This window comes from Lissotriton vulgaris, chromosome 6, assembly GCF_964263255.1.
Source record: "Lissotriton vulgaris chromosome 6, aLisVul1.2, whole genome shotgun sequence".
Lineage (NCBI taxonomy): Eukaryota > Metazoa > Chordata > Amphibia > Caudata > Salamandridae > Lissotriton > Lissotriton vulgaris.
Window position 1 is genome coordinate 1091668485 of NC_141694.1, and position 72089 is coordinate 1091740573.

The window sequence follows — 72089 nt, forward strand, 5'->3', positions numbered from 1 at the left end:
TTTTGACCAATTTCAGGCACATAAATGACTTTAAACACACTTATTTTAGTTGAAAAAGTCATAATTCCCATCCAACAGTCATTTGGAGTCAAAAGATTAAATGTTAAAATTTCATCCATATTGACCATTTTGGGAACGTTCGACAGGTCCGGAGTCATCGTTTTTCATCAGAAAATTGATTTTTGGGACTGTACCAAAAATGATTCAAAATGTCAAATGGATCGTGCCTCATGTTGAATAACCACTTTTTAACCCCTCAGAGTGACCAAAATTGCCATTTTTACAGAGTTTTTGCTTATTCAAAAGCTTTAATTTTGACCAATTTCAGGCACATAAATGACTTTAAACACACTTATTTTAGTTGAAAAAGTCATAATTCATATCCAACAGTCATTTAGAGTCAAAAGATTAAATGTTGAAATTTCATCCATATTGACCATTTTGGAATCGTTCGACAGGTCCGGAGTCATCGTTTTTCATCAGAAAATGGATTTTTGGGACTGTACCAAAAATGATTCAAAATGTCAAATGGATCGTGCCTCATGTTGAATAACCACTTTTTAACCCCTCAGAGTGACCAACATTGCCATTTTTACAGAGTTTCGCTTACTCAAAAGCTTCAATTTTGACCAATTTCAGGCACAGAAATGACTTTAAACACACTTATTTTAGTCGAAAAGGTCATAATTCACATCCAACAGTCATTTGGAGTCAAAAGATTAAATGTTAAAATGTCTTCCATATTGACCATTTTGGAAATGTTCGACAGGTCCGGAGACATCGCTTTTCATCAGAAAATTGATTTTTGGGACTGTACCAAAAATGATTCAAAATGTCAAATTGATCGTGCCTCATGTTGAATAACCACTTTTTAACCCCTCAGAGTGACCAAAATTGCCATTTTTACAGAGTTTTTGCTTATTCAAAAGCTTTAATTTTGACCAATTTCAGGCACATAAATGACTTTAAACACACTTATTTTAGTTGAAAAAGTCATAATTCACATCCAACAGTCATTTAGAGTCAAAAGATTAAATGTTGAAATTTCATCCATATTGACCATTTTGGAATCGTTCGACAGGTCCGGAGTCATCGTTTTTCATCAGAAAATTGATTTTTGGGACTGTACCAAAAATGATTCAAAATGTCAATTGGATCGTGCCTCATGTTGAATAACCACTTTTTAACCCCTCAGAGTGACCAAAATTGCCATTTTTACAGAGTTTTTGCTTATTCAAAAGCTTTAATTTTGACCAATTTCAGGCACATAAATGACTTTAAACACACTTATTTTAGTTGAAAAAGTCATAATTCACATCCAACAGTCATTTAGAGTCAAAAGATTAAATGTTAAAATTTCATCCATATTGACCATTTTGGAATCGTTCGACAGGTCCGGAGTCATCGTTTTTCATCAGAAAATGGATTTTTGGGACCGTACCAAAAATGATTCAAAATGTCAAATGGATCGTGCCTCATGTTGAATAACCACTTTTTAACCCCTCAGAGTGACCAAAATGGCCATTTTTACAGAGTTTTGCTTACTCAAAAGCTTCAATTTTGACCAATTTCAGGCACATAAATGACTTTAAACACACTTATTTTAGTTGAAAATGTCATAATTCCCATCCAACAGTCATTTGGAGTCAAAAGATTAAATGTTAAAATTTCATCCATATTGACCATTTTGGAATCGTTCGACAGGTCCGGAGTCATCGTTTTTCATCAGAAAATGGATTTTTGGGACTGTACCAAAAATGATTCAAAATGTCAATTGGATCGTGCCTCATGTTGAATAACCACTTTTTAACCCCTCAGAGTGACCAAAATGGCCATTTTTACAGAGTTTTGCTTACTCAAAAGCTTCAATTTTGACCAATTTCAGGCACATAAATGACTTTAAACACACTTATTTCAGTTGAAAAAGTCATAATTCACATCCAACAGTCATTTAGAGTCAAAAGATTAAATGTTAAAATTTCCTCCATATTGACCATTTTGGAAACGTTCGACAGGTCCGGAGTCATCGTTTTTCATCAGAAAATGGATTTTCGGGACTGTACCAAAAATGATTCAAAATGTCAATTGGATCGTGCCTCATGTTGAATAACCACTTTTTAACCCCTCAGAGTGACCAAAATGGCCATTTTTACAGAGTTTTGCTTACTCAAAAGCTTCAATTTTGACCAATTTCAGGCACATAAATGACTTTAAACACACTTATTTTAGTTGAAAAAGTCATAATTCACATCCAACAGTCATTTAGAGTCAAAAGATTAAATGTTAAAATTTCATCCATATTGACCATTTTGGAAACGTTTGACAGGTCCGGAGTCATCGTTTTTCATCAGAAAATTGATTTTTGGGACTGTACCAAAAATTAATCAAAATGTCAAATGGATCGTGCCTCATGTTGAATAACGACTTTTTAAACCCTCAGAGTGACCAACATTGCTATTTTTACAGAGTTTTGCTTACTCAAAAGCTTCAATTTTGACCAATTTCAGGCACATAAATGACTTTAAACACACTTATTTTAGTTGAAAAAGTCATAATTCACATCCAACAGTCATTTGGAGTCAAAAGAATAAATGTTAAAATTTCATCCATATTGACCATTTTGGGAACGTTCGACAGGTCCGGAGTCATCGTTTTTCATCAGAAAAGTGGATTTTTGGGACTGTACCAAAAATGATTCAAAATGTCAAATGGATCGTGCCTCATGTTGAATAACCACTTTTTAACCCCTCAGAGTGACCAACATTGCCATTTTTACAGAGTTTCGCTTACTCAAAAGCTTCAATTTTGACCAATTTCAGGCACAGAAATGACTTTAAACACACTTATTTTAGTCGAAAAGGTCATAATTCACATCCAACAGTCATTTGGAGTCAAAAGATTAAGTGTTAAAATTTCATCCATATTGACCATTTTGGGAACGTTCGACAGGTCCGGAGTCATCGTTTTTCATCAGAAAATGGATTTTTGGGACTGTACCAAAAATGATTCAAAATGTCAATTGGATCGTGCCTCATGTTGAATAACCACTTTTTAACCCCTCAGAGTGACCAAAATGGCCATTTTTACAGAGTTTTGCTTACTCAAAAGCTTCAATTTTGACCAATTTCAGGCACATAAATGACTTTAAACACACTTATTTTAGTTGAAAAAGTCATAATTCACATCCAACAGTCATTTAGAGTCAAAAGATTAAATGTTGAAATTTCATCCATATTGACCATTTTGGAATCGTTCGACAGGTCCGGAGTCATCGTTTTTCATCAGAAAATGGATTTTTGGGACTGTACCAAAAATGATTCAAAATGTCAATTGGATCATGCCTCATGTTGAATAACCACTTTTTAACCCCTCAGAGTGACCAAAATGGCCATTTTTACAGAGTTTTGCTTACTCAAAAGCTTTAATTTTGACCAATTTCAGGTGCATAAATGATTTTAAACACACTTATTTTAGTTGAAAAAGTCATAATTCACATCCAACAGTCATTTAGAGTCAAAAGATTAAATGTTGAAATTTCATCCATATTGACCATTTTGGAATCGTTCGACAGGTCCGGAGTCATCGTTTTTCATCAGAAAATGGATTTTTGGGACTGTACCAAAAATGATTCAAAATGTCAATTGGATCATGCCTCATGTTGAATAACCACTTTTTAACCCCTCAGAGTGACCAACATTGCTATTTTTACAGAGTTTTGCTTACTCAAAAGCTTCAATTTTGACCAATTTCAGGCACATAAATGACTTTAAACACACTTATTTTAGTTGAAAAAGTCATAATTCACATCCAACAGTCATTTGGAGTCAAAAGAATAAATGTTAAAATTTCATCCATATTGACCATTTTGGGAACGTTCGACAGGTCCGGAAACATCGTTTTTCATCAGAAAAGTGGATTTTTGGGACTGTACCAAAAATGATTCAAAATGTCAAATGGATCGTGCCTCATGTTGAATAACCACTTTTTAACCCCTCAGAGTGACCAACATTGCCATTTTTACAGAGTTTCGCTTACTCAAAAGCTTCAATTTTGACCAATTTCAGGCACAGAAATGACTTTAAACACACTTATTTTAGTCGAAAAGGTCATAATTCACATCCAACAGTCATTTGGAGTCAAAAGATTAAATGTTAAAATTTCATCCATATTGACCATTTTGGGAACGTTCGACAGGTCCGGAGTCATCGTTTTTCATCAGAAAATGGATTTTTGGGACTGTACCAAAAATGATTCAAAATGTCAATTGGATCGTGCCTCATGTTGAATAACCACTTTTTAACCCCTCAGAGTGACCAAAATGGCCATTTTTACAGAGTTTTGCTTACTCAAAAGCTTCAATTTTGACCAATTTCAGGCACATAAATGACTTTAAACACACTTATTTTAGTTGAAAAAGTCATAATTCACATCCAACAGTCATTTAGAGTCAAAAGATTAAATGTTGAAATTTCATCCATATTGACCATTTTGGAATCGTTCGACAGGTCCGGAGTCATCGTTTTTCATCAGAAAATGGATTTTTGGGACTGTACCAAAAATGATTCAAAATGTCAATTGGATCATGCCTCATGTTGAATAACCACTTTTTAACCCCTCAGAGTGACCAAAATGGCCATTTTTACAGAGTTTTGCTTACTCAAAAGCTTTAATTTTGACCAATTTCAGGCGCATAAATGATTTTAAACACACTTATTTTAGTTGAAAAAGTCATAATTCACATCCAACAGTCATTTAGAGTCAAAAGATTACATGTTAAAATTTCATCCATATTGACCATTTTGGAATCGTTCGACAGGTCCGGAGTCATCGTTTTTCATCAGAAAATGGATTTTTGGGACTGTACCAAAAATGATTCAAAATGTCAATTGGATCGTGCCTCATGTTGAATAACCACTTTTTAACCCCTCAGAGTGACCAAAATGGCCATTTTTACAGAGTTTTGCTTACTCAAAAGCTTCAATTTTGACCAATTTCAGGCACATAAATTACTTTAAACACACTTATTTTAGTTGAAAAAGTCATAATTCACATCCAACAGTCATTTAGAGTCAAAAGATTAAATGTTGAAATTTCATCCATATTGACCATTTTGGAATCGTTCGACAGGTCCGGAGTCATCGTTTTTCATCAGAAAATGGATTTTTGGGACTGTTCCAAAAATGATTCAAAATGTCAATTGGATCGTGCCTCATGTTGAATAACCACTTTTTAACCCCTCAGAGTGACCAAAATGGCCATTTTTACAGAGTTTTTGCTTATTCAAAAGCTTTAATTTTGACCAATTTCAGGCACATAAATGACTTTAAACACACTTATTTTAGTTGAAAAAGTCATAATTCACATCCAACAGTCATTTAGAGTCAAAAGATTAAATGTTGAAATTTCATCCATATTGACCATTTTGGAATCGTTCGACAGGTCCGGAGTCATCGTTTTTCATCAGAAAATGGATTTTTGGGACTGTACCAAAAATGATTCAAAATGTCAATTGGATCGTGCCTCATGTTGAATAACCACTTTTTAACCCCTCAGAGTGACCAAAATGGCCATTTTTACAGAGTTTTGCTTACTCAAAAGCTTTAATTTTGACCAATTTCAGGCGCATAAATGATTTTAAACACACTGATTTTAGTTGAAAAAGTCATAATTCACATCCAACAGTCATTTAGAGTCAAAAGATTACATGTTAAAATTTCATCCATATTGACCATTTTGGAATCGTTCGACAGGTCCGGAGTCATCGTTTTTCATCAGAAAATGGATTTTTGGGACTGTACCAAAAATGATTCAAAATGTCAAATGGATCGTGCCTCATGTTGAATAACCACTTTTTAACCCCTCAGAGTGACCAACATTGCCATTTTTACAGAGTTTCGCTTACTCAAAAGCTTCAATTTTGACCAATTTCAGGCACAGAAATTACTTTAAACACACTTATTTTAGTTGAAAAAGTCATAATTCACATCCAACAGTCATTTAGAGTCAAAAGATTAAATGTTAAAATTTCATCCATATTGACCATTTTGGAATCGTTCGACAGGTCCGGAGTCATCGTTTTTCATCAGAAAATGGATTTTTGGGACTGTACCAAAAATGATTCAAAATGTCAATTGGATCGTGCCTCATGTTGAATAACCACTTTTTAACCCCTCAGAGTGACCAAAATGGCCATTTTTACAGAGTTTTGCTTACTCAAAAGCTTTAATTTTGACCAATTTCAGGCGCATAAATGATTTTAAACACACTTATTTTAGTTGAAAAAGTCATAATTCACATCCAACAGTCATTTAGAGTCAAAAGATTACATGTTAAAATTTCATCCATATTGACCATTTTGGAATCGTTCGACAGGTCCGGAGTCATCATTTTTCATCAGAAAATGGATTTTTGGGACTGTACCAAAAATGATTCAAAATGTCAAATGGATCATGCCTCATGTTGAATAACCACTTTTTAACCCCTCAAAGTGACCAAAATTGTCATTTTTACAGAGTTTTTGCTTATTCAAAAGCTTTAATTTTGACCAATTTCAGGCACATAAATTACTTTAAACACACTTATTTTAGTTGAAAAAGTCATAATTCACATCCAACAGTCATTTAGAGTCTAAAGATTAAATGTTAAAATTTCATCCATATTGACCATTTTGGGAACGTTCGACAGGTCCGGAGTCATCGTTTTTCATCAAAAAATGGATTTTTGGGACTGTACCAAAAATGATTCAAAATGTCAATTGGATCGTGCCTCATGTTGAATAACCACTTTTTAACCCCTCAGAGTGACCAAAATGGCCATTTTTACAGAGTTTTGCTTACTCAAAAGCTTTAATTTTGACCAATTTCAGGCACATAAATGATTTTAAACACACTTATTTTAGTTGAAAAAGTCATAATTCACATCCAACAGTCATTTAGAGTCAAAAGATTACATGTTAAAATTTCATCCATATTGACCATTTTGGAATCGTTCGACAGGTCCGGAGTCATCGTTTTTCATCAGAAAATGGATTTTTGGGACTGTACCAAAAATGATTCAAAATGTCAATTGGATCGTGCCTCATGTTGAATAACCACTTTTTAACCCCTCAGAGTGACCAAAATGGCCATTTTTACAGAGTTTTGCTTACTCAAAAGCTTCCATTTTGACCAATTTCAGGCACATAAATGACTTTAAACACACTTGATTTAGTTGAAAAAGTCATAATTCACATCCAACAGTCATTTAGAGTCAAAAGATTAAATGTTAAAATTTCATCCATATTGACCATTTTGGAAACGTTCGACAGGTCCGGAGTCATCGTTTTTCATCAGAAAATGGATTTTTGGGACTGTACCAAAAATGATTCAAAATGTCAAATGGATCGTGCCTCATGTTGAATAACCACTTTTTAACCCCTCAGAGTGACCAACATTGCCATTTTTACAGAGTTTCGCTTACTCAAAAGCTTCAATTTTGACCAATTTCAGGCACAGAAATGACTTTAAACACACTTATTTTAGTCGAAAAGGTCATAATTCACATCCAACAGTCATTTGGAGTCAAAAGATTAAATGTTAAAATGTCATCCATATTGACCATTTTGGGAATGTTCGACAGGTCCGGAGTCATCGTTTTTCATCAGAAAATTGATTTTTGGGACTGTACCAAAAATGATTCAAAATGTCAAATTGATCGTGCCTCATGTTGAATAACCACTTTTTAACCCCTCAGAGTGACCAAAATTGCCATTTTTACAGAGTTTTTGCTTATTCAAAAGCTTTAATTTTGACCAATTTCAGGCACATAAATGACTTTAAACACACTTATTTTAGTTGAAAAAGTCATAATTCACATCCAACAGTCATTTAGAGTCAAAAGATTAAATCTTGAAATTTCATCCATATTGACCATTTTGGGAACGTTCGACAGGTCCGGAGTCATCGTTTTTCATCAGAAAATGGATTTTTGGGACTGTACCAAAAATGATTCAAAATGTCAATTGGATCGTGCCTCATGTTGAATAACCACTTTTTAACCCCTCAGAGTGACCAAAATGGCCATTTTTACAGAGTTTTGCTTACTCAAAAGCTTCAATTTTGACCAATTTTAGGCACATAAATGACTTTAAACACACTTATTTTAGTTGAAAATGTCATAATTCCCATCCAACAGTCATTTGGAGTCAAAAGATTAAATGTTAAAATTTCATCCATATTGACCATTTTGGAATCGTTCGACAGGTCCGGAGTCATCGTTTTTCATCAGAAAATGGATTTTTGGGACTGTACCAAAAATGATTCAAAATGTCAATTGGATCGTGCCTCATGTTGAATAACCACTTTTTAACCCCTCAGAGTGACCAAAATGGCCATTTTTACAGAGTTTTGCTTACTCAAAAGCTTCCATTTTGACCAATTTCAGGCACATAAATGACTTTAAACACACTTGATTTAGTTGAAAAAGTCATAATTCACATCCAACAGTCATTTAGAGTCAAAAGATTAAATGTTAAAATTTCATCCATATTGACCATTTTGGAAACGTTCGACAGGTCCGGAGTCATCGTTTTTCATCAGAAAATGGATTTTTGGGACTGTACCAAAAATGATTCAAAATGTCAAATGGATCGTGCCTCATGTTGAATAACCACTTTTTAACCCCTCAGAGTGACCAACATTGCCATTTTTACAGAGTTTCGCTTACTCAAAAGCTTCAATTTTGACCAATTTCAGGCACAGAAATGACTTTAAACACACTTATTTTAGTCGAAAAGGTCATAATTCACATCCAACAGTCATTTGGAGTCAAAAGATTAAATGTTAAAATGTCATCCATATTGACCATTTTGGAATCGTTCGACAGGTCCGGAGTCATCGTTTTTCATCAGAAAATGGATTTTTGGGACTGTACCAAAAATGATTCAAAATGTCAATTGGATCGTGCCTCATGTTGAATAACCACTTTTTAACCCCTCAGAGTGACCAAAATGGCCATTTTTACAGAGTTTTGCTTACTCAAAAGCTTCAATTTTGACCAATTTTAGGCACATAAATGACTTTAAACACACTTATTTTAGTTGAAAATGTCATAATTCCCATCCAACAGTCATTTGGAGTCAAAAGATTAAATGTTAAAATTTCATCCATATTGACCATTTTGGAATCGTTCGACAGGTCCGGAGTCATCGTTTTTCATCAGAAAATGGATTTTTGGGACTGTACCAAAAATGATTCAAAATGTCAATTGGATCGTGCCTCATGTTGAATAACCACTTTTTAACCCCTCAGAGTGACCAAAATGGCCATTTTTACAGAGTTTTGCTTACTCAAAAGCTTCAATTTTGACCAATTTCAGGCACATAAATGACTTTAAACACACTTATTTTAGTTGAAAAAGTCATAATTCACATCCAACAGTCATTTAGAGTCAAAAGATTAAATGTTAAAATTTCCTCCATATTGACCATTTTGGAAACGTTCCACAGGTCCGGAGTCATCGTTTTTCATCAGAAAATGGATTTTCGGGACTGTACCAAAAATGATTCAAAATGTCAATTGGATCGTGCCTCATGTTGAATAACCACTTTTTAACCCCTAAGAGTGACCAAAATGGCCATTTTTACAGAGTTTTGCCTACTCAAAAGCTTCAATTTTGACCAATTTCAGGCACATAAATGACTTTAAACACACTTATTTTAGTTGAAAAAGTCATAATTCACATCCAACAGTCATTTAGAGTCAAAAGATTAAATGTTAAAATTTCATCCATATTGACCATTTTGGAAACGTTCGACAGGTCCGGAGTCATCGTTTTTCATCAGAAAATTGATTTTTGGGACTGTACCAAAAATTAATCAAAATGTCAAATGGATCGTGCCTCATGTTGAATAACGACTTTTTAACCCCTCAGAGTGACCAACATTGCCATTTTTACAGAGTTTCGCTTACTCAAAAGCTTCAATTTTGACCAATTTCAGGCACAGAAATGACTTTAAACACACTTATTTTAGTCGAAAAGGTCATAATTCACATCCAACAGTCATTTGGAGTCAAAAGATTAAATGTTAAAATGTCATCCATATTGACCATTTTGGGAATGTTCGACAGGTCCGGAGTCATCGTTTTTCATCAGAAAATTGATTTTTGGGACTGTACCAAAAATGATTCAAAATGTCAAATGGATCGTGCCTCATGTTGAATAACCACTTTTTAACCCCTCAGAGTGACCAACATTGCCATTTTTACAGAGTTTCGCTTACTCAAAAGCTTCAATTTTGACCAATTTCAGGCACAGAAATGACTTTAAACACACTTATTTTAGTCGAAAAGGTCATAATTCACATCCAACAGTCATTTGGAGTAAAAAGATTAAATGTTAAAATTTCATCCATATTGACCATTTTGGGAACGTTCGACAGGTCCGGAGTCATCGTTTTTCATCAAAAAATGGATTTTTGGGACTGTACCAAAAATGATTCAAAATGTCAATTGGATCGTGCCTCATGTTGAATAACCACTTTTTAACCCCTCAGAGTGACCAAAATGGCCATTTTTACAGAGTTTTGCTTACTCAAAAGCTTTAATTTTGACCAATTTCAGGCACATAAATGATTTTAAACACACTTATTTTAGTTGAAAAAGTCATAATTCACATCCAACAGTCATTTAGAGTCAAAAGATTACATGTTAAAATTTCATCCATATTGACCATTTTGGAATCGTTCGACAGGTCCGGAGTCATCGTTTTTCATCAGAAAATGGATTTTTGGGACTGTACCAAAAATGATTCAAAATGTCAATTGGATCGTGCCTCATGTTGAATAACCACTTTTTAACCCCTCAGAGTGACCAAAATGGCCATTTTTACAGAGTTTTGCTTACTCAAAAGCTTCCATTTTGACCAATTTCAGGCACATAAATGACTTTAAACACACTTGATTTAGTTGAAAAAGTCATAATTCACATCCAACAGTCATTTAGAGTCAAAAGATTAAATGTTAAAATTTCATCCATATTGACCATTTTGGAAACGTTCGACAGGTCCGGAGTCATCGTTTTTCATCAGAAAATGGATTTTTGGGACTGTACCAAAAATGATTCAAAATGTCAAATGGATCGTGCCTCATGTTGAATAACCACTTTTTAACCCCTCAGAGTGACCAACATTGCCATTTTTACAGAGTTTCGCTTACTCAAAAGCTTCAATTTTGACCAATTTCAGGCACAGAAATGACTTTAAACACACTTATTTTAGTCGAAAAGGTCATAATTCACATCCAACAGTCATTTGGAGTCAAAAGATTAAATGTTAAAATGTCATCCATATTGACCATTTTGGGAATGTTCGACAGGTCCGGAGTCATCGTTTTTCATCAGAAAATTGATTTTTGGGACTGTACCAAAAATGATTCAAAATGTCAAATTGATCGTGCCTCATGTTGAATAACCACTTTTTAACCCCTCAGAGTGACCAAAATTGCCATTTTTACAGAGTTTTTGCTTATTCAAAAGCTTTAATTTTGACCAATTTCAGGCACATAAATGACTTTAAACACACTTATTTTAGTTGAAAAAGTCATAATTCACATCCAACAGTCATTTAGAGTCAAAAGATTAAATGTTGAAATTTCATCCATATTGACCATTTTGGGAACGTTCGACAGGTCCGGAGTCATCGTTTTTCATCAGAAAATGGATTTTTGGGACTGTACCAAAAATGATTCAAAATGTCAATTGGATCGTGCCTCATGTTGAATAACCACTTTTTAACCCCTCAGAGTGACCAAAATGGCCATTTTTACAGAGTTTTGCTTACTCAAAAGCTTCAATTTTGACCAATTTTAGGCACATAAATGACTTTAAACACACTTATTTTAGTTGAAAATGTCATAATTCCCATCCAACAGTCATTTGGAGTCAAAAGATTAAATGTTAAAATTTCATCCATATTGACCATTTTGGAATCGTTCGACAGGTCCGGAGTCATCGTTTTTCATCAGAAAATGGATTTTTGGGACTGTACCAAAAATGATTCAAAATGTCAATTGGATCGTGCCTCATGTTGAATAACCACTTTTTAACCCCTCAGAGTGACCAAAATGGCCATTTTTACAGAGTTTTGCTTACTCAAAAGCTTCAATTTTGACCAATTTCAGGCACATAAATGACTTTAAACACACTTATTTTAGTTGAAAAAGTCATAATTCACATCCAACAGTCATTTAGAGTCAAAAGATTAAATGTTAAAATTTCCTCCATATTGACCATTTTGGAAACGTTCCACAGGTCCGGAGTCATCGTTTTTCATCAGGAAATGGATTTTCGGGACTGTACCAAAAATGATTCAAAATGTCAATTGGATCGTGCCTCATGTTGAATAACCACTTTTTAACCCCTCAGAGTGACCAAAATGGCCATTTTTACAGAGTTTTGCTTACTCAAAAGCTTCAATTTTGACCAATTTCAGGCACATAAATGACTTTAAACACACTTATTTTAGTTGAAAAAGTCATAATTCACATCCAACAGTCATTTAGAGTCAAAAGATTAAATGTTAAAATTTCATCCATATTGACCATTTTGGAAACGTTCGACAGGTCCGGAGTCATCGTTTTTCATCAGAAAATTGATTTTTGGGACTGTACCAAAAATTAATCAAAATGTCAAATGGATCGTGCCTCATGTTGAATAACGACTTTTTAACCCCTCAGAGTGACCAACATTGCCATTTTTACAGAGTTTCGCTTACTCAAAAGCTTCAATTTTGACCAATTTCAGGCACAGAAATGACTTTAAACACACTTATTTTAGTCGAAAAGGTCATAATTCACATCCAACAGTCATTTGGAGTCAAAAGATTAAATGTTAAAATGTCATCCATATTGACCATTTTGGGAATGTTCGACAGGTCCGGAGTCATCGTTTTTCATCAGAAAATTGATTTTTGGGACTGTACCAAAAATGATTCAAAATGTCAAATGGATCGTGCCTCATGTTGAATAACCACTTTTTAACCCCTCAGAGTGACCAACATTGCCATTTTTACAGAGTTTCGCTTACTCAAAAGCTTCAATTTTGACCAATTTCAGGCACAGAAATGACTTTAAACACACTTATTTTAGTCGAAAAGGTCATAATTCACATCCAACAGTCATTTGGAGTAAAAAGATTAAATGTTAAAATTTCATCCATATTGACCATTTTGGGAACGTTCGACAGGTCCGGAGTCATCGTTTTTCATCAGAAAATGGATTTTTGGGACTGTACCAAAAATGATTCAAAATGTCAATTGGATCGTGCCTCATGTTGAATAACCACTTTTTAACCCCTCAGAGTGACCAAAATGGCCATTTTTACAGAGTTTTGCTTACTCAAAAGCTTCAATTTTGACCAATTTCAGGCACATAAATGACTTTAAACACACTTATTTTAGTTGAAAAAGTCATAATTCACATCCAACAGTCATTTAGAGTCAAAAGATTAAATGTTGAAATTTCATCCATATTGACCATTTTGGAATCGTTCGACAGGTCCGGAGTCATCGTTTTTCATCAGAAAATTGATTTTTGGGACTGTACCAAAAATGATTCAAAATGTCAATTGGATCGTGCCTCATGTTGAATAACCACTTTTTAACCCCTCAGAGTGACCAAAATGGCCATTTTTACAGAGTTTTGCTTACTCAAAAGCTTTAATTTTGACCAATTTCAGGCGCATAAATGATTTTAAACACACTTATTTCAGTTGAAAAAGTCATAATTCACATCCAACAGTCATTTAGAGTCAAAAGATTAAATGTTGAAATTTCATCCATATTGACCATTTTGGAATCGTTCGACAGGTCCGGAGTCATCGTTTTTCATCGGAAAATTGATTTTTGGGACTGTACCAAAAATGATTCAAAATGTCAATTGGATCGTGCCTCATGTTGAATAACCACTTTTTAACCCCTCAGAGTGACCAAAATGGCCATTTTTACAGAGTTTTGCTTACTCAAAAGCTTCAATTTTGACCAATTTCAGGCACATAAATGACTTTAAACACACTTATTTTAGTTGAAAAAGTCATAATTCACATCCAACAGTCATTTAGAGTCAAAAGATTAAATGTTAAAATTTCCTCCATATTGACCATTTTGGAAACGTTCCACAGGTCCGGAGTCATCGTTTTTCATCAGAAAATGGATTTTCGGGACTGTACCAAAAATGATTCAAAATGTCAATTGGATCGTGCCTCATGTTGAATAACCACTTTTTAACCCCTAAGAGTGACCAAAATGGCCATTTTTACAGAGTTTTGCCTACTCAAAAGCTTCAATTTTGACCAATTTCAGGCACATAAATGACTTTAAACACACTTATTTTAGTTGAAAAAGTCATAATTCACATCCAACAGTCATTTAGAGTCAAAAGATTAAATGTTAAAATTTCATCCATATTGACCATTTTGGAAACGTTCGACAGGTCCGGAGTCATCGTTTTTCATCAGAAAATTGATTTTTGGGACTGTACCAAAAATTAATCAAAATGTCAAATGGATCGTGCCTCATGTTGAATAACGACTTTTTAACCCCTCAGAGTGACCAACATTGCCATTTTTACAGAGTTTCGCTTACTCAAAAGCTTCAATTTTGACCAATTTCAGGCACAGAAATGACTTTAAACACACTTATTTTAGTCGAAAAGGTCATAATTCACATCCAACAGTCATTTGGAGTCAAAAGATTAAATGTTAAAATGTCATCCATATTGACCATTTTGGGAATGTTCGACAGGTCCGGAGTCATCGTTTTTCATCAGAAAATTGATTTTTGGGACTGTACCAAAAATGATTCAAAATGTCAAATGGATCGTGCCTCATGTTGAATAACCACTTTTTAACCCCTCAGAGTGACCAACATTGCCATTTTTACAGAGTTTCGCTTACTCAAAAGCTTCAATTTTGACCAATTTCAGGCACAGAAATGACTTTAAACACACTTATTTTAGTCGAAAAGGTCATAATTCACATCCAACAGTCATTTGGAGTAAAAAGATTAAATGTTAAAATTTCATCCATATTGACCATTTTGGGAACGTTCGACAGGTCCGGAGTCATCGTTTTTCATCAAAAAATGGATTTTTGGGACTGTACCAAAAATGATTCAAAATGTCAATTGGATCGTGCCTCATGTTGAATAACCACTTTTTAACCCCTCAGAGTGACCAAAATGGCCATTTTTACAGAGTTTTGCTTACTCAAAAGCTTTAATTTTGACCAATTTCAGGCACATAAATGATTTTAAACACACTTATTTTAGTTGAAAAAGTCATAATTCACATCCAACAGTCATTTAGAGTCAAAAGATTACATGTTAAAATTTCATCCATATTGACCATTTTGGAATCGTTCGACAGGTCCGGAGTCATCGTTTTTCATCAGAAAATGGATTTTTGGGACTGTACCAAAAATGATTCAAAATGTCAATTGGATCGTGCCTCATGTTGAATAACCACTTTTTAACCCCTCAGAGTGACCAAAATGGCCATTTTTACAGAGTTTTGCTTACTCAAAAGCTTCCATTTTGACCAATTTCAGGCACATAAATGACTTTAAACACACTTGATTTAGTTGAAAAAGTCATAATTCACATCCAACAGTCATTTAGAGTCAAAAGATTAAATGTTAAAATTTCATCCATATTGACCATTTTGGAAACGTTCGACAGGTCCGGAGTCATCGTTTTTCATCAGAAAATGGATTTTTGGGACTGTACCAAAAATGATTCAAAATGTCAAATGGATCGTGCCTCATGTTGAATAACCACTTTTTAACCCCTCAGAGTGACCAACATTGCCATTTTTACAGAGTTTCGCTTACTCAAAAGCTTCAATTTTGACCAATTTCAGGCACAGAAATGACTTTAAACACACTTATTTTAGTCGAAAAGGTCATAATTCACATCCAACAGTCATTTGGAGTCAAAAGATTAAATGTTAAAATGTCATCCATATTGACCATTTTGGGAATGTTCGACAGGTCCGGAGTCATCGTTTTTCATCAGAAAATTGATTTTTGGGACTGTACCAAAAATGATTCAAAATGTCAAATTGATCGTGCCTCATGTTGAATAACCACTTTTTAACCCCTCAGAGTGACCAAAATTGCCATTTTTACAGAGTTTTTGCTTATTCAAAAGCTTTAATTTTGACCAATTTCAGGCACATAAATGACTTTAAACACACTTATTTTAGTTGAAAAAGTCATAATTCACATCCAACAGTCATTTAGAGTCAAAAGATTAAATGTTGAAATTTCATCCATATTGACCATTTTGGGAACGTTCGACAGGTCCGGAGTCATCGTTTTTCATCAGAAAATGGATTTTTGGGACTGTACCAAAAATGATTCAAAATGTCAATTGGATCGTGCCTCATGTTGAATAACCACTTTTTAACCCCTCAGAGTGACCAAAATGGCCATTTTTACAGAGTTTTGCTTACTCAAAAGCTTCAATTTTGACCAATTTTAGGCACATAAATGACTTTAAACACACTTATTTTAGTTGAAAATGTCATAATTCCCATCCAACAGTCATTTGGAGTCAAAAGATTAAATGTTAAAATTTCATCCATATTGACCATTTTGGAATCGTTCGACAGGTCCGGAGTCATCGTTTTTCATCAGAAAATGGATTTTTGGGACTGTACCAAAAATGATTCAAAATGTCAATTGGATCGTGCCTCATGTTGAATAACCACTTTTTAACCCCTCAGAGTGACCAAAATGGCCATTTTTACAGAGTTTTGCTTACTCAAAAGCTTCAATTTTGACCAATTTCAGGCACATAAATGACTTTAAACACACTTATTTTAGTTGAAAAAGTCATAATTCACATCCAACAGTCATTTAGAGTCAAAAGATTAAATGTTAAAATTTCCTCCATATTGACCATTTTGGAAACGTTCCACAGGTCCGGAGTCATCGTTTTTCATCAGAAAATGGATTTTCGGGACTGTACCAAAAATGATTCAAAATGTCAATTGGATCGTGCCTCATGTTGAATAACCACTTTTTAACCCCTCAGAGTGACCAAAATGGCCATTTTTACAGAGTTTTGCTTACTCAAAAGCTTCAATTTTGACCAATTTCAGGCACATAAATGACTTTAAACACACTTATTTTAGTTGAAAAAGTCATAATTCACATCCAACAGTCATTTAGAGTCAAAAGATTAAATGTTAAAATTTCATCCATATTGACCATTTTGGAAACGTTCGACAGGTCCGGAGTCATCGTTTTTCATCAGAAAATTGATTTTTGGGACTGTACCAAAAATTAATCAAAATGTCAAATGGATCGTGCCTCATGTTGAATAACGACTTTTTAACCCCTCAGAGTGACCAACATTGCCATTTTTACAGAGTTTCGCTTACTCAAAAGCTTCAATTTTGACCAATTTCAGGCACAGAAATGACTTTAAACACACTTATTTTAGTCGAAAAGGTCATAATTCACATCCAACAGTCATTTGGAGTCAAAAGATTAAATGTTAAAATGTCATCCATATTGACCATTTTGGGAATGTTCGACAGGTCCGGAGTCATCGTTTTTCATCAGAAAATTGATTTTTGGGACTGTACCAAAAATGATTCAAAATGTCAAATGGATCGTGCCTCATGTTGAATAACCACTTTTTAACCCCTCAGAGTGACCAACATTGCCATTTTTACAGAGTTTCGCTTACTCAAAAGCTTCAATTTTGACCAATTTCAGGCACAGAAATGACTTTAAACACACTTATTTTAGTCGAAAAGGTCATAATTCACATCCAACAGTCATTTGGAGTAAAAAGATTAAATGTTAAAATTTCATCCATATTGACCATTTTGGGAACGTTCGACAGGTCCGGAGTCATCGTTTTTCATCAGAAAATGGATTTTTGGGACTGTACCAAAAATGATTCAAAATGTCAATTGGATCGTGCCTCATGTTGAATAACCACTTTTTAACCCCTCAGAGTGACCAAAATGGCCATTTTTACAGAGTTTTGCTTACTCAAAAGCTTCAATTTTGACCAATTTCAGGCACATAAATGACTTTAAACACACTTATTTTAGTTGAAAAAGTCATAATTCACATCCAACAGTCATTTAGAGTCAAAAGATTAAATGTTGAAATTTCATCCATATTGACCATTTTGGAATCGTTCGACAGGTCCGGAGTCATCGTTTTTCATCAGAAAATTGATTTTTGGGACTGTACCAAAAATGATTCAAAATGTCAATTGGATCGTGCCTCATGTTGAATAACCACTTTTTAACCCCTCAGAGTGACCAAAATGGCCATTTTTACAGAGTTTTGCTTACTCAAAAGCTTTAATTTTGACCAATTTCAGGCGCATAAATGATTTTAAACACACTTATTTCAGTTGAAAAAGTCATAATTCACATCCAACAGTCATTTAGAGTCAAAAGATTAAATGTTGAAATTTCATCCATATTGACCATTTTGGAATCGTTCGACAGGTCCGGAGTCATCGTTTTTCATCGGAAAATTGATTTTTGGGACTGTACCAAAAATGATTCAAAATGTCAATTGGATCGTGCCTCATGTTGAATAACCACTTTTTAACCCCTCAGAGTGACCAAAATGGCCATTTTTACAGAGTTTTGCTTACTCAAAAGCTTTAATTTTGACCAATTTCAGGCGCATAAATGATTTTAAACACACTTATTTTAGTTGAAAAAGTCATAATTCACATCCAACAGTCATTTAGAGTCAAAAGATTAAATGTTGAAATTTCATCCATATTGACCATTTTGGAATCGTTCGACAGGTCCGGAGTCATCGTTTTTCATCACAAAATGGATTTTTGGGACTGTACCAAAAATGATTCAAAATGTCAATTGGATCATGCCTCATGTTGAATAACCACTTTTTAACCCCTCAGAGTGACCAAAATGGCCATTTTTACAGAGTTTTGCTTACTCAAAAGCTTTAATTTTGACCAATTTCAGGCGCATAAATGATTTTAAACACACTTATTTTAGTTGAAAAAGTCATAATTCACATCCAACAGTCATTTAGAGTCAAAAGATTACATGTTAAAATTTCATCCATATTGACCATTTTGGAATCGTTCGACAGGTCCGGAGTCATCGTTTTTCATCAGAAAATGGATTTTTGGGACTGTACCAAAAATGATTCAAAATGTCAATTGGATCGTGCCTCATGTTGAATAACCACTTTTTAACCCCTCAGAGTGACCAAAATGGCCATTTTTACAGAGTTTTGCTTACTCAAAAGCTTCAATTTTGACCAATTTCAGACACATAAATGACTTTAAACACACTTATTTTAGTTGAAAAAGTCATAATTACCATCCAACAGTCATTTGGAGTCAAAAGATTAAATGTTAAAATTTCATCCATATTGACCATTTTGGGAACGTTCGACAGGTCCGGAGTCATCGTTTTTCATCAGAAAATGGATTTTTGGGACTGTACCAAAAATGATTCAAAATGTCAAATGGATCGTGCCTCATGTTGAATAACCACTTTTTAACCCCTCAGAGTGACCAAAATTGCCATTTTTACAGAGTTTTTGCTTATTCAAAAGCTTTAATTTTGACCAATTTCAGGCACATAAATGACTTTAAACACACTTATTTTAGTTGAAAAAGTCATAATTCACATCCAACAGTCATTTAGAGTCAAAAGATTAAATGTTGAAATTTCATCCATATTGACCATTTTGGAATCGTTCGACAGGTCCGGAGTCATCGTTTTTCATCAGAAAATGGATTTTTGGGACTGTTCCAAAAATGATTCAAAATGTCAATTGGATCGTGCCTCATGTTGAATAACCACTTTTTAACCCCTCAGAGTGACCAAAATGGCCATTTTTACAGAGTTTTTGCTTATTCAAAAGCTTTAATTTGGACCAATTTCAGGCACATAAATGACTTTAAACACACTTATTTTAGTTGAAAAAGTCATAATTCACATCCAACAGTCATTTAGAGTCAAAAGATTACATGTTAAAATTTCATCCATATTGACCATTTTGGAATCGTTCGACAGGTCCGGAGTCATCGTTTTTCATCAGAAAATGGATTTTTGGGACTGTACCAAAAATGATTCAAAATGTCAAATGGATCGTGCCTCATGTTGAATAACCACTTTTTAACCCCTCAGAGTGACCAACATTGCCATTTTTACAGAGTTTCGCTTACTCAAAAGCTTCAATTTTGACCAATTTCAGGCACAGAAATGACTTTAAACACACTTATTTTAGTCGAAAAGGTCATAATTCACATCCAACAGTCATTTGGAGTCAAAAGATTACATGTTAAAATTTCATCCATATTGACCATTTTGGAATCGTTCGACAGGTCCGGAGTCATCGTTTTTCATCAGAAAATGGATTTTTGGGACTGCACCAAAAATGATTCAAAATGTCAATTGGATCGTGCCTCATGTTGAATAACCACTTTTTAACCCCTCAGAGTGACCAAAATGGCCATTTTTACAGAGTTTTGCTTACTCAAAAGCTTCCATTTTGACCAATTTCAGGCACATAAATGACTTTAAACACACTTGATTTAGTTGAAAAAGTCATAATTCACATCCAACAGTCATTTAGAGTCAAAAGATTAAATGTTAAAATTTCATCCATATTGACCATTTTGGAAACGTTCGACAGGTCCGGAGTCATCGTTTTTCATCAGAAAATGGATTTTTGGGACTGTACCAAAAATGATTCAAAATGTCAAATGGATCGTGCCTCATGTTGAATACCCACTTTTTAACCCCTCAGAGTGACCAACATTGCCATTTTTACAGAGTTTCGCTTACTCAAAAGCTTCAATTTTGACCAATTTCAGGCACAGAAATGACTTTAAACACACTTATTTTAGTCGAAAAGGTCATAATTCACATCCAACAGTCATTTGGAGTCAAAAGATTAAATGTTAAAATGTCATCCATATTGACCATTTTGGGAACGTTCGACAGGTCCGGAGTCATCGTTTTTCATCAGAAAATGGATTTTTGGGACTGTACCAAAAATGATTCAAAATGTCAATTGGATCATGCCTCATGTTGAATAACCACCTTTTAACCCCTCAGAGTGACCAAAATTGCCATTTTTACAGAGTTTTTGCTTATTCAAAAGCTTTAATTTTGACCAATTTCAGGCACATAAATGACTTTAAACACACTTATTTTAGTTGAAAAAGTCATAATTCACATCCAACAGTCATTTAGAGTCAAAAGATTAAATGTTAAAATTTCATCCATATTGACCATTTTGGAATCGTTCGACAGGTCCGGAGTCATCGTTTTTCATCAGAAAATGGATTTTTGGGACTGTACCAAAAATGATTCAAAATGTCAATTGGATCGTGCCTCATGTTGAATAACCACTTTTTAACCCCTCAGAGTGACCAAAATGGCCATTTTTACAGAGTTTTGCTTACTCAAAAGCTTTAATTTTGACCAATTTCAGGCGCATAAATGATTTTAAACACACTTATTTTAGTTGAAAAAGTCATAATTCACATCCAACAGTCATTTAGAGTCAAAAGATTACATGTTAAAATTTCATCCATATTGACCATTTTGGAATCGTTCGACAGGTCCGGAGTCATCATTTTTCATCAGAAAATGGATTTTTGGGACTGTACCAAAAATGATTCAAAATGTCAAATGGATCATGCCTCATGTTGAATAACCACTTTTTAACCCCTCAAAGTGACCAAAATTGTCATTTTTACAGAGTTTTTGCTTATTCAAAAGCTTTAATTTTGACCAATTTCAGGCACATAAATTACTTTAAACACACTTATTTTAGTTGAAAAAGTCATAATTCACATCCAACAGTCATTTAGAGTCTAAAGATTAAATGTTAAAATTTCATCCATATTGACCATTTTGGGAACGTTCGACAGGTCCGGAGTCATCGTTTTTCATCAAAAAATGGATTTTGGGACTGTACCAAAAATGATTCAAAATGTCAAATGGATCGTGCCTCATGTTGAAAAACCACTTTTTAACCCCTCAGAGTGACCAAAATGGCCATTTTTACAGAGTTTTGCTTACTCAAAAGCTTCAATTGTGACCAATTTCAGGCACATAAATGACTTTAAACACACTTATTTTAGTTGAAAAAGTCATAATTCCCATCCAACAGTCATTTGGAGTCAAAAGATTAAATGTTAAAATTTCATCCATATTGACCATTTTGGGAACGTTCGACAGGTCCGGAGTCATCGTTTTTCATCAGAAAATTGATTTTTGGGACTGTACCAAAAATGATTCAAAATGTCAATTGGATCGTGCCTCATGTTGAATAACCACTTTTTAACCCCTCAGAGTGACCAAAATGGCCATTTTTACAGAGTTTTTCTTACTCAAAAGCTTTAATTTTGACCAATTTCAGGCACATAAATGATTTTAAACACACTTATTTTAGTTGAAAAAGTCATAATTCACATCCAACAGTCATTTAGAGTCAAAAGATTACATGTTAAAATTTCATCCATATTGACCATTTTGGAATCGTTCGACAGGTCCGGAGTCATCGTTTTTCATCAGAAAATGGATTTTTGGGACTGCACCAAAAATGATTCAAAATGTCAATTGGATCGTGCCTCATGTTGAATAACCACTTTTTAACCCCTCAGAGTGACCAAAATGGCCATTTTTACAGAGTTTTGCTTACTCAAAAGCTTCCATTTTGACCAATTTCAGGCACATAAATGACTTTAAACACACTTGATTTAGTTGAAAAAGTCATAATTCACATCCAACAGTCATTTAGAGTCAAAAGATTAAATGTTAAAATTTCATCCATATTGACCATTTTGGAAACGTTCGACAGGTCCGGAGTCATCGTTTTTCATCAGAAAATGGATTTTTGGGACTGTACCAAAAATGATTCAAAATGTCAAATGGATCGTGCCTCATGTTGAATACCCACTTTTTAACCCCTCAGAGTGACCAACATTGCCATTTTTACAGAGTTTCGCTTACTCAAAAGCTTCAATTTTGACCAATTTCAGGCACAGAAATGACTTTAAACACACTTATTTTAGTTGAAAAAGTCATAATTCACATCCAACAGTCATTTAGAGTCAAAAGATTAAATGTTAAAATTTCCTCCATATTGACCATTTTGGAAACGTTCCACAGGTCCGGAGTCATCGTTTTTCATCAGAAAATGGATTTTCGGGACTGTACCAAAAATGATTCAAAATGTCAATTGGATCGTGCCTCATGTTGAATAACCACTTTTTAACCCCTCAGAGTGACCAACATTGCCATTTTTACAGAGTTTCGCTTACTCAAAAGCTTCAATTTTGACCAATTTCAGGCACAGAAATGACTTTAAACACACTTATTTTAGTCGAAAAGGTCATAATTCACATCCAACAGTCATTTGGAGTCAAAAGATTAAATGTTAAAATGTCATCCATATTGACCATTTTGGGAATGTTCGACAGGTCCGGAGACATCGTTTTTCATCAGAAAATTGATTTTTGGGACTGTACCAAAAATGATTCAAAATGTCAAATTGATCGTGCCTCATGTTGAATAACCACTTTTTAACCCCTCAGAGTGACCAAAATTGCCATTTTTACAGAATTTTTGCTTATTCAAAAGCTTTAATTTCGACCAATTTCAGGCACATAAATGACTTTAAACACACTTATTTTAGTTGAAAAAGTCATAATTCACATCCAACAGTCATTTAGAGTCAAAAGATTAAATGTTGAAATTTCATCCATATTGACCATTTTGGAATCGTTCGACAGGTCCGGAGTCATCGTTTTTCATCAGAAAATGGATTTTTGGGACTGTACCAAAAATGATTCAAAATGTCAATTGGATCGTGCCTCATGTTGAATAACCACTTTTTAACCCCTCAGAGTGACCAAAATTGCCATTTTTACAGAGTTTTTGCTTATTCAAAAGCTTTAATTTTGACCAATTTCAGGCACATAAATGACTTTAAACACACTTATTTTAGTTGAAAAAGTCATAATTCACATCCAACAGTCATTTAGAGTCAAAAGATTAAATGTTAAAATTTCATCCATATTGACCATTTTGGAATCGTTCGACAGGTCCGGAGTCATCGTTTTTCATCAGAAAATGGATTTTTGGGACCGTACCAAAAATGATTCAAAATGTCAAATGGATCGTGCCTCATGTTGAATAACCACTTTTTAACCCCTCAGAGTGACCAAAATGGCCATTTTTACAGAGTTTTGCTTACTCAAAAGCTTCAATTTTGACCAATTTCAGGCACATAAATGACTTTAAACACACTTATTTTAGTTGAAAATGTCATAATTCCCATCCAACAGTCATTTGGAGTCAAAAGATTAAATGTTAAAATTTCATCCATATTGACCATTTTGGAATCGTTCGACAGGTCCGGAGTCATCGTTTTTCATCAGAAAATGGATTTTTGGGACTGTACCAAAAATGATTCAAAATGTCAATTGGATCGTGCCTCATGTTGAATAACCACTTTTTAACCCCTCAGAGTGACCAAAATGGCCATTTTTACAGAGTTTTGCTTACTCAAAAGCTTCAATTTTGACCAATTTCAGGCACATAAATGACTTTAAACACACTTATTTTAGTTGAAAAAGTCATAATTCACATCCAACAGTCATTTAGAGTCAAAAGATTAAATGTTAAAATTTCCTCCATATTGACCATTTTGGAAACGTTCGACAGGTCCGGAGTCATCGTTTTTCATCAGAAAATGGATTTTCGGGACTGTACCAAAAATGATTCAAAATGTCAATTGGATCGTGCCTCATGTTGAATAACCACTTTTTAACCCCTCAGAGTGACCAAAATGGCCATTTTTACAGAGTTTTGCTTACTCAAAAGCTTTAATTTTGACCAATTTCAGGCGCATAAATGATTTTAAACACACTTATTTTAGTTGAAAAAGTCATAATTCACATCCAACAGTCATTTAGAGTCAAAAGATTAAATGTTGAAATTTCATCCATATTGACCATTTTGGAATCGTTCGACAGGTCCGGAGTCATCGTTTTTCATCAGAAAATGGATTTTTGGGACTGTACCAAAAATGATTCAAAATGTCAATTGGATCATGCCTCATGTTGAATAACCACTTTTTAACCCCTCAGAGTGACCAACATTGCTATTTTTACAGAGTTTTGCTTACTCAAAAGCTTCAATTTTGACCAATTTCAGGCACATAAATGACTTTAAACACCCCTATTTTAGTTGAAAAAGTCATAATTCACATCCAACAGTCATTTGGAGTCAAAAGAATAAATGTTAAAATTTCATCCATATTGACCATTTTGGGAACGTTCGACAGGTCCGGAGTCATCGTTTTTCATCAGAAAAGTGGATTTTTGGGACTGTACCAAAAATGATTCAAAATGTCAAATGGATCGTGCCTCATGTTGAATAACCACTTTTTAACCCCTCAGAGTGACCAACATTGCCATTTTTACAGAGTTTCGCTTACTCAAAAGCTTCAATTTTGACCAATTTCAGGCACAGAAATGACTTTAAACACACTTATTTTGGTCGAAAAGGTCATAATTCACATCCAACAGTCATTTGGAGTCAAAAGATTAAATGTTAAAATTTCATCCATATTGACCATTTTGGGAACGTTCGACAGGTCCGGAGTCATCGTTTTTCATCAGAAAATGGATTTTTGGGACTGTACCAAAAATGATTCAAAATGTCAATTGGATCGTGCCTCATGTTGAATAACCACTTTTTAACCCCTCAGAGTGACCAAAATGGCAATTTTTACAGAGTTTTGCTTACTCAAAAGCTTCAATTTTGACCAATTTCAGGCACATAAATGACTTTAAACACACTTATTTTAGTTGAAAAAGTCATAATTCACATCCAACAGTCATTTAGAGTCAAAAGATTAAATGTTGAAATTTCCTCCATATTGACCATTTTGGAAACGTTCCACAGGTCCGGAGTCATCGTTTTTCATCAGAAAATGGATTTTCGGGACTGTACCAAAAATGATTCAAAATGTCAATTGGATCGTGCCTCATGTTGAATAACCACTTTTTAACCCCTCAGAGTGACCAAAATGGCCATTTTTACAGAGTTTTGCTTACTCAAAAGCTTCAATTTTGACCAATTTCAGGCACATAAATGACTTTAAACACACTTATTTTAGTTGAAAAAGTCATAATTCACATCCAACAGTCATTTAGAGTCAAAAGATTAAATGTTAAAATTTCATCCATATTGACCATTTTGGAAACGTTCGACAGGTCCGGAGTCATCGTTTTTCATCAGAAAATTGATTTTTGGGACTGTACCAAAAATTAATCAAAATGTCAAATGGATCGTGCCTCATGTTGAATAACGACTTTTTAACCCCTCAGAGTGACCAACATTGCCATTTTTACAGAGTTTCGCTTACTCAAATGCTTCAATTTTGACCCACTTCAGTCACAGAAATGACTTTAAACACACTTATTTTAGTCGAAAAGGTCATAATTCACATCCAACAGTCATTTGGAGTCAAAAGATTAAATGTTAAAATGTCATCCATATTGACCATTTTGGGAATGTTCGACAGGTCCGGAGTCATCGTTTTTCATCAGAAAATTGATTTTTGGGACTGTACCAAAAATGATTCAAAATGTCAAATGGATCGTGCCTCATGTTGAATAACCACTTTTTAACCCCTCAGAGTGACCAACATTGCCATTTTTACAGAGTTTCGCTTACTCAAAAGCTTCAATTTTGACCAATTTCAGGCACAGAAATGACTTTAAACACACTTATTTTAGTCGAAAAGGTCATAATTCACATCCAACAGTCATTTGGAGTAAAAAGATTAAATGTTAAAATTTCATCCATATTGACCATTTTGGGAACGTTCGACAGGTCCGGAGTCATCGTTTTTCATCAAAAAATGGATTTTTGGGACTGTACCAAAAATGATTCAAAATGTCAATTGGATCGTGCCTCATGTTGAATAACCACTTTTTAACCCCTCAGAGTGACCAAAATGGCCATTTTTACAGAGTTTTGCTTACTCAAAAGCTTTAATTTTGACCAATTTCAGGCACATAAATGATTTTAAACACACTTATTTTAGTTGAAAAAGTCATAATTCACATCCAACAGTCATTTAGAGTCAAAAGATTACATGTTAAAATTTCATCCATATTGACCATTTTGGAATCGTTCGACAGGTCCGGAGTCATCGTTTTTCATCAGAAAATTGATTTTTGGGACTGTACCAAAAATGATTCAAAATGTCAAATGGATCGTGCCTCATGTTGAATAACCACTTTTTAACCCCTCAGAGTGACCAAAATGGCCATTTTTACAGAGTTTTGCTTACTCAAAAGCTTCAATTTTGACCAATTTCAGGCACATAAATGACTTTAAACACACTTATTTTAGTTGAAAATGTCATAATTCCCATCCAACAGTCATTTGGAGTCAAAAGATTAAATGTTAAAATTTCATCCATATTGACCATTTTGGAATCGTTCGACAGGTCCGGAGTCATCGTTTTTCATCAGAAAATGGATTTTTGGGACTGTACCAAAAATGATTCAAAATGTCAATTGGATCGTGCCTCATGTTGAATAACCACTTTTTAACCCCTCAGAGTGACCAAAATGGCCATTTTTACAGAGTTTTGCTTACTCAAAAGCTTCAATTTTGACCAATTTCAGGCACATAAATGACTTTAAACACACTTATTTTAGTTGAAAAAGTCATAATTCACATCCAACAGTCATTTAGAGTCAAAAGATTAAATGTTAAAATTTCCTCCATATTGACCATTTTGGAAACGTTCGACAGGTCCGGAGTCATCGTTTTTCATCAGAAAATGGATTTTCGGGACTGTACCAAAAATGATTCAAAATGTCAATTGGATCGTGCCTCATGTTGAATAACCACTTTTTAACCCCTCAGAGTGACCAAAATGGCCATTTTTACAGAGTTTTGCTTACTCAAAAGCTTTAATTTTGACCAATTTCAGGCGCATAAATGATTTTAAACACACTTATTTTAGTTGAAAAAGTCATAATTCACATCCAACAGTCATTTAGAGTCAAAAGATTAAATGTTGAAATTTCATCCATATTGACCATTTTGGAATCGTTCGACAGGTCCGGAGTCATCGTTTTTCATCAGAAAATGGATTTTTGGGACTGTACCAAAAATGATTCAAAATGTCAATTGGATCATGCCTCATGTTGAATAACCACTTTTTAACCCCTCAGAGTGACCAACATTGCTATTTTTACAGAGTTTTGCTTACTCAAAAGCTTCAATTTTGACCAATTTCAGGCACATAAATGACTTTAAACACCCCTATTTTAGTTGAAAAAGTCATAATTCACATCCAACAGTCATTTGGAGTCAAAAGAATAAATGTTAAAATTTCATCCATATTGACCATTTTGGGAACGTTCGACAGGTCCGGAGTCATCGTTTTTCATCAGAAAAGTGGATTTTTGGGACTGTACCAAAAATGATTCAAAATGTCAAATGGATCGTGCCTCATGTTGAATAACCACTTTTTAACCCCTCAGAGTGACCAACATTGCCATTTTTACAGAGTTTCGCTTACTCAAAAGCTTCAATTTTGACCAATTTCAGGCACAGAAATGACTTTAAACACACTTATTTTGGTCGAAAAGGTCATAATTCACATCCAACAGTCATTTGGAGTCAAAAGATTAAATGTTAAAATTTCATCCATATTGACCATTTTGGGAACGTTCGACAGGTCCGGAGTCATCGTTTTTCATCAGAAAATGGATTTTTGGGACTGTACCAAAAATGATTCAAAATGTCAATTGGATCGTGCCTCATGTTGAATAACCACTTTTTAACCCCTCAGAGTGACCAAAATGGCAATTTTTACAGAGTTTTGCTTACTCAAAAGCTTCAATTTTGACCAATTTCAGGCACATAAATGACTTTAAACACACTTATTTTAGTTGAAAAAGTCATAATTCACATCCAACAGTCATTTAGAGTCAAAAGATTAAATGTTGAAATTTCCTCCATATTGACCATTTTGGAAACGTTCCACAGGTCCGGAGTCATCGTTTTTCATCAGAAAATGGATTTTCGGGACTGTACCAAAAATGATTCAAAATGTCAATTGGATCGTGCCTCATGTTGAATAACCACTTTTTAACCCCTCAGAGTGACCAAAATGGCCATTTTTACAGAGTTTTGCTTACTCAAAAGCTTCAATTTTGACCAATTTCAGGCACATAAATGACTTTAAACACACTTATTTTAGTTGAAAAAGTCATAATTCACATCCAACAGTCATTTAGAGTCAAAAGATTAAATGTTAAAATTTCATCCATATTGACCATTTTGGAAACGTTCGACAGGTCCGGAGTCATCGTTTTTCATCAGAAAATTGATTTTTGGGACTGTACCAAAAATTAATCAAAATGTCAAATGGATCGTGCCTCATGTTGAATAACGACTTTTTAACCCCTCAGAGTGACCAACATTGCCATTTTTACAGAGTTTCGCTTACTCAAATGCTTCAATTTTGACCCACTTCAGTCACAGAAATGACTTTAAACACACTTATTTTAGTCGAAAAGGTCATAATTCACATCCAACAGTCATTTGGAGTCAAAAGATTAAATGTTAAAATGTCATCCATATTGACCATTTTGGGAATGTTCGACAGGTCCGGAGTCATCGTTTTTCATCAGAAAATTGATTTTTGGGACTGTACCAAAAATGATTCAAAATGTCAAATGGATCGTGCCTCATGTTGAATAACCACTTTTTAACCCCTCAGAGTGACCAACATTGCCATTTTTACAGAGTTTCGCTTACTCAAAAGCTTCAATTTTGACCAATTTCAGGCACAGAAATGACTTTAAACACACTTATTTTAGTCGAAAAGGTCATAATTCACATCCAACAGTCATTTGGAGTAAAAAGATTAAATGTTAAAATTTCATCCATATTGACCATTTTGGGAACGTTCGACAGGTCCGGAGTCATCGTTTTTCATCAAAAAATGGATTTTTGGGACTGTACCAAAAATGATTCAAAATGTCAATTGGATCGTGCCTCATGTTGAATAACCACTTTTTAACCCCTCAGAGTGACCAAAATGGCCATTTTTACAGAGTTTTGCTTACTCAAAAGCTTTAATTTTGACCAATTTCAGGCACATAAATGATTTTAAACACACTTATTTTAGTTGAAAAAGTCATAATTCACATCCAACAGTCATTTAGAGTCAAAAGATTACATGTTAAAATTTCATCCATATTGACCATTTTGGAATCGTTCGACAGGTCCGGAGTCATCGTTTTTCATCAGAAAATTGATTTTTGGGACTGTACCAAAAATGATTCAAAATGTCAATTGGATCGTGCCTCATGTTGAATAACCACTTTTTAACCCCTCAGAGTGACCAAAATGGCCATTTTTACAGAGTTTTGCTTACTCAAAAGCTTCCATTTTGACCAATTTCAGGCACATAAATGACTTTAAACACACTTGATTTAGTTGAAAAAGTCATAATTCACATCCAACAGTCATTTAGAGTCAAAAGATTAAATGTTAAAATTTCATCCATATTGACCATTTTGGAAACGTTCGACAGGTCCGGAGTCATCGTTTTTCATCAGAAAATGGATTTTTGGGACTGTACCAAAAATGATTCAAAATGTCAAATGGATCGTGCCTCATGTTGAATAACCACTTTTTAACCCCTCAGAGTGACCAACATTGCCATTTTTACAGAGTTTCGCTTACTCAAAAGCTTCAATTTTGACCAATTTCAGGCACAGAAATGACTTTAAACACACTTATTTTAGTCGAAAAGGTCATAATTCACATCCAACAGTCATTTGGAGTCAAAAGATTAAATGTTAAAATGTCATCCATATTGACCATTTTGGAATCGTTCGACAGGTCCGGAGTCATCGTTTTTCATCAGAAAATGGATTTTTGGGACTGTACCAAAAATGATTCAAAATGTCAATTGGATCGTGCCTCATGTTGAATAACCACTTTTTAACCCCTCAGAGTGACCAAAATGGCCATTTTTACAGAGTTTTGCTTACTCAAAAGCTTCAATTTTGACCAATTTTAGGCACATAAATGACTTTAAACACACTTATTTTAGTTGAAAATGTCATAATTCCCATCCAACAGTCATTTGGAGTCAAAAGATTAAATGTTAAAATTTCATCCATATTGACCATTTTGGAATCGTTCGACAGGTCCGGAGTCATCGTTTTTCATCAGAAAATGGATTTTTGGGACTGTACCAAAAATGATTCAAAATGTCAATTGGATCGTGCCTCATGTTGAATAACCACTTTTTAACCCCTCAGAGTGACCAAAATGGCCATTTTTACAGAGTTTTGCTTACTCAAAAGCTTCAATTTTGACCAATTTCAGGCACATAAATGACTTTAAACACACTTATTTTAGTTGAAAAAGTCATAATTCACATCCAACAGTCATTTAGAGTCAAAAGATTAAATGTTAAAATTTCCTCCATATTGACCATTTTGGAAACGTTCCACAGGTCCGGAGTCATCGTTTTTCATCAGAAAATGGATTTTCGGGACTGTACCAAAAATGATTCAAAATGTCAATTGGATCGTGCCTCATGTTGAATAACCACTTTTTAACCCCTAAGAGTGACCAAAATGGCCATTTTTACAGAGTTTTGCCTACTCAAAAGCTTCAATTTTGACCAATTTCAGGCACATAAATGACTTTAAACACACTTCTTTTAGTTGAAAAAGTCATAATTCACATCCAACAGTCATTTAGAGTCAAAAGATTAAATGTTAAAATTTCATCCATATTGACCATTTTGGAAACGTTCGACAGGTCCGGAGTCATCGTTTTTCATCAGAAAATTGATTTTTGGGACTGTACCAAAAATTAATCAAAATGTCAAATGGATCGTGCCTCATGTTGAATAACGACTTTTTAACCCCTCAGAGTGACCAACATTGCCATTTTTACAGAGTTTCGCTTACTCAAAAGCTTCAATTTTGACCAATTTCAGGCACAGAAATGACTTTAAACACACTTATTTTAGTCGAAAAGGTCATAATTCACATCCAACAGTCATTTGGAGTCAAAAGATTAAATGTTAAAATGTCATCCATATTGACCATTTTGGGAATGTTCGACAGGTCCGGAGTCATCGTTTTTCATCAGAAAATTGATTTTTGGGACTGTACCAAAAATGATTCAAAATGTCAAATGGATCGTGCCTCATGTTGAATAACCACTTTTTAACCCCTCAGAGTGACCAACATTGCCATTTTTACAGAGTTTCGCTTACTCAAAAGCTTCAATTTTGACCAATTTCAGGCACAGAAATGACTTTAAACACACTTATTTTAGTCGAAAAGGTCATAATTCACATCCAACAGTCATTTGGAGTAAAAAGATTAAATGTTAAAATTTCATCCATATTGACCATTTTGGGAACGTTCGACAGGTCCGGAGTCATCGTTTTTCATCAAAAAATGGATTTTTGGGACTGTACCAAAAATGATTCAAAATGTCAATTGGATCGTGCCTCATGTTGAATAACCACTTTTTAACCCCTCAGAGTGACCAAAATGGCCATTTTTACAGAGTTTTGCTTACTCAAAAGCTTTAATTTTGACCAATTTCAGGCACATAAATGATTTTAAACACACTTATTTTAGTTGAAAAAGTCATAATTCACATCCAACAGTCATTTAGAGTCAAAAGATTACATGTTAAAATTTCATCCATATTGACCATTTTGGAATCGTTCGACGGGTCCGGAGTCATCGTTTTTCATCAGAAAATGGATTTTTGGGACTGTACCAAAAATGATTCAAAATGTCAATTGGATCGTGCCTCATGTTGAATAACCACTTTTTAACCCCTCAGAGTGACCAAAATGGCCATTTTTACAGAGTTTTGCTTACTCAAAAGCTTCCATTTTGACCAATTTCAGGCACATAAATGACTTTAAACACACTTGATTTAGTTGAAAAAGTCATAATTCACATCCAACAGTCATTTAGAGTCAAAAGATTAAATGTTAAAATTTCATCCATATTGACCATTTTGGAAACGTTCGACAGGTCCGGAGTCATCGTTTTTCATCAGAAAATGGATTTTTGGGACTGTACCAAAAATGATTCAAAATGTCAAATGGATCGTGCCTCATGTTGAATAACCACTTTTTAACCCCTCAGAGTGACCAACATTGCCATTTTTACAGAGTTTCGCTTACTCAAAAGCTTCAATTTTGACCAATTTCAGGCACAGAAATGACTTTAAACACACTTATTTTAGTCGAAAAGGTCATAATTCACATCCAACAGTCATTTGGAGTCAAAAGATTAAATGTTAAAATGTCATCCATATTGACCATTTTGGGAATGTTCGACAGGTCCGGAGTCATCGTTTTTCATCAGAAAATTGATTTTTGGGACTGTACCAAAAATGATTCAAAATGTCAAATTGATCGTGCCTCATGTTGAATAACCACTTTTTAACCCCTCAGAGTGACCAAAATTGCCATTTTTACAGAGTTTTTGCTTATTCAAAAGCTTTAATTTTGACCAATTTCAGGCACATAAATGACTTTAAACACACTTATTTTAGTTGAAAAAGTCATAATTCACATCCAACAGTCATTTAGAGTCAAAAGATTAAATGTTGAAATTTCATCCATATTGACCATTTTGGGAACGTTCGACAGGTCCGGAGTCATCGTTTTTCATCAGAAAATGGATTTTTGGGACTGTACCAAAAATGATTCAAAATGTCAATTGGATCGTGCCTCATGTTGAATAACCACTTTTTAACCCCTCAGAGTGACCAAAATGGCCATTTTTACAGAGTTTTGCTTACTCAAAAGCTTCAATTTTGACCAATTTTAGGCACATAAATGACTTTAAACACACTTATTTTAGTTGAAAATGTCATAATTCCCATCCAACAGTCATTTGGAGTCAAAAGATTAAATGTTAAAATTTCATCCATATTGACCATTTTGGAATCGTTCGACAGGTCCGGAGTCATCGTTTTTCATCAGAAAATGGATTTTTGGGACTGTACCAAAAATGATTCAAAATGTCAATTGGATCGTGCCTCATGTTGAATAACCACTTTTTAACCCCTCAGAGTGACCAAAATGGCCATTTTTACAGAGTTTTGCTTACTCAAAAGCTTCAATTTTGACCAATTTCAGGCACATAAATGACTTTAAACACACTTATTTTAGTTGAAAAAGTCATAATTCACATCCAACAGTCATTTAGAGTCAAAAGATTAAATGTTAAAATTTCCTCCATATTGACCATTTTGGAAACGTTCCACAGGTCCGGAGTCATCGTTTTTCATCAGAAAATGGATTTTCGGGACTGTACCAAAAATGATTCAAAATGTCAATTGGATCGTGCCTCATGTTGAATAACCACTTTTTAACCCCTCAGAGTGACCAAAATGGCCATTTTTACAGAGTTTTGCTTACTCAAAAGCTTCAATTTTGACCAATTTCAGGCACATAAATGACTTTAAACACACTTATTTTAGTTGAAAAAGTCATAATTCACATCCAACAGTCATTTAGAGTCAAAAGATTAAATGTTAAAATTTCATCCATATTGACCATTTTGGAAACGTTCGACAGGTCCGGAGTCATCGTTTTTCATCAGAAAATTGATTTTTGGGACTGTACCAAAAATTAATCAAAATGTCAAATGGATCGTGCCTCATGTTGAATAACGACTTTTTAACCCCTCAGAGTGACCAACATTGCCATTTTTACAGAGTTTCGCTTACTCAAAAGCTTCAATTTTGACCAATTTCAGGCACAGAAATGACTTTAAACACACTTATTTTAGTCGAAAAGGTCATAATTCACATCCAACAGTCATTTGGAGTCAAAAGATTAAATGTTAAAATGTCATCCATATTGACCATTTTGGGAATGTTCGACAGGTCCGGAGTCATCGTTTTTCATCAGAAAATTGATTTTTGGGACTGTACCAAAAATGATTCAAAATGTCAAATGGATCGTGCCTCATGTTGAATAACCACTTTTTAACCCCTCAGAGTGACCAACATTGCCATTTTTACAGAGTTTTGCTTACTCAAAAGCTTCAATTTTGACCAATTTCAGGCACAGAAATGACTTTAAACACACTTATTTTAGTCGAAAAGGTCATAATTCACATCCAACAGTCATTTGGAGTAAAAAGATTAAATGTTAAAATTTCATCCATATTGACCATTTTGGGAACGTTCGACAGGTCCGGAGTCATCGTTTTTCATCAGAAAATGGATTTTTGGGACTGTACCAAAAATGATTCAAAATGTCAATTGGATCGTGCCTCATGTTGAATAACCACTTTTTAACCCCTCAGAGTGACCAAAATGGCCATTTTTACAGAGTTTTGCTTACTCAAAAGCTTCAATTTTGACCAATTTCAGGCACATAAATGACTTTAAACACACTTATTTTAGTTGAAAAAGTCATAATTCACATCCAACAGTCATTTAGAGTCAAAAGATTAAATGTTGAAATTTCATCCATATTGACCATTTTGGAATCGTTCGACAGGTCCGGAGTCATCGTTTTTCATCAGAAAATTGATTTTTGGGACTGTACCAAAAATGATTCAAAATGTCAATTGGATCGTGCCTCATGTTGAATAACCACTTTTTAACCCCTCAGAGTGACCAAAATGGCCATTTTTACAGAGTTTTGCTTACTCAAAAGCTTTAATTTTGACCAATTTCAGGCGCATAAATGATTTTAAACACACTTATTTTAGTTGAAAAAGTCATAATTCACATCCAACAGTCATTTAGAGTCAAAAGATTAAATGTTGAAATTTCATCCATATTGACCATTTTGGAATCGTTCGACAGGTCCGGAGTCATCGTTTTTCATCGGAAAATTGATTTTTGGGACTGTACCAAAAATGATTCAAAATGTCAATTGGATCGTGCCTCATGTTGAATAACCACTTTTTAACCCCTCAGAGTGACCAAAATGGCCATTTTTACAGAGTTTTGCTTACTCAAAAGCTTTAATTTTGACCAATTTCAGGCGCATAAATGATTTTAAACACACTTATTTTAGTTGAAAAAGTCATAATTCACATCCAACAGTCATTTAGAGTCAAAAGATTAAATGTTGAAATTTCATCCATATTGACCATTTTGGAATCGTTCGACAGGTCCGGAGTCATCGTTTTTCATCACAAAATGGATTTTTGGGACTGTACCAAAAATGATTCAAAATGTCAATTGGATCATGCCTCATGTTGAATAACCACTTTTTAACCCCTCAGAGTGACCAAAATGGCCATTTTTACAGAGTTTTGCTTACTCAAAAGCTTTAATTTTGACCAATTTCAGGCGCATAAATGATTTTAAACACACTTATTTTAGTTGAAAAAGTCATAATTCACATCCAACAGTCATTTAGAGTCAAAAGATTACATGTTAAAATTTCATCCATATTGACCATTTTGGAATCGTTCGACAGGTCCGGAGTCATCGTTTTTCATCAGAAAATGGATTTTTGGGACTGTACCAAAAATGATTCAAAATGTCAATTGGATCGTGCCTCATGTTGAATAACCACTTTTTAACCCCTCAGAGTGACCAAAATGGCCATTTTTACAGAGTTTTGCTTACTCAAAAGCTTCAATTTTGACCAATTTCAGGCACATAAATGACTTTAAACACACTTATTTTAGTTGAAAAAGTCATAATTACCATCCAACAGTCATTTGGAGTCAAAAGATTAAATGTTAAAATTTCATCCATATTGACCATTTTGGGAACGTTCGACAGGTCCGGAGTCATCGTTTTTCATCAGAAAATGGATTTTTGGGACTGTACCAAAAATGATTCAAAATGTCAAATGGATCGTGCCTCATGTTGAATAACCACTTTTTAACCCCTCAGAGTGACCAAAATTGCCATTTTTACAGAGTTTTTGCTTATTCAAAAGCTTTAATTTTGACCAATTTCAGGCACATAAATGACTTTAAACACACTTATTTTAGTTGAAAAAGTCATAATTCACATCCAACAGTCATTTAGAGTCAAAAGATTAAATGTTGAAATTTCATCCATATTGACCATTTTGGAATCGTTCGACAGGTCCGGAGTCATCGTTTTTCATCAGAAAATGGATTTTTGGGACTGTTCCAAAAATGATTCAAAATGTCAATTGGATCGTGCCTCATGTTGAATAACCACTTTTTAACCCCTCAGAGTGACCAAAATGGCCATTTTTACAGAGTTTTTGCTTATTCAAAAGCTTTAATTTGGACCAATTTCAGGCACATAAATGACTTTAAACACACTTATTTTAGTTGAAAAAGTCATAATTCACATCCAACAGTCATTTAGAGTCAAAAGATTACATGTTAAAATTTCATCCATATTGACCATTTTGGAATCGTTCGACAGGTCCGGAGTCATTGTTTTTCATCAGAAAATTGATTTTTGGGACTGTACCAAAAATGATTCAAAATGTCAAATGGATCGTGCCTCATGTTGAATAACCACTTTTTAACCCCTCAGAGTGACCAACATTGCCATTTTTACAGAGTTTCGCTTACTCAAAAGCTTCAATTTTGACCAATTTCAGGCACAGAAATGACTTTAAACACACTTATTTTAGTCGAAAAGGTCATAATTCACATCCAACAGTCATTTGGAGTCAAAAGATTAAATGTTAAAATGTCATCCATATTGACCATTTTGGGAACGTTCGACAGGTCCGGAGTCATCGTTTTTCATCAGAAAATGGATTTTTGGGACTGTACCAAAAATGATTCAAAATGTCAATTGGATCATGCCTCATGTTGAATAACAACCTTTTAACCCCTCAGAGTGACCAAAATTGCCATTTTTACAGAGTTTTTGCTTATTCAAAAGCTTTAATTTTGACCAATTTCAGGCACATAAATGACTTTAAACACACTTATTTTAGTTGAAAAAGTCATAATTCACATCCAACAGTCATTTGGAGTCAAAAGATTAAATGTTAAAATGTCATCCATATTGACCATTTTGGGAATGTTCGACAGGTCCGGAGACATCGTTTTTCATCAGAAAATTGATTTTTGGGACTGTACCAAAAATGATTCAAAATGTCAAATTGATCGTGCCTCATGTTGAATAACCACTTTTTAACCCCTCAGAGTGACCAAAATTGCCATTTTTACAGAGTTTTTGCTTATTCAAAAGCTTTAATTTTGACCAATTTCAGGCACATAAATGACTTTAAACACACTTATTTTAGTTGAAAAAGTCATAATTCACATCCAACAGTCATTTAGAGTCAAAAGATTAAATGTTGAAATTTCATCCATATTGACCATTTTGGAATCGTTCGACAGGTCCGGAGTCATCATTTTTCATCAGAAAATGGATTTTTGGGACTGTACCAAAAATGATTCAAAATGTCAAATGGATCATGCCTCATGTTGAATAACCACTTTTTAACCCCTCAAAGTGACCAAAATTGTCATTTTTACAGAGTTTTTGCTTATTCAAAAGCTTTAATTTTGACCAATTTCAGGCACATAAATTACTTTAAACACACTTATTTTAGTTGAAAAAGTCATAATTCACATCCAACAGTCATTTAGAGTCTAAAGATTAAATGTTAAAATTTCATCCATATTGACCATTTTGGGAACGTTCGACAGGTCCGGAGTCATCGTTTTTCATCAAAAAATGGATTTTGGGACTGTACCAAAAATGATTCAAAATGTCAAATGGATCGTGCCTCATGTTGAAAAACCACTTTTTAACCCCTCAGAGTGACCAAAATGGCCATTTTTACAGAGTTTTGCTTACTCAAAAGCTTCAATTGTGACCAATTTCAGGCACATAAATGACTTTAAACACACTTATTTTAGTTGAAAAAGTCATAATTCCCATCCAACAGTCATTTGGAGTCAAAAGATTAAATGTTAAAATTTCATCCATATTGACCATTTTGGGAACGTTCGACAGGTCCGGAGTCATCGTTTTTCATCAGAAAATTGATTTTTGGGACTGTACCAAAAATGATTCAAAATGTCAATTGGATCGTGCCTCATGTTGAATAACCACTTTTTAACCCCTCAGAGTGACCAAAATGGCCATTTTTACAGAGTTTTTCTTACTCAAAAGCTTTAATTTTGACCAATTTCAGGCACATAAATGATTTTAAACACACTTATTTTAGTTGAAAAAGTCATAATTCACATCCAACAGTCATTTAGAGTCAAAAGATTACATGTTAAAATTTCATCCATATTGACCATTTTGGAATCGTTCGACAGGTCCGGAGTCATCGTTTTTCATCAGAAAATGGATTTTTGGGACTGCACCAAAAATGATTCAAAATGTCAATTGGATCGTGCCTCATGTTGAATAACCACTTTTTAACCCCTCAGAGTGACCAAAATGGCCATTTTTACAGAGTTTTGCTTACTCAAAAGCTTCCATTTTGACCAATTTCAGGCACATAAATGACTTTAAACACACTTGATTTAGTTGAAAAAGTCATAATTCACATCCAACAGTCATTTAGAGTCAAAAGATTAAATGTTAAAATTTCATCCATATTGACCATTTTGGAAACGTTCGACAGGTCCGGAGTCATCGTTTTTCATCAGAAAATGGATTTTTGGGACTGTACCAAAAATGATTCAAAATGTCAAATGGATCGTGCCTCATGTTGAATACCCACTTTTTAACCCCTCAGAGTGACCAACATTGCCATTTTTACAGAGTTTCGCTTACTCAAAAGCTTCAATTTTTACCAATTTCAGGCACAGAAATGACTTTAAACACCCTTATTTTAGTCGAAAAGGTCATAATTCACATCCAACAGTCATTTGGAGTCAAAAGATTAAATGTTAAAATGTCATCCATATTGACCATTTTGGGAACGTTCGACAGGTCCGGAGTCATCGTTTTTCATCAGAAAATGGATTTTTGGGACTGTACCAAAAATGATTCAAAATGTCAATTGGATCATGCCTCATGTTGAATAACCACCTTTTAACCCCTCAGAGTGACCAAAATTGCCATTTTTACAGAGTTTTTGCTTATTCAAAAGCTTTAATTTTGACCAATTTCAGGCACATAAATGACTTTAAACACACTTATTTTAGTTGAAAAAGTCATAATTCACATCCAACAGTCATTTAGAGTCAAAAGATTAAATGTTAAAATTTCATCCATATTGACCATTTTGGAATCGTTCGACAGGTCCGGAGTCATCGTTTTTCATCAGAAAATGGATTTTTGGGACTGTACCAAAAATGATTCAAAATGTCAATTGGATCGTGCCTCATGTTGAATAACCACTTTTTAACCCCTCAGAGTGACCAAAATGGCCATTTTTACAGAGTTTTGCTTACTCAAAAGCTTTAATTTTGACCAATTTCAGGCGCATAAATGATTTTAAACACACTTATTTTAGTTGAAAAAGTCATAATTCACATCCAACAGTCATTTAGAGTCAAAAGATTACATGTTAAAATTTCATCCATATTGACCATTTTGGAATCGTTCGACAGGTCCGGAGTCATCATTTTTCATCAGAAAATGGATTTTTGGGACTGTACCAAAAATGATTCAAAATGTCAAATGGATCATGCCTCATGTTGAATAACCACTTTTTAACCCCTCAAAGTGACCAAAATTGTCATTTTTACAGAGTTTTTGCTTATTCAAAAGCTTTAATTTTGACCAATTTCAGGCACATAAATTACTTTAAACACACTTATTTTAGTTGAAAAAGTCATAATTCACATCCAACAGTCATTTAGAGTCTAAAGATTAAATGTTAAAATTTCATCCATATTGACCATTTTGGGAACGTTCGACAGGTCCGGAGTCATCGTTTTTCATCAAAAAATGGATTTTGGGACTGTACCAAAAATGATTCAAAATGTCAAATGGATCGTGCCTCATGTTGAAAAACCACTTTTTAACCCCTCAGAGTGACCAAAATGGCCATTTTTACAGAGTTTTGCTTACTCAAAAGCTTCAATTGTGACCAATTTCAGGCACATAAATGACTTTAAACACACTTATTTTAGTTGAAAAAGTCATAATTCCCATCCAACAGTCATTTGGAGTCAAAAGATTAAATGTTAAAATTTCATCCATATTGACCATTTTGGGAACGTTCGACAGGTCCGGAGTCATCGTTTTTCATCAGAAAATTGATTTTTGGGACTGTACCAAAAATGATTCAAAATGTCAATTGGATCGTGCCTCATGTTGAATAACCACTTTTTAACCCCTCAGAGTGACCAAAATGGCCATTTTTACAGAGTTTTTCTTACTCAAAAGCTTTAATTTTGACCAATTTCAGGCACATAAATGATTTTAAACACACTTATTTTAGTTGAAAAAGTCATAATTCACATCCAACAGTCATTTAGAGTCAAAAGATTACATGTTAAAATTTCATCCATATTGACCATTTTGGAATCGTTCGACAGGTCCGGAGTCATCGTTTTTCATCAGAAAATGGATTTTTGGGACTGCACCAAAAATGATTCAAAATGTCAATTGGATCGTGCCTCATGTTGAATAACCACTTTTTAACCCCTCAGAGTGACCAAAATGGCCATTTTTACAGAGTTTTGCTTACTCAAAAGCTTCCATTTTGACCAATTTCAGGCACATAAATGACTTTAAACACACTTGATTTAGTTGAAAAAGTCATAATTCACATCCAACAGTCATTTAGAGTCAAAAGATTAAATGTTAAAATTTCATCCATATTGACCATTTTGGAAACGTTCGACAGGTCCGGAGTCATCGTTTTTCATCAGAAAATGGATTTTTGGGACTGTACCAAAAATGATTCAAAATGTCAAATGGATCGTGCCTCATGTTGAATACCCACTTTTTAACCCCTCAGAGTGACCAACATTGCCATTTTTACAGAGTTTCGCTTACTCAAAAGCTTCAATTTTGACCAATTTCAGGCACAGAAATGACTTTAAACACACTTATTTTAGTTGAAAAAGTCATAATTCACATCCAACAGTCATTTAGAGTCAAAAGATTAAATGTTAAAATTTCCTCCATATTGACCATTTTGGAAACGTTCCACAGGTCCGGAGTCATCGTTTTTCATCAGAAAATGGATTTTCGGGACTGTACCAAAAATGATTCAAAATGTCAATTGGATCGTGCCTCATGTTGAATAACCACTTTTTAACCCCTCAGAGTGACCAACATTGCCATTTTTACAGAGTTTCGCTTACTCAAAAGCTTCAATTTTGACCAATTTCAGGCACAGAAATGACTTTAAACACACTTATTTTAGTCGAAAAGGTCATAATTCACATCCAACAGTCATTTGGAGTCAAAAGATTAAATGTTAAAATGTCATCCATATTGACCATTTTGGGAATGTTCGACAGGTCCGGAGACATCGTTTTTCATCAGAAAATTGATTTTTGGGACTGTACCAAAAATGATTCAAAATGTCAAATTGATCGTGCCTCATGTTGAATAACCACTTTTTAACCCCTCAGAGTGACCAAAATTGCCATTTTTACAGAGTTTTTGCTTATTCAAAAGCTTTAATTTTGACCAATTTCAGGCACATAAATGACTTTAAACACACTTATTTTAGTTGAAAAAGTCATAATTCACATCCAACAGTCATTTAGAGTCAAAAGATTAAATGTTGAAATTTCATCCATATTGACCATTTTGGAATCGTTCGACAGGTCCGGAGTCATCGTTTTTCATCAGAAAATGGATTTTTGGGACTGTACCAAAAATGATTCAAAATGTCAATTGGATCGTGCCTCATGTTGAATAACCACTTTTTAACCCCTCAGAGTGACCAAAATTGCCATTTTTACAGAGTTTTTGCTTATTCAAAAGCTTTAATTTTGACCAATTTCAGGCACATAAATGACTTTAAACACACTTATTTTAGTTGAAAAAGTCATAATTCACATCCAACAGTCATTTAGAGTCAAAAGATTAAATGTTAAAATTTCATCCATATTGACCATTTTGGAATCGTTCGACAGGTCCGGAGTCATCGTTTTTCATCAGAAAATGGATTTTTGGGACCGTACCAAAAATGATTCAAAATGTCAAATGGATCGTGCCTCATGTTGAATAACCACTTTTTAACCCCTCAGAGTGACCAAAATGGCCATTTTTACAGAGTTTTGCTTACTCAAAAGCTTCAATTTTGACCAATTTCAGGCACATAAATGACTTTAAACACACTTATTTTAGTTGAAAATGTCATAATTCCCATCCAACAGTCATTTGGAGTCAAAAGATTAAATGTTAAAATTTCATCCATATTGACCATTTTGGAATCGTTCGACAGGTCCGGAGTCATCGTTTTTCATCAGAAAATGGATTTTTGGGACTGTACCAAAAATGATTCAAAATGTCAATTGGATCGTGCCTCATGTTGAATAACCACTTTTTAACCCCTCAGAGTGACCAAAATGGCCATTTTTACAGAGTTTTGCTTACTCAAAAGCTTTAATTTTGACCAATTTCAGGCGCATAAATGATTTTAAACACACTTATTTTAGTTGAAAAAGTCATAATTCACATCCAACAGTCATTTAGAGTCAAAAGATTAAATGTTGAAATTTCATCCATATTGACCATTTTGGAATCGTTCGACAGGTCCGGAGTCATCGTTTTTCATCAGAAAATGGATTTTTGGGACTGTACCAAAAATGATTCAAAATGTCAATTGGATCATGCCTCATGTTGAATAACCACTTTTTAACCCCTCAGAGTGACCAACATTGCTATTTTTACAGAGTTTTGCTTACTCAAAAGCTTCAATTTTGACCAATTTCAGGCACATAAATGACTTTAAACACACCTATTTTAGTTGAAAAAGTCATAATTCACATCCAACAGTCATTTGGAGTCAAAAGAATAAATGTTAAAATTTCATCCATATTGACCATTTTGGGAACGTTCGACAGGTCCGGAGTCATCGTTTTTCATCAGAAAAGTGGATTTTTGGGACTGTACCAAAAATGATTCAAAATGTCAAATGGATCGTGCCTCATGTTGAATAACCACTTTTTAACCCCTCAGAGTGACCAACATTGCCATTTTTACAGAGTTTCGCTTACTCAAAAGCTTCAATTTTGACCAATTTCAGGCACAGAAATGACTTTAAACACACTTATTTTGGTCGAAAAGGTCATAATTCACATCCAACAGTCATTTGGAGTCAAAAGATTAAATGTTAAAATTTCATCCATATTGACCATTTTGGGAACGTTCGACAGGTCCGGAGTCATCGTTTTTCATCAGAAAATGGATTTTTGGGACTGTACCAAAAATGATTCAAAATGTCAATTGGATCGTGCCTCATGTTGAATAACCACTTTTTAACCCCTCAGAGTGACCAAAATGGCAATTTTTACAGAGTTTTGCTTACTCAAAAGCTTCAATTTTGACCAATTTCAGGCACATAAATGACTTTAAACACACTTATTTTAGTTGAAAAAGTCATAATTCACATCCAACAGTCATTTAGAGTCAAAAGATTAAATGTTGAAATTTCATCCATATTGACCATTTTGGAATCGTTCGACAGGTCCGGAGTCATCGTTTTTCATCAGAAAATGGATTTTTGGGACTGTACCAAAAATGATTCAAAATGTCAATTGGATCATGCCTCATGTTGAATAACCACTTTTTAACCCCTCAGAGTGACCAAAATGGCCATTTTTACAGAGTTTTGCTTACTCAAAAGCTTTAATTTTGACCAATTTCAGGCGCATAAATGATTTTAAACACACTTATTTTAGTTGAAAAAGTCATAATTCACATCCAACAGTCATTTAGAGTCAAAAGATTACATGTTAAAATTTCATCCATATTGACCATTTTGGAATCGTTCGACAGGTCCGGAGTCATCGTTTTTCATCAGAAAATGGATTTTTGGGACTGTACCAAAAATGATTCAAAATGTCAATTGGATCGTGCCTCATGTTGAATAACCACTTTTTAACCCCTCAGAGTGACCAACATTGCTATTTTTACAGAGTTTTGCTTACTCAAAAGCTTCAATTTTGACCAATTTCAGGCACATAAATGACTTTAAACACACCTATTTTAGTTGAAAAAGTCATAATTCACATCCAACAGTCATTTGGAGTCAAAAGAATAAATGTTAAAATTTCATCCATATTGACCATTTTGGGAACGTTCGACAGGTCCGGAGTCATCGTTTTTCATCAGAAAAGTGGATTTTTGGGACTGTACCAAAAATGATTCAAAATGTCAAATGGATCGTGCCTCATGTTGAATAACCACTTTTTAACCCCTCAGAGTGACCAACATTGCCATTTTTACAGAGTTTCGCTTACTCAAAAGCTTCAATTTTGACCAATTTCAGGCACAGAAATGACTTTAAACACACTTATTTTGGTCGAAAAGGTCATAATTCACATCCAACAGTCATTTGGAGTCAAAAGATTAAATGTTAAAATTTCATCCATATTGACCATTTTGGGAACGTTCGACAGGTCCGGAGTCATCGTTTTTCATCAGAAAATGGATTTTTGGGACTGTACCAAAAATGATTCAAAATGTCAATTGGATCGTGCCTCATGTTGAATAACCACTTTTTAACCCCTCAGAGTGACCAAAATGGCAATTTTTACAGAGTTTTGCTTACTCAAAAGCTTCAATTTTGACCAATTTCAGGCACATAAATGACTTTAAACACACTTATTTTAGTTGAAAAAGTCATAATTCACATCCAACAGTCATTTAGAGTCAAAAGATTAAATGTTGAAATTTCATCCATATTGACCATTTTGGAATCGTTCGACAGGTCCGGAGTCATCGTTTTTCATCAGAAAATGGATTTTTGGGACTGTACCAAAAATGATTCAAAATGTCAATTGGATCGTGCCTCATGTTGAATAACCACTTTTTAACCCCTCAGAGTGACCAAAATTGCCATTTTTACAGAGTTTTTGCTTATTCAAAAGCTTTAATTTTGACCAATTTCAGGCACATAAATGACTTTAAACACACTTATTTTAGTTGAAAAAGTCATAATTCACATCCAACAGTCATTTAGAGTCAAAAGATTAAATGTTAAAATTTCATCCATATTGACCATTTTGGAATCGTTCGACAGGTCCGGAGTCATCGTTTTTCATCAGAAAATGGATTTTTGGGACCGTACCAAAAATGATTCAAAATGTCAAATGGATCGTGCCTCATGTTGAATAACCACTTTTTAACCCCTCAGAGTGACCAAAATGGCCATTTTTACAGAGTTTTGCTTACTCAAAAGCTTCAATTTTGACCAATTTCAGGCACATAAATGACTTTAAACACACTTATTTTAGTTGAAAATGTCATAATTCCCATCCAACAGTCATTTGGAGTCAAAAGATTAAATGTTAAAATTTCATCCATATTGACCATTTTGGAATCGTTCGACAGGTCCGGAGTCATCGTTTTTCATCAGAAAATGGATTTTTGGGACTGTACCAAAAATGATTCAAAATGTCAATTGGATCGTGCCTCATGTTGAATAACCACTTTTTAACCCCTCAGAGTGACCAAAATGGCCATTTTTACAGAGTTTTGCTTACTCAAAAGCTTCAATTTTGACCAATTTCAGGCACATAAATGACTTTAAACACACTTATTTTAGTTGAAAAAGTCATAATTCACATCCAACAGTCATTTAGAGTCAAAAGATTAAATGTTAAAATTTCCTCCATATTGACCATTTTGGAAACGTTCGACAGGTCCGGAGTCATCGTTTTTCATCAGAAAATGGATTTTCGGGACTGTACCAAAAATGATTCAAAATGTCAATTGGATCGTGCCTCATGTTGAATAACCACTTTTTAACCCCTCAGAGTGACCAAAATGGCCATTTTTACAGAGTTTTGCTTACTCAAAAGCTTTAATTTTGACCAATTTCAGGCGCATAAATGATTTTAAACACACTTATTTTAGTTGAAAAAGTCATAATTCACATCCAACAGTCATTTAGAGTCAAAAGATTAAATGTTGAAATTTCATCCATATTGACCATTTTGGAATCGTTCGACAGGTCCGGAGTCATCGTTTTTCATCAGAAAATGGATTTTTGGGACTGTACCAAAAATGATTCAAAATGTCAATTGGATCATGCCTCATGTTGAATAACCACTTTTTAACCCCTCAGAGTGACCAACATTGCTATTTTTACAGAGTTTTGCTTACTCAAAAGCTTCAATTTTGACCAATTTCAGGCACATAAATGACTTTAAACACACCTATTTTAGTTGAAAAAGTCATAATTCACATCCAACAGTCATTTGGAGTCAAAAGAATAAATGTTAAAATTTCATCCATATTGACCATTTTGGGAACGTTCGACAGGTCCGGAGTCATCGTTTTTCATCAGAAAAGTGGATTTTTGGGACTGTACCAAAAATGATTCAAAATGTCAAATGGATCGTGCCTCATGTTGAATAACCACTTTTTAACCCCTCAGAGTGACCAACATTGCCATTTTTACAGAGTTTCGCTTACTCAAAAGCTTCAATTTTGACCAATTTCAGGCACAGAAATGACTTTAAACACACTTATTTTGGTCGAAAAGGTCATAATTCACATCCAACAGTCATTTGGAGTCAAAAGATTAAATGTTAAAATTTCATCCATATTGACCATTTTGGGAACGTTCGACAGGTCCGGAGTCATCGTTTTTCATCAGAAAATGGATTTTTGGGACTGTACCAAAAATGATTCAAAATGTCAATTGGATCGTGCCTCATGTTGAATAACCACTTTTTAACCCCTCAGAGTGACCAAAATGGCAATTTTTACAGAGTTTTGCTTACTCAAAAGCTTCAATTTTGACCAATTTCAGGCACATAAATGACTTTAAACACACTTATTTTAGTTGAAAAAGTCATAATTCACATCCAACAGTCATTTAGAGTCAAAAGATTAAATGTTGAAATTTCATCCATATTGACCATTTTGGAATCGTTCGACAGGTCCGGAGTCATCGTTTTTCATCAGAAAATGGATTTTTGGGACTGTACCAAAAATGATTCAAAATGTCAATTGGATCATGCCTCATGTTGAATAACCACTTTTTAACCCCTCAGAGTGACCAAAATGGCCATTTTTACAGAGTTTTGCTTACTCAAAAGCTTTAATTTTGACCAATTTCAGGCGCATAAATGATTTTAAACACACTTATTTTAGTTGAAAAAGTCATAATTCACATCCAACAGTCATTTAGAGTCAAAAGATTACATGTTAAAATTTCATCCATATTGACCATTTTGGAATCGTTCGACAGGTCCGGAGTCATCGTTTTTCATCAGAAAATGGATTTTTGGGACTGTACCAAAAATGATTCAAAATGTCAATTGGATCGTGCCTCATGTTGAATAACCACTTTTTAACCCCTCAGAGTGACCAACATTGCTATTTTTACAGAGTTTTGCTTACTCAAAAGCTTCAATTTTGACCAATTTCAGGCACATAAATGACTTTAAACACACCTATTTTAGTTGAAAAAGTCATAATTCACATCCAACAGTCATTTGGAGTCAAAAGAATAAATGTTAAAATTTCATCCATATTGACCATTTTGGGAACGTTCGACAGGTCCGGAGTCATCGTTTTTCATCAGAAAAGTGGATTTTTGGGACTGTACCAAAAATGATTCAAAATGTCAAATGGATCGTGCCTCATGTTGAATAACCACTTTTTAACCCCTCAGAGTGACCAACATTGCCATTTTTACAGAGTTTCGCTTACTCAAAAGCTTCAATTTTGACCAATTTCAGGCACAGAAATGACTTTAAACACACTTATTTTGGTCGAAAAGGTCATAATTCACATCCAACAGTCATTTGGAGTCAAAAGATTAAATGTTAAAATTTCATCCATATTGACCATTTTGGGAACGTTCGACAGGTCCGGAGTCATCGTTTTTCATCAGAAAATGGATTTTTGGGACTGTACCAAAAATGATTCAAAATGTCAATTGGATCGTGCCTCATGTTGAATAACCACTTTTTAACCCCTCAGAGTGACCAAAATGGCAATTTTTACAGAGTTTTGCTTACTCAAAAGCTTCAATTTTGACCAATTTCAGGCACATAAATGACTTTAAACACACTTATTTTAGTTGAAAAAGTCATAATTCACATCCAACAGTCATTTAGAGTCAAAAGATTAAATGTTGAAATTTCATCCATATTGACCATTTTGGAATCGTTCGACAGGTCCGGAGTCATCGTTTTTCATCAGAAAATGGATTTTTGGGACTGTACCAAAAATGATTCAAAATGTCAATTGGATCATGCCTCATGTTGAATAACCACTTTTTAACCCCTCAGAGTGACCAAAATGGCCATTTTTACAGAGTTTTGCTTACTCAAAAGCTTTAATTTTGACCAATTTCAGGCGCATAAATGATTTTAAACACACTTATTTTAGTTGAAAAAGTCATAATTCACATCCAACAGTCATTTAGAGTCAAAAGATTACATGTTAAAATTTCATCCATATTGACCATTTTGGAATCGTTCGACAGGTCCGGAGTCATCGTTTTTCATCAGAAAATGGATTTTTGGGACTGTACCAAAAATGATTCAAAATGTCAATTGGATCGTGCCTCATGTTGAATAACCACTTTTTAACCCCTCAGAGTGACCAAAATGGCCATTTTTACAGAGTTTTGCTTACTCAAAAGCTTCAATTTTGACCAATTTCAGGCACATAAATGACTTTAAACACACTTATTTTAGTTGAAAAAGTCATAATTACCATCCAACAGTCATTTGGAGTCAAAAGATTAAATGTTAAAATTTCATCCATATTGACCATATTGGGAACGTTCGACAGGTCCGGAGTCATCGTTTTTCATCAGAAAATTGATTTTTGGGACTGTACCAAAAATGATTCAAAATGTCAAATGGATCGTGCCTCATGTTGAATAACCACTTTTTAACCCCTCAGAGTGACCAAAATTGCCATTTTTACAGAGTTTTTGCTTATTCAAAAGCTTTAATTTTGACCAATTTCAGGCACATAAATGACTTTAAACACACTTATTTTAGTTGAAAAAGTCATAATTCATATCCAACAGTCATTTAGAGTCAAAAGATTAAATGTTGAAATTTCATCCATATTGACCATTTTGGAATCGTTCGACAGGTCCGGAGTCATCGTTTTTCATCAGAAAATGGATTTTTGGGACTGTACCAAAAATGATTCAAAATGTCAAATGGATCGTGCCTCATGTTGAATAACCACTTTTTAACCCCTCAGAGTGACCAACATTGCCATTTTTACAGAGTTTCGCTTACTCAAAAGCTTCAATTTTGACCAATTTCAGGCACAGAAATGACTTTAAACACACTTATTTTAGTCGAAAAGGTCATAATTCACATCCAACAGTCATTTGGAGTCAAAAGATTAAATGTTAAAATGTCATCCATATTGACCATTTTGGAATCGTTCGACAGGTCCGGAGTCATCGTTTTTCATCAGAAAATGGATTTTTGGGACTGTACCAAAAATGATTCAAAATGTCAATTGGATCGTGCCTCATGTTGAATAACCACTTTTTAACCCCTCAGAGTGACCAAAATGGCCATTTTTACAGAGTTTTGCTTACCCAAAAGCTTCAATTTTGACCAATTTTAGGCACATAAATGACTTTAAACACACTTATTTTAGTTGAAAATGTCATAATTCCCATCCAACAGTCATTTGGAGTCAAAAGATTAAATGTTAAAATTTCATCCATATTGACCATTTTGGAATCGTTCGACAGGTCCGGAGTCATCGTTTTTCATCAGAAAATGGATTTTTGGGACTGTACCAAAAATGATTCAAAATGTCAATTGGATCGTGCCTCATGTTGAATAACCACTTTTTAACCCCTCAGAGTGACCAAAATGGCCATTTTTACAGAGTTTTGCTTACTCAAAAGCTTTAATTTTGACCAATTTCAGGCACATAAATGATTTTAAACACACTTATTTTAGTTGAAAAAGTCATAATTCACATCCAACAGTCATTTAGAGTCAAAAGATTACATGTTAAAATTTCATCCATATTGACCATTTTGGAATCGTTCGACAGGTCCGGAGTCATCGTTTTTCATCAGAAAATGGATTTTTGGGACTGTACCAAAAATGATTCAAAATGTCAATTGGATCGTGCCTCATGTTGAATAACCACTTTTTAACCCCTCAGAGTGACCAAAATGGCCATTTTTACAGAGTTTTGCTTACTCAAAAGCTTCCATTTTGACCAATTTCAGGCACATAAATGACTTTAAACACACTTGATTTAGTTGAAAAAGTCATAATTCACATCCAACAGTCATTTAGAGTCAAAAGATTAAATGTTAAAATTTCATCCATATTGACCATTTTGGAAACGTTCGACAGGTCCGGAGTCATCGTTTTTCATCAGAAAATGGATTTTTGGGACTGTACCAAAAATGATTCAAAATGTCAAATGGATCGTGCCTCATGTTGAATAACCACTTTTTAACCCCTCAGAGTGACCAACATTGCCATTTTTACAGAGTTTCGCTTACTCAAAAGCTTCAATTTTGACCAATTTCAGGCACAGAAATGACTTTAAACACACTTATTTTAGTCGAAAAGGTCATAATTCACATCCAACAGTCATTTGGAGTCAAAAGATTAAATGTTAAAATGTCATCCATATTGACCATTTTGGGAATGTACGACAGGTCCGGAGTCATCGTTTTTCATCAGAAAATTGATTTTTGGGACTGTACCAAAAATGATTCAAAATGTCAAATTGATCGTGCCTCATGTTGAATAACCACTTTTTAACCCCTCAGAGTGACCAAAATTGCCATTTTTACAGAGTTTTTGCTTATTCAAAAGCTTTAATTTTGACCAATTTCAGGCACATAAATGACTTTAAACACACTTATTTTAGTTGAAAAAGTCATAATTCACATCCAACAGTCATTTAGAGTCAAAAGATTAAATGTTGAAATTTCATCCATATTGACCATTTTGGGAACGTTCGACAGGTCCGGAGTCATCGTTTTTCATCAGAAAATGGATTTTTGGGACTGTACCAAAAATGATTCAAAATGTCAATTGGATCGTGCCTCATGTTGAATAACCACTTTTTAACCCCTCAGAGTGACCAAAATGGCCATTTTTACAGAGTTTTGCTTACTCAAAAGCTTCAATTTTGACCAATTTTAGGCACATAAATGACTTTAAACACACTTATTTTAGTTGAAAATGTCATAATTCCCATCCAACAGTCATTTGGAGTCAAAAGATTAAATGTTAAAATTTCATCCATATTGACCATTTTGGAATCGTTCGACAGGTCCGGAGTCATCGTTTTTCATCAGAAAATGGATTTTTGGGACTGTACCAAAAATGATTCAAAATGTCAATTGGATCGTGCCTCATGTTGAATAACCACTTTTTAACCCCTCAGAGTGACCAAAATGGCCATTTTTACAGAGTTTTGCTTACTCAAAAGCTTCAATTTTGACCAATTTCAGGCACATAAATGACTTTAAACACACTTATTTTAGTTGAAAAAGTCATAATTCACATCCAACAGTCATTTAGAGTCAAAAGATTAAATGTTGAAATTTCATCCATATTGACCATTTTGGAATCGTTCGACAGGTCCGGAGTCATCGTTTTTCATCAGAAAATGGATTTTTGGGACTGTACCAAAAATGATTCAAAATGTCAATTGGATCATGCCTCATGTTGAATAACCACTTTTTAACCCCTCAGAGTGACCAAAATGGCCATTTTTACAGAGTTTTGCTTACTCAAAAGCTTTAATTTTGACCAATTTCAGGCGCATAAATGATTTTAAACACACTTATTTTAGTTGAAAAAGTCATAATTCACATCCAACAGTCATTTAGAGTCAAAAGATTACATGTTAAAATTTCATCCATATTGACCATTTTGGAATCGTTCGACAGGTCCGGAGTCATCGTTTTTCATCAGAAAATGGATTTTTGGGACTGTACCAAAAATGATTCAAAATGTCAATTGGATCGTGCCTCATGTTGAATAACCACTTTTTAACCCCTCAGAGTGACCAAAATGGCCATTTTTACAGAGTTTTGCTTACTCAAAAGCTTCAATTTTGACCAATTTCAGGCACATAAATGACTTTAAACACACTTATTTTAGTTGAAAAAGTCATAATTACCATCCAACAGTCATTTGGAGTCAAAAGATTAAATGTTAAAATTTCATCCATATTGACCATTTTGGGAACGTTCGACAGGTCCGGAGTCATCGTTTTTCATCAGAAAATTGATTTTTGGGACTGTACCAAAAATGATTCAAAATGTCAAATGGATCGTGCCTCATGTTGAATAACCACTTTTTAACCCCTCAGAGTGACCAAAATTGCCATTTTTACAGAGTTTTTGCTTATTCAAAAGCTTTAATTTTGACCAATTTCAGGCACATAAATGACTTTAAACACACTTATTTTAGTTGAAAAAGTCATAATTCATATCCAACAGTCATTTAGAGTCAAAAGATTAAATGTTGAAATTTCATCCATATTGACCATTTTGGAATCGTTCGACAGGTCCGGAGTCATCGTTTTTCATCAGAAAATGGATTTTTGGGACTGTACCAAAAATGATTCAAAATGTCAAATGGATCGTGCCTCATGTTGAATAACCACTTTTTAACCCCTCAGAGTGACCAACATTGCCATTTTTACAGAGTTTCGCTTACTCAAAAGCTTCAATTTTGACCAATTTCAGGCACAGAAATGACTTTAAACACACTTATTTTAGTCGAAAAGGTCATAATTCACATCCAACAGTCATTTGGAGTCAAAAGATTAAATGTTAAAATGTCATCCATATTGACCATTTTGGAATCGTTCGACAGGTCCGGAGTCATCGTTTTTCATCAGAAAATGGATTTTTGGGACTGTACCAAAAATGATTCAAAATGTCAATTGGATCGTGCCTCATGTTGAATAACCACTTTTTAACCCCTCAGAGTGACCAAAATGGCCATTTTTACAGAGTTTTGCTTACTCAAAAGCTTCAATTTTGACCAATTTCAGGCACATAAATGACTTTAAACACACTTATTTTAGTTGAAAAAGTCATAATTCACATCCAACAGTCATTTAGAGTCAAAAGATTAAATGTTAAAATTTCCTCCATATTGACCATTTTGGAAACGTTCCACAGGTCCGGAGTCATCGTTTTTCATCAGAAAATGGATTTTCGGGACTGTACCAAAAATGATTCAAAATGTCAATTGGATCGTGCCTCATGTTGAATAACCACTTTTTAACCCCTCAGAGTGACCAAAATGGCCATTTTTACAGAGTTTTGCTTACTCAAAAGCTTCAATTTTGACCAATTTCAGGCACATAAATGACTTTAAACACACTTATTTTAGTTGAAAAAGTCATAATTCACATCCAACAGTCATTTAGAGTCAAAAGATTAAATGTTAAAATTTCATCCATATTGACCATTTTGGAAACGTTCGACAGGTCCGGAGTCATCGTTTTTCATCAGAAAATTGATTTTTGGGACTGTACCAAAAATTAATCAAAATGTCAAATGGATCGTGCCTCATGTTGAATAACGACTTTTTAACCCCTCAGAGTGACCAACATTGCCATTTTTACAGAGTTTCGCTTACTCAAAAGCTTCAATTTTGACCAATTTCAGGCACAGAAATGACTTTAAACACACTTATTTTAGTCGAAAAGGTCATAATTCACATCCAACAGTCATTTGGAGTCAAAAGATTAAATGTTAAAATGTCATCCATATTGACCATTTTGGGAATGTTCGACAGGTCCGGAGTCATCGTTTTTCATCAGAAAATTGATTTTTGGGACTGTACCAAAAATGATTCAAAATGTCAAATGGATCGTGCCTCATGTTGAATAACCACTTTTTAACCCCTCAGAGTGACCAACATTGCCATTTTTACAGAGTTTCGCTTACTCAAAAGCTTCAATTTTGACCAATTTCAGGCACAGAAATGACTTTAAACACACTTATTTTAGTCGAAAAGGTCATAATTCACATCCAACAGTCATTTGGAGTAAAAAGATTAAATGTTAAAATTTCATCCATATTGACCATTTTGGGAACGTTCGACAGGTCCGGAGTCATCGTTTTTCATCAAAAAATGGATTTTTGGGACTGTACCAAAAATGATTCAAAATGTCAATTGGATCGTGCCTCATGTTGAATAACCACTTTTTAACCCCTCAGAGTGACCAAAATGGCCATTTTTACAGAGTTTTGCTTACTCAAAAGCTTTAATTTTGACCAATTTCAGGCACATAAATGATTTTAAACACACTTATTTTAGTTGAAAAAGTCATAATTCACATCCAACAGTCATTTAGAGTCAAAAGATTACATGTTAAAATTTCATCCATATTGACCATTTTGGAATCGTTCGACAGGTCCGGAGTCATCGTTTTTCATCAGAAAATGGATTTTTGTGACTGTACCAAAAATGATTCAAAATGTCAATTGGATCGTGCCTCATGTTGAATAACCACTTTTTAACCCCTCAGAGTGACCAAAATGGCCATTTTTACAGAGTTTTGCTTACTCAAAAGCTTCCATTTTGACCAATTTCAGGCACATAAATGACTTTAAACACACTTGATTTAGTTGAAAAAGTCATAATTCACATCCAACAGTCATTTAGAGTCAAAAGATTAAATGTTAAAATTTCATCCATATTGACCATTTTGGAAACGTTCGACAGGTCCGGAGTCATCGTTTTTCATCAGAAAATGGATTTTTGGGACTGTACCAAAAATGATTCAAAATGTCAAATGGATCGTGCCTCATGTTGAATAACCACTTTTTAACCCCTCAGAGTGACCAACATTGCCATTTTTACAGAGTTTCGCTTACTCAAAAGCTTCAATTTTGACCAATTTCAGGCACAGAAATGACTTTAAACACACTTATTTTAGTCGAAAAGGTCATAATTCACATCCAACAGTCATTTGGAGTCAAAAGATTAAATGTTAAAATGTCATCCATATTGACCATTTTGGGAATGTACGACAGGTCCGGAGTCATCGTTTTTCATCAGAAAATTGATTTTTGGGACTGTACCAAAAATGATTCAAAATGTCAAATTGATCGTGCCTCATGTTGAATAACCACTTTTTAACCCCTCAGAGTGACCAAAATTGCCATTTTTACAGAGTTTTTGCTTATTCAAAAGCTTTAATTTTGACCAATTTCAGGCACATAAATGACTTTAAACACACTTATTTTAGTTGAAAAAGTCATAATTCACATCCAACAGTCATTTAGAGTCAAAAGATTAAATGTTGAAATTTCATCCATATTGACCATTTTGGGAACGTTCGACAGGTCCGGAGTCATCGTTTTTCATCAGAAAATGGATTTTTGGGACTGTACCAAAAATGATTCAAAATGTCAATTGGATCGTGCCTCATGTTGAATAACCACTTTTTAACCCCTCAGAGTGACCAAAATGGCCATTTTTACAGAGTTTTGCTTACTCAAAAGCTTCAATTTTGACCAATTTTAGGCACATAAATGACTTTAAACACACTTATTTTAGTTGAAAATGTCATAATTCCCATCCAACAGTCATTTGGAGTCAAAAGATTAAATGTTAAAATTTCATCCATATTGACCATTTTGGAATCGTTCGACAGGTCCGGAGTCATCGTTTTTCATCAGAAAATGGATTTTTGGGACTGTACCAAAAATGATTCAAAATGTCAATTGGATCGTGCCTCATGTTGAATATCCACTTTTTAACCCCTCAGAGTGACCAAAATGGCCATTTTTACAGAGTTTTGCTTACTCAAAAGCTTCAATTTTGACCAATTTCAGGCACATAAATGACTTTAAACACACTTATTTTAGTTGAAAAAGTCATAATTCACATCCAACAGTCATTTAGAGTCAAAAGATTAAATGTTAAAATTTCCTCCATATTGACCATTTTGGAAACGTTCCACAGGTCCGGAGTCATCGTTTTTCATCAGAAAATGGATTTTCGGGACTGTACCAAAAATGATTCAAAATGTCAATTGGATCGTGCCTCATGTTGAATAACCACTTTTTAACCCCTCAGAGTGACCAAAATGGCCATTTTTACAGAGTTTTGCTTACTCAAAAGCTTCAATTTTGACCAATTTCAGGCACATAAATGACTTTAAACACACTTATTTTAGTTGAAAAAGTCATAATTCACATCCAACAGTCATTTAGAGTCAAAAGATTAAATGTTAAAATTTCATCCATATTGACCATTTTGGAAACGTTCGACAGGTCCGGAGTCATCGTTTTTCATCAGAAAATTGATTTTTGGGACTGTACCAAAAATTAATCAAAATGTCAAATGGATCGTGCCTCATGTTGAATAACGACTTTTTAACCCCTCAGAGTGACCAACATTGCCATTTTTACAGAGTTTCGCTTACTCAAAAGCTTCAATTTTGACCAATTTCAGGCACAGAAATGACTTTAAACACACTTATTTTAGTCGAAAAGGTCATAATTCACATCCAACAGTCATTTGGAGTCAAAAGATTAAATGTTAAAATGTCATCCATATTGACCATTTTGGGAATGTTCGACAGGTCCGGAGTCATCGTTTTTCATCAGAAAATTGATTTTTGGGACTGTACCAAAAATGATTCAAAATGTCAAATGGATCGTGCCTCATGTTGAATAACCACTTTTTAACCCCTCAGAGTGACCAACATTGCCATTTTTACAGAGTTTCGCTTACTCAAAAGCTTCAATTTTGACCAATTTCAGGCACAGAAATGACTTTAAACACACTTATTTTAGTCGAAAAGGTCATAATTCACATCCAACAGTCATTTGGAGTAAAAAGATTAAATGTTAAAATTTCATCCATATTGACCATTTTGGGAACGTTCGACAGGTCCGGAGTCATCGTTTTTCATCAGAAAATGGATTTTTGGGACTGTACCAAAAATGATTCAAAATGTCAATTGGATCGTGCCTCATGTTGAATAACCACTTTTTAACCCCTCAGAGTGACCAAAATGGCCATTTTTACAGAGTTTTGCTTACTCAAAAGCTTCAATTTTGACCAATTTCAGGCACATAAATGACTTTAAACACACTTATTTTAGTTGAAAAAGTCATAATTCACATCCAACAGTCATTTAGAGTCAAAAGATTAAATGTTGAAATTTCATCCATATTGACCATTTTGGAATCGTTCGACAGGTCCGGAGTCATCGTTTTTCATCAGAAAATTGATTTTTGGGACTGTACCAAAAATGATTCAAAATGTCAATTGGATCGTGCCTCATGTTGAATAACCACTTTTTAACCCCTCAGAGTGACCAAAATGGCCATTTTTACAGAGTTTTGCTTACTCAAAAGCTTTAATTTTGACCAATTTCAGGCGCATAAATGATTTTAAACACACTTATTTTAGTTGAAAAAGTCATAATTCACATCCAACAGTCATTTAGAGTCAAAAGATTAAATGTTGAAATTTCATCCATATTGACCATTTTGGAATCGTTCGACAGGTCCGGAGTCATCGTTTTTCATCGGAAAATTGATTTTTGGGACTGTACCAAAAATGATTCAAAATGTCAATTGGATCGTGCCTCATGTTGAATAACCACTTTTTAACCCCTCAGAGTGACCAAAATGGCCATTTTTACAGAGTTTTGCTTACTCAAAAGCTTTAATTTTGACCAATTTCAGGCGCATAAATGATTTTAAACACACTTATTTTAGTTGAAAAAGTCATAATTCACATCCAACAGTCATTTAGAGTCAAAAGATTAAATGTTGAAATTTCATCCATATTGACCATTTTGGAATCGTTCGACAGGTCCGGAGTCATCGTTTTTCATCACAAAATGGATTTTTGGGACTGTACCAAAAATGATTCAAAATGTCAATTGGATCATGCCTCATGTTGAATAAACACTTTTTAACCCCTCAGAGTGACCAAAATGGCCATTTTTACAGAGTTTTGCTTACTCAAAAGCTTTAATTTTGACCAATTTCAGGCGCATAAATGATTTTAAACACACTTATTTTAGTTGAAAAAGTCATAATTCACATCCAACAGTCATTTAGAGTCAAAAGATTACATGTTAAAATTTCATCCATATTGACCATTTTGGAATCGTTCGACAGGTCCGGAGTCATCGTTTTTCATCAGAAAATGGATTTTTGGGACTGTACCAAAAATGATTCAAAATGTCAATTGGATCGTGCCTCATGTTGAATAACCACTTTTTAACCCCTCAGAGTGACCAAAATGGCCATTTTTACAGAGTTTTGCTTACTCAAAAGCTTCAATTTTGACCAATTTCAGGCACATAAATGACTTTAAACACACTTATTTTAGTTGAAAAAGTCATAATTACCATCCAACAGTCATTTGGAGTCAAAAGATTAAATGTTAAAATTTCATCCATATTGACCATTTTGGGAACGTTCGACAGGTCCGGAGTCATCGTTTTTCATCAGAAAATGGATTTTTGGGACTGTACCAAAAATGATTCAAAATGTCAAATGGATCGTGCCTCATGTTGAATAACCACTTTTTAACCCCTCAGAGTGACCAAAATTGCCATTTTTACAGAGTTTTTGCTTATTCAAAAGCTTTAATTTTGACCAATTTCAGGCACATAAATGACTTTAAACACACTTATTTTAGTTGAAAAAGTCATAATTCACATCCAACAGTCATTTAGAGTCAAAAGATTAAATGTTGAAATTTCATCCATATTGACCATTTTGGAATCGTTCGACAGGTCCGGAGTCATCGTTTTTCATCAGAAAATGGATTTTTGGGACTGTTCCAAAAATGATTCAAAATGTCAATTGGATCGTGCCTCATGTTGAATAACCACTTTTTAACCCCTCAGAGTGACCAAAATGGCCATTTTTACAGAGTTTTTCCTTATTCAAAAGCTTTAATTTGGACCAATTTCAGGCACATAAATGACTTTAAACACACTTATTTTAGTTGAAAAAGTCATAATTCACATCCAACAGTCATTTAGAGTCAAAAGATTACATGTTAAAATTTCATCCATATTGACCATTTTGGAATCGTTCGACAGGTCCGGAGTCATCGTTTTTCATCAGAAAATGGATTTTTGGGACTGTACCAAAAATGATTCAAAATGTCAAATGGATCGTGCCTCATGTTGAATAACCACTTTTTAACCCCTCAGAGTGACCAACATTGCCATTTTTACAGAGTTTCGCTTACTCAAAAGCTTCAATTTTGACCAATTTCAGGCACAGAAATGACTTTAAACACACTTATTTTAGTCGAAAAGGTCATAATTCACATCCAACAGTCATTTGGAGTCAAAAGATTAAATGTTAAAATGTCATCCATATTGACCATTTTGGGAACGTTCGACAGGTCCGGAGTCATCGTTTTTCATCAGAAAATGGATTTTTGGGACTGTACCAAAAATGATTCAAAATGTCAATTGGATCATGCCTCATGTTGAATAACCACCTTTTAACCCCTCAGAGTGACCAAAATTGCCATTTTTACAGAGTTTTTGCTTATTCAAAAGCTTTAATTTTGACCAATTTCAGGCACATAAATGACTTTAAACACACTTATTTTAGTTGAAAAAGTCATAATTCACATCCAACAGTCATTTAGAGTCAAAAGATTAAATGTTAAAATTTCATCCATATTGACCATTTTGGAATCGTTCGACAGGTCCGGAGTCCTCGTTTTTCATCAGAAAATGGATTTTTGGGACTGTACCAAAAATGATTCAAAATGTCAATTGGATCGTGCCTCATGTTGAATAACCACTTTTTAACCCCTCAGAGTGACCAAAATGGCCATTTTTACAGAGTTTTGCTTACTCAAAAGCTTTAATTTTGACCAATTTCAGGCGCATAAATGATTTTAAACACACTTATTTTAGTTGAAAAAGTCATAATTCACATCCAACAGTCATTTAGAGTCAAAAGATTACATGTTAAAATTTCATCCATATTGACCATTTTGGAATCGTTCGACAGGTCCGGAGTCATCATTTTTCATCAGAAAATGGATTTTTGGGACTGTACCAAAAATGATTCAAAATGTCAAATGGATCATGCCTCATGTTGAATAACCACTTTTTAACCCCTCAAAGTGACCAAAATTGTCATTTTTACAGAGTTTTTGCTTATTCAAAAGCTTTAATTTTGACCAATGTCAGGCACATAAATTACTTTAAACACACTTATTTTAGTTGAAAAAGTCATAATTCACATCCAACAGTCATTTAGAGTCTAAAGATTAAATGTTAAAATTTCATCCATATTGACCATTTTGGGAACGTTCGACAGGTCCGGAGTCATCGTTTTTCATCAAAAAATGGATTTTGGGACTGTACCAAAAATGATTCAAAATGTCAAATGGATCGTGCCTCATGTTGAAAAACCACTTTTTAACCCCTCAGAGTGACCAAAATGGCCATTTTTACAGAGTTTTGCTTACTCAAAAGCTTCAATTGTGACCAATTTCAGGCACATAAATGACTTTAAACACACTTATTTTAGTTGAAAAAGTCATAATTCCCATCCAACAGTCATTTGGAGTCAAAAGATTAAATGTTAAAATTTCATCCATATTGACCATTTTGGGAACGTTCGACAGGTCCGGAGTCATCGTTTTTCATCAGAAAATGGATTTTTGGGACTGTACCAAAAATGATTCAAAATGTCAATTGGATCGTGCCTCATGTTGAATAACCACTTTTTAACCCCTCAGAGTGACCAAAATGGCCATTTTTACAGAGTTTTGCTTACTCAAAAGCTTTAATTTTGACCAATTTCAGGCACATAAATGATTTTAAACACACTTGATTTAGTTGAAAAAGTCATAATTCACATCCAACAGTCATTTAGAGTCAAAAGATTAAATGTTAAAATTTCATCCATATTGACCATTTTGGAAACGTTCGACAGGTCCGGAGTCATCGTTTTTCATCAGAAAATGGATTTTTGGGACTGTACCAAAAATGATTCAAAATGTCAAATGGATCGTGCCTCATGTTGAATACCCACTTTTTAACCCCTCAGAGTGACCAACATTGCCATTTTTACAGAGTTTCGCTTACTCAAAAGCTTCAATTTTGACCAATTTCAGGCACAGAAATGACTTTAAACACACTTATTTTAGTTGAAAAAGTCATAATTCACATCCAACAGTCATTTAGAGTCAAAAGATTAAATGTTAAAATTTCCTCCATATTGACCATTTTGGAAACGTTCCACAGGTCCGGAGTCATCGTTTTTCATCAGAAAATGGATTTTCGGGACTGTACCAAAAATGATTCAAAATGTCAATTGGATCGTGCCTCATGTTGAATAACCACTTTTTAACCCCTCAGAGTGACCAACATTGCCATTTTTACAGAGTTTCGCTTACTCAAAAGCTTCAATTTTGACCAATTTCAGGCACAGAAATGACTTTAAACACACTTATTTTAGTCGAAAAGGTCATAATTCACATCCAACAGTCATTTGGAGTCAAAAGATTAAATGTTAAAATGTCATCCATATTGACCATTTTGGGAATGTTCGACAGGTCCGGAGACATCGTTTTTCATCAGAAAATTGATTTTTGGGACTGTACCAAAAATGATTCAAAATGTCAAATTGATCGTGCCTCATGTTGAATAACCACTTTTTAACCCCTCAGAGTGACCAAAATTGCCATTTTTACAGAGTTTTTGCTTATTCAAAAGCTTTAATTTTGACCAATTTCAGGCACATAAATGACTTTAAACACACTTATTTTAGTTGAAAAAGTCATAATTCACATCCAACAGTCATTTAGAGTCAAAAGATTAAATGTTGAAATTTCATCCATATTGACCATTTTGGAATCGTTCGACAGGTCCGGAGTCATCGTTTTTCATCAGAAAATGGATTTTTGGGACTGTACCAAAAATGATTCAAAATGTCAATTGGATCGTGCCTCATGTTGAATAACCACTTTTTAACCCCTCAGAGTGACCAAAATTGCCATTTTTACAGAGTTTTTGCTTATTCAAAAGCTTTAATTTTGACCAATTTCAGGCACATAAATGACTTTAAACACACTTATTTTAGTTGAAAAAGTCATAATTCACATCCAACAGTCATTTAGAGTCAAAAGATTAAATGTTAAAATTTCATCCATATTGACCATTTTGGAATCGTTCGACAGGTCCGGAGTCATCGTTTTTCATCAGAAAATGGATTTTTGGGACCGTACCAAAAATGATTCAAAGTGTCAAATGGATCGTGCCTCATGTTGAATAACCACTTTTTAACCCCTCAGAGTGACCAAAATGGCCATTTTTACAGAGTTTTGCTTACTCAAAAGCTTCAATTTTGACCAATTTCAGGCACATAAATGACTTTAAACACACTTATTTTAGTTGAAAATGTCATAATTCCCATCCAACAGTCATTTGGAGTCAAAAGATTAAATGTTAAAATTTCATCCATATTGACCATTTTGGAATCGTTCGACAGGTCCGGAGTCATCGTTTTTCATCAGAAAATGGATTTTTGGGACTGTACCAAAAATGATTCAAAATGTCAATTGGATCGTGCCTCATGTTGAATAACCACTTTTTAACCCCTCAGAGTGACCAAAATGGCCATTTTTACAGAGTTTTGCTTTTCAATTTTGACCAATTTCAGGCACATAAATGACTTTAAACACACTTATTTTAGTTGAAAAAGTCATAATTCACATCCAACAGTCATTTAGAGTCAAAAGATTAAATGTTAAAATTTCCTCCATATTGACCATTTTGGAAACGTTCGACAGGTCCGGAGTCATCGTTTTTCATCAGAAAATGGATTTTCGGGACTGTACCAAAAATGATTCAAAATGTCAATTGGATCGTGCCTCATGTTGAATAACCACTTTTTAACCCCTCAGAGTGACCAAAATGGCCATTTTTACAGAGTTTTGCTTACTCAAAAGCTTTAATTTTGACGAATTTCAGGCGCATAAATGATTTTAAACACACTTATTTTAGTTGAAAAAGTCATAATTCACATCCAACAGTCATTTAGAGTCAAAAGATTAAATGTTGAAATTTCATCCATATTGACCATTTTGGAATCGTTCGACAGGTCCGGAGTCATCGTTTTTCATCAGAAAATGGATTTTTGGGACTGTACCAAAAATGATTCAAAATGTCAATTGGATCATGCCTCATGTTGAATAACCACTTTTTAACCCCTCAGAGTGACCAACATTGCTATTTTTACAGAGTTTTGCTTACTCAAAAGCTTCAATTTTGACCAATTTCAGGCACATAAATGACTTTAAACACACCTATTTTAGTTGAAAAAGTCATAATTCACATCCAACAGTCATTTGGAGTCAAAAGAATAAATGTTAAAATTTCATCCATATTGACCATTTTGGGAACGTTCGACAGGTCCGGAGTCATCGTTTTTCATCAGAAAAGTGGATTTTTGGGACTGTACCAAAAATGATTCAAAATGTCAAATGGATCGTGCCTCATGTTGAATAACCACTTTTTAACCCCTCAGAGTGACCAACATTGCCATTTTTACAGAGTTTCGCTTACTCAAAAGCTTCAATTTTGACCAATTTCAGGCACAGAAATGACTTTAAACACACTTATTTTGGTCGAAAAGGTCATAATTCACATCCAACAGTCATTTGGAGTCAAAAGATTAAATGTTAAAATTTCATCCATATTGACCATTTTGGGAACGTTCGACAGGTCCGGAGTCATCGTTTTTCATCAGAAAATGGATTTTTGGGACTGTACCAAAAATGATTCAAAATGTCAATTGGATCGTGCCTCATGTTGAATAACCACTTTTTAACCCCTCAGAGTGACCAAAATGGCAATTTTTACAGAGTTTTGCTTACTCAAAAGCTTCAATTTTGACCAATTTCAGGCACATAAATGACTTTAAACACACTTATTTTAGTTGAAAAAGTCATAATTCACATCCAACAGTCATTTAGAGTCAAAAGATTAAATGTTGAAATTTCATCCATATTGACCATTTTGGAATCGTTCGACAGGTCCGGAGTCATCGTTTTTCATCAGAAAATGGATTTTTGGGACTGTACCAAAAATGATTCAAAATGTCAATTGGATCATGCCTCATGTTGAATAACCACTTTTTAACCCCTCAGAGTGACCAAAATGGCCATTTTTACAGAGTTTTGCTTACTCAAAAGCTTTAATTTTGACCAATTTCAGGCGCATAAATGATTTTAAACACACTTATTTTAGTTGAAAAAGTCATAATTCACATCCAACAGTCATTTAGAGTCAAAAGATTACATGTTAAAATTTCATCCATATTGACCATTTTGGAATCGTTCGACAGGTCCGGAGTCATCGTTTTTTATCAGAAAATGGATTTTTGGGACTGTACCAAAAATGATTCAAAATGTCAAATGGATCGTGCCTCATGTTGAATAACCACTTTTTAACCCCTCAGAGTGACCAACATTGCCATTTTTACAGAGTTTCGCTTACTCAAAAGCTTCAATTTTGACCAATTTCAGGCACATAAATGACTTTAAACACACTTATTTTAGTCGAAAAGGTCATAATTCACATCCAACAGTCATTTGGAGTCAAAAGATTAAATGTTAAAATTTCATCCATATTGACCATTTTGGGAACGTTCGACAGGTCCGGAGTTTTTCATCAGAAAATTGATTTTTGGGACTGTACCAAAAATGATTCAAAATGTCAAATTGATCGTGCCTCATGTTGAATAACCACTTTTTAACCCCTCAGAGTGACCAAAATTGCCATTTTTACAGAGTTTTTGCTTATTCAAAAGCTTTAATTTTGACCAATTTCAGGCACATAAATGACTTTAAACACACTTATTTTAGTTGAAAAAGTCATAATTCACATCCAACAGTCATTTAGAGTCAAAAGATTAAATGTTGAAATTTCATCCATATTGACCATTTTGGAATCGTTCGACAGGTCCGGAGTCATCGTTTTTCATCAGAAAATGGATTTTTGGGACTGTACCAAAAATGATTCAAAATGTCAATTGGATCGTGCCTCATGTTGAATAACCACTTTTTAACCCCTCAGAGTGACCAAAATTGCCATTTTTACAGAGTTTTTGCTTATTCAAAAGCTTTAATTTTGACCAATTTCAGGCACATAAATGACTTTAAACACACTTATTTTAGTTGAAAAAGTCATAATTCACATCCAACAGTCATTTAGAGTCAAAAGATTAAATGTTAAAATTTCATCCATATTGACCATTTTGGAATCGTTCGACAGGTCCGGAGTCATCGTTTTTCATCAGAAAATGGATTTTTGGGACCGTACCAAAAATGATTCAAAATGTCAAATGGATCGTGCCTCATGTTGAATAACCACTTTTTAACCCCTCAGAGTGACCAAAATGGCCATTTTTACAGAGTTTTGCTTACTCAAAAGCTTCAATTTTGACCAATTTCAGGCACATAAATGACTTTAAACACACTTATTTTAGTTGAAAATGTCATAATTCCCATCCAACAGTCATTTGGAGTCAAAAGATTAAATGTTAAAATTTCATCCATATTGACCATTTTGGAATCGTTCGACAGGTCCGGAGTCATCGTTTTTCATCAGAAAATTGATTTTTGGGACTGTACCAAAAATGATTCAAAATGTCAATTGGATCGTGCCTCATGTTGAATAACCACTTTTTAACCCCTCAGAGTGACCAAAATGGCCATTTTTACAGAGTTTTGCTTACTCAAAAGCTTCAATTTTGACCAATTTCAGGCACATAAATGACTTTAAACACACTTATTTTAGTTGAAAAAGTCATAATTCACATCCAACAGTCATTTAGAGTCAAAAGATTAAATGTTAAAATTTCCTCCATATTGACCATTTTGGAAACGTTCGACAGGTCCGGAGTCATCGTTTTTCATCAGAAAATGGATTTTTGGGACTGTACCAAAAATGATTCAAAATGTCAATTGGATCGTGCCTCATGTTGAATAACCACTTTTTAACCCCTCAGAGTGACCAAAATGGCCATTTTTACAGAGTTTTGCTTACTCAAAAGCTTCAATTTTGACCAATTTCAGGCACATAAATGACTTTAAACACACTTATTTTAGTTGAAAAAGTCATAATTCCCATCCAACAGTCATTTGGAGTCAAAAGATTAAATGTTAAAATTTCATCCATATTGACCATTTTGGAATCGTTCGACAGGTCCGGAGTCATCGTTTTTCATCAGAAAATGGATTTTTGGGACTGTACCAAAAATGATTCAAAATGTCAAATGGATCGTGCCTCATGTTGAATAACCACTTTTTAACCCCTCAGAGTGACCAACATTGCCATTTTTACAGAGTTTCGCTTACTCAAAAGCTTCAATTTTGACCAATTTCAGGCACAGAAATGACTTTAAACACACTTATTTTAGTCGAAAAGGTCATAATTCACATCCAACAGTCATTTGGAGTCAAAAGATTAAATGTTAAAATGTCATCCATATTGACCATTTTGGGAATGTTCGACAGGTCCGGAGACATCGTTTTTCATCAGAAAATTGATTTTTGGGACTGTACCAAAAATGATTCAAAATGTCAAATTGATCGTGCCTCATGTTGAATAACCACTTTTTAACCCCTCAGAGTGACCAAAATTGCCATTTTTACAGAGTTTTTGCTTATTCAAAAGCTTTAATTTTGACCAATTTCAGGCACATAAATGACTTTAAACACACTTATTTTAGTTGAAAAAGTCATAATTCACATCCAACAGTCATTTAGAGTCAAAAGATTAAATGTTGAAATTTCATCCATATTGACCATTTTGGAATCGTTCGACAGGTCCGGAGTCATCGTTTTTCATCAGAAAATTGATTTTTGGGACTGTACCAAAAATGATTCAAAATGTCAATTGGATCGTGCCTCATGTTGAATAACCACTTTTTAACCCCTCAGAGTGACCAAAATTGCCATTTTTACAGAGTTTTTGCTTATTCAAAAGCTTTAATTTTGACCAATTTCAGGCACATAAATGACTTTAAACACACTTATTTTAGTTGAAAAAGTCATAATTCACATCCAACAGTCATTTAGAGTCAAAAGATTAAATGTTAAAATTTCATCCATATTGACCATTTTGGAATCGTTCGACAGGTCCGGAGTCATCGTTTTTCATCAGAAAATGGATTTTTGGGACCGTACCAAAAATGATTCAAAATGTCAAATGGATCGTGCCTCATGTTGAATAACCACTTTTTAACCCCTCAGAGTGACCAAAATGGCCATTTTTACAGAGTTTTGCTTACTCAAAAGCTTCAATTTTGACCAATTTCAGGCACATAAATGACTTTAAACACACTTATTTTAGTTGAAAATGTCATAATTACCATCCAACAGTCATTTGGAGTCAAAAGATTAAATGTTAAAATTTCATCCATATTGACCATTTTGGAATCGTTCGACAGGTCCGGAGTCATCGTTTTTCATCAGAAAATGGATTTTTGGGACTGTACCAAAAATGATTCAAAATGTCAATTGGATCGTGCCTCATGTTGAATAACCACTTTTTAACCCCTCAGAGTGACCAAAATGGCCATTTTTACAGAGTTTTGCTTACTCAAAAGCTTCAATTTTGACCAATTTCAGGCACATAAATGACTTTAAACACACTTATTTCAGTTGAAAAAGTCATAATTCACATCCAACAGTCATTTAGAGTCAAAAGATTAAATGTTAAAATTTCCTCCATATTGACCATTTTGGAAACGTTCGACAGGTCCGGAGTCATCGTTTTTCATCAGAAAATGGATTTTCGGGACTGTACCAAAAATGATTCAAAATGTCAATTGGATCGTGCCTCATGTTGAATAACCACTTTTTAACCCCTCAGAGTGACCAAAATGGCCATTTTTACAGAGTTTTGCTTACTCAAAAGCTTCAATTTTGACCAATTTCAGGCACATAAATGACTTTAAACACACTTATTTTAGTTGAAAAAGTCATAATTCACATCCAACAGTCATTTAGAGTCAAAAGATTAAATGTTAAAATTTCATCCATATTGACCATTTTGGAAACGTTTGACAGGTCCGGAGTCATCGTTTTTCATCAGAAAATTGATTTTTGGGACTGTACCAAAAATTAATCAAAATGTCAAATGGATCGTGCCTCATGTTGAATAACGACTTTTTAACCCCTCAGAGTGACCAACATTGCTATTTTTACAGAGTTTTGCTTACTCAAAAGCTTCAATTTTGACCAATTTCAGGCACATAAATGACTTTAAACACACTTATTTTAGTTGAAAAAGTCATAATTCACATCCAACAGTCATTTGGAGTCAAAAGAATAAATGTTAAAATTTCATCCATATTGACCATTTTGGGAACGTTCGACAGGTCCGGAGTCATCGTTTTTCATCAGAAAAGTGGATTTTTGGGACTGTACCAAAAATGATTCAAAATGTCAAATGGATCGTGCCTCATGTTGAATAACCACTTTTTAACCCCTCAGAGTGACCAACATTGCCATTTTTACAGAGTTTCGCTTACTCAAAAGCTTCAATTTTGACCAATTTCAGGCACAGAAATGACTTTAAACACACTTATTTTAGTCGAAAAGGTCATAATTCACATCCAACAGTCATTTGGAGTCAAAAGATTAAATGTTAAAATTTCATCCATATTGACCATTTTGGGAACGTTCGACAGGTCCGGAGTCATCGTTTTTCATCAGAAAATGGATTTTTGGGACTGTACCAAAAATGATTCAAAATGTCAATTGGATCGTGCCTCATGTTGAATAACCACTTTTTAACCCCTCAGAGTGACCAAAATGGCCATTTTTACAGAGTTTTGCTTACTCAAAAGCTTCAATTTTGACCAATTTCAGGCACATAAATGACTTTAAACACACTTATTTTAGTTGAAAAAGTCATAATTCACATCCAACAGTCATTTAGAGTCAAAAGATTAAATGTTAAAATTTCCTCCATATTGACCATTTTGGAAACGTTCCACAGGTCCGGAGTCATCGTTTTTCATCAGAAAATGGATTTTCGGGACTGTACCAAAAATGATTCAAAATGTCAATTGGATCGTGCCTCATGTTGAATAACCACTTTTTAACCCCTCAGAGTGACCAAAATGGCCATTTTTACAGAGTTTTGCTTACTCAAAAGCTTCAATTTTGACCAATTTCAGGCACATAAATGACTTTAAACACACTTATTTTAGTTGAAAAAGTCATAATTCACATCCAACAGTCATTTAGAGTCAAAAGATTAAATGTTAAAATTTCATCCATATTGACCATTTTGGAAACGTTCGACAGGTCCGGAGTCATCGTTTTTCATCAGAAAATTGATTTTTGGGACTGTACCAAAAATTAATCAAAATGTCAAATGGATCGTGCCTCATGTTGAATAACGACTTTTTAACCCCTCAGAGTGACCAACATTGCCATTTTTACAGAGTTTCGCTTACTCAAAAGCTTCAATTTTGACCAATTTCAGGCACAGAAATGACTTTAAACACACTTATTTTAGTCGAAAAGGTCATAATTCACATCCAACAGTCATTTGGAGTCAAAAGATTAAATGTTAAAATGTCATCCATATTGACCATTTTGGGAATGTTCGACAGGTCCGGAGTCATCGTTTTTCATCAGAAAATTGATTTTTGGGACTGTACCAAAAATGATTCAAAATGTCAAATGGATCGTGCCTCATGTTGAATAACCACTTTTTAACCCCTCAGAGTGACCAACATTGCCATTTTTACAGAGTTTCGCTTACTCAAAAGCTTCAATTTTGACCAATTTCAGGCACAGAAATGACTTTAAACACACTTATTTTAGTCGAAAAGGTCATAATTCACATCCAACAGTCATTTGGAGTAAAAAGATTAAATGTTAAAATTTCATCCATATTGACCATTTTGGGAACGTTCGACAGGTCCGGAGTCATCGTTTTTCATCAAAAAATGGATTTTTGGGACTGTACCAAAAATGATTCAAAATGTCAATTGGATCGTGCCTCATGTTGAATAACCACTTTTTAACCCCTCAGAGTGACCAAAATGGCCATTTTTACAGAGTTTTGCTTACTCAAAAGCTTTAATTTTGACCAATTTCAGGCACATAAATGATTTTAAACACACTTATTTTAGTTGAAAAAGTCATAATTCACATCCAACAGTCATTTAGAGTCAAAAGATTACATGTTAAAATTTCATCCATATTGACCATTTTGGAATCGTTCGACAGGTCCGGAGTCATCGTTTTTCATCAGAAAATGGATTTTGTGACTGTACCAAAAATGATTCAAAATGTCAATTGGATCGTGCCTCATGTTGAATAACCACTTTTTAACCCCTCAGAGTGACCAAAATGGCCATTTTTACAGAGTTTTGCTTACTCAAAAGCTTCCATTTTGACCAATTTCAGGCACATAAATGACTTTAAACACACTTGATTTAGTTGAAAAAGTCATAATTCACATCCAACAGTCATTTAGAGTCAAAAGATTAAATGTTAAAATTTCATCCATATTGACCATTTTGGAAACGTTCGACAGGTCCGGAGTCATCGTTTTTCATCAGAAAATGGATTTTTGGGACTGTACCAAAAATGATTCAAAATGTCAAATGGATCGTGCCTCATGTTGAATAACCACTTTTTAACCCCTCAGAGTGACCAACATTGCCATTTTTACAGAGTTTCGCTTACTCAAAAGCTTCAATTTTGACCAATTTCAGGCACAGAAATGACTTTAAACACACTTATTTTAGTCGAAAAGGTCATAATTCACATCCAACAGTCATTTGGAGTCAAAAGATTAAATGTTAAAATGTCATCCATATTGACCATTTTGGGAATGTACGACAGGTCCGGAGTCATCGTTTTTCATCAGAAAATTGATTTTTGGGACTGTACCAAAAATGATTCAAAATGTCAAATTG